Genomic DNA, 72089 nt, shown 5'->3' on the forward strand with positions numbered 1-72089 from the left:
GAATCCTATAAAAACCAATGAATTTTTGTAGCCAAGCCTCACTACAAGCCTGAGAAAGCCCTTCTGATTCTGTTTATACATTTATGACTTTATGGCATGAGATGAAATTCAAAGATTGGACCTCTTGCTAGTTGTCATTAATGAATAGCTTAAACACTTGTACTTGAGAGAAACAGTAGCCGTGAGACTGTGGTTTAAACTACTTTTCTTGATATCTGTCTTATGCCTAACTCCATTTAACTGTTCAGGTTACATTTTATTCTTCTCTTTGGATAACTGCATACTTTGTGAAAGACAAGTGATGAGAGCATTTTACTCCATTCTCTTATTATGCAATCAGTAACTTTTGTAGCATACACCTTTGTACATAGTCATTGCATGTCATTGTCACTTGAGGACAAGTGAGTTGTTCTCTTTTTGCTTGAGGACAAGCAAAACTGTAAATTTGGGGTAGTTGTTAGTTAGTGAAAACGACTAACTTTTGTGTATAAAACTTGTATACATTATATCAAACTCTCCCAATTTATGGTTATTTTGTAGTTTTATAAGTATTTTTTGTTAAGTATAGGTAATAAATACTTAGTATTTTCATTTTGTGTGTTTAATAATCATTTTCTCTCAATTTCAGGTTAATTAGGCAAGCTTTGGAAAATGCTATGTTTCACCTTCTCGCTAAGCCGGTTTGAGAGCTTGAGATGAGTTTGTGAGTGATTGTGAGATCCTAGAGTTGAAGGAGACATCCTCACCACTTGTATTTTTGCAATCTTTCATCTTGTTCTTCTCTTTGTTGTTAAGAAGGCTTCCTGGTATAGAAAGCTAAATCCTTTATTGGATCTTCCCTGTAGGTACCTGATGTAAATATATTTATATCTATTTAATGATGTTTTGTGTGTTCTCTATGCTATCTTTTTTTCATTCCAGTATGCCTTTACCTTGATCATGTAGATGCATGCTTTGTTAGGGTCATTCAACAGTGGAAACTGGTCTGACTCTAAAGTCCTTGCAGGGCTGAGTTGTCGTGCTTTCACGAGGAATCGGGGTGCAATAATTTAGTTGAGTATGTGTGTCTTAATGCGGTCCTGGTTGAGTTTAGTCTTACAAGAGGAATTTGCAGACGATGCTTGATCAGGATTAGGCTAAACTATCATGAGGAATCAGGGTTTAGTATCTCAGGAGACACCATAAGAACACATGAGCATTGTTAGATAAAGAATATCTCTACTTGTTTTTACACATCATTTCTCTAGCTGATTTTCTTTCTTTTTGCATAGATAGTTTATACACCTGTTCATATTCACACTTACCTTTACACACCAGACACCTATTTGCTGAAATAACTTACCAAATAACACAAGTTCCCCGAGTGTTCGATACTCGATTCTTACTGTTTTATACTACTTGTGTGATCCGGTACACTTGCCGAAACCAGCGAACACGTACGGATTGGCAATCCGTATGGCCCATACAGATTGTCATACGGATTGCTGATCCTTATGAACCATACGATTGACGTATGAGCATACGGATTGCCAATCTGTATGCACGTCAATTTTTTTCTTGCACTCCGACGATGGAAATCGACCAAAATTCATCGTATGCTACTCACAAAGGCATGTACACCACCGGAGACCAAATACGCTTTCAAACCGCTCTTAACGGAAGCAATTTACACTAAGTCACGGAAATTTTGTGAAAAAAAATGGCACTGCAGAAATGAAAAATTGGACCTGCTATTTACAACCGAAAATACCATAAGGGAATTTTTGGCATTTTTGGATATTGCTGGGTGCCCCAGCAAAAATGCTGGATGCCCTAAGCAAGTCCCTAAATCTGATTGAGCTTAATTTTTCCAAATAGTCTTATACGTTGACACGTGCTAAAAGTTGGCATTTGTCTTCCTTCCATTTGTATAATGTTATTGATTATTGATTTCTCTATTTTTCTTTTAAAAAATATCCAGACAAAACTATTGACAATTTAAATATATTAATTTGATTTGACAATTAAAATTTTAATTTTGTTATCAAAATTGTTTATAATTAATTATAGGTGTTCTAATTGGTGTACTTAGGATCAAAGTTATAAAACCCAGTCCAGTTAGTGACTCGGTTGAGAAAGTAGGTCATTGGTCCAACTGTGATCCAGTGATTGATCTGATTTGACCCAGTATATATTAAAATATTCAAAATTATATATGTATCTATTATATATAAGTTTGTAACTAACATTATTTGATTAAGAAAAGTTGATTCATACTCCAAAATCCAAAATAACAATTGAAATATTAAAATTGATGACACAAGTCCACATATAATAATTCAATAACACAATTACACAAGTCGCGGTTGTTTTTTTGGAGCGTTTTGAAGCATTTTTTGTTTATTTTTTTAAGCGAAGCAGATTTTAAAAACTGGTCTGGATCACTAGGTTTACCCCAAATTGGTCGGGTCTGGGCGAGTCATCTTGGGCCAGATGCATGGCTGGTCCAATAATCAAACCGACCCGGTTATGCCACCGAATCTCGGTTGGACTGGTCCGGGTCGGGTTGGGTTTTAAAACTATGCTTAGGGCATTAGTTAAAGAATTAAAAGAAAAAAATATTTATTGTGAAGATCATAGGACTTAAAATAAATCATGGACAACACAGTTTTGAACTTTCTAATAAAAAAAGTTATTTTAATTCTTTAACCAATGTTCTAAATATACTAATTAAAGATAAATAGTCAAATTTGTTCTAAAAAGTGAGACGTTGACAAATTGGTCCTTGGAAGATGAAAAATTCAAATTTAGTCCATGAATGTAAAATGTATGATAAATTAATCTTGCAAACAATTTAATGATAAGTTGGTTGTTAAATCTTGTAACTTAATATCAAATTGGTCATAAAAAATACAATTTATTGTCAAATTGATACTTGAATATTATATCTTAATGATAAAATGATCTCACAAATTTGACGAAGAACTAATTTGTTGTATTTTTTACATATTCAATAATTAAATTTATATTTTTCATCTGGATAATTTTTAGAGACAAATTTTGCTATTTATTTAAGATTTAATTAAATAACGTTATACAAAAAAATATACTAATAAACATGACTCTGACTACGCTTTAAATGTGGAGAACAACATTCGAGGGTCCTTCATTAAGTTTTGTACTTGTAGCGTTTCATACTTGATCATCTCAAGCAGCTAGCATTGTTTCTTAGTTGCAATTGTTGAGTTAGAAATATCCCATTTTGTTTTTGACCCTTAGATCTCATCTCAACATCCATTCCATAACATGACTTCCGCATGCAATAAGAATCCCAAGCCCATTGCGGTTCGTTTCTTTAAAAACATCTTCAGAGCAAGTCTTGCACATGGATTACTTGTAAGCATTACACTTCTTGTTTCAGAGAACTTGATCATGTTCTGTTGTTCATCTCTTTAGCAGCATCAAATGAGTCTACTTCACTATTTATAGCAGATTATTACTAATATTAATGTAGGATATTACATGTGTTTTTACTTCTGAGTCCTTTGAAGTTTGATGATTTTGTTTTTAGTTCTTAAAAAAAATTGTATCTTTTGGGTTCTATATTTATAGAAATGTATTATATGTGATATTGTTCTTCACAAAAACTTGTCTCTTCTTATCTCTGCATGCATGAACCTGGATATACACAATTTTTTTTTATCTGTTAAACACAATACCAGCGGTTTACATCACTCAGTTCAACCAATTGAGCTAAACCCCTGGTTGGAAATACACAACATTTTTGCACTTGTTTCACAAAATTTTATCAAAATACTTATTAAATATGTTTTTTCCTAATACTTATTAAAAATACTTCTCCATTTCATATGTTTGAATTGATAAGATAGCTACTTAGGGGTTTATGTTGCGCTGTTATGCTTGTGAATGCTAACAACAGTCTTTGCAGAAGCTCCCAACAATTTTCACTAAAAAATACGGAGATGGAATGTCAAACCCTGTGTCTCTAAAGTCCCCAGATAGTACTAGATGGAAAATATATTGGACCAAGCATGATGGTGAGATTTGGTTTCAAAAGGGTTGGAAGGAGTATGCCACATACTATGGTCTAGATCATGGTCACCTGCTGTTCTTTGAATATGAGGGAACTTCTCATTTTAATGTGCACATATTCGACACCAGTGCCGTTGAAATAGACTATCCTTCCAATGGTACTCATCATGGAAAGGACAGCAGCCATGTCGAGATTAGCGACGATCCTGTTGAAATTTTGGATGAGAAATTTTCATGCCAAAAGACTAGAGAGAAATCCACAGTGTCTTCTCCTCAACCTACCAAGAAAATGAAGGCTGGACTAACTACAAATGTTAAAAAAAGGCCCAATGTGGTGAACTTGCATCGGCATGTCCAAATTAGAAGCATTAAATCTCAAAAGGCAAAATTTGTCAAGCATGAATTAGATGGTATGTATATGTCATGATAAGATTATTCTGTGGATCCAATTAGCTTTCGGAGGCCAATTTTTTATAAATTAATCATGTCATGTTCAATTTTTCAGAAGATGAAAGTAGAGGCATTTTTCACACTGAACGGCCAAAAGGGGAGCAATTAACTTCTACAGCTTTAAACAGAGCCACAGCTTTCAGATCTGAAAATCCCTCTTTCAAGCTTGTCATGAATCCATCCTTTATTTATGGAGACTACCTGGTGAGCCTTTGATTAAATATATGCATTGTCGTGATTCATGAGTCAGCTACTCAGCTTCTTTTATAAGGAAGCTGCAGAAGAAATATAATTCTTTGTTCTTATATTTTTTTTTTATTGTGAAAAAATATTCCAGGAAATACCACCTGAATTTGCAGAAATATATTTGAAGAAGACACATGCAGTTGTCATCCTTGAGGTCTTGGAAGGGAGAACATGGCCTGTTATTTGTTCTGCTCCTACAATTACTGGGGGATGGCACAAATTTGCATCTGAAAATCATTTGAATGTGGGGGACGTTTGTGTTTTTGAACTGATCCAGAAGATCCAGGGCCTTGCCTTCAAGGTTTCCATCTTTCGAGGTGCAGAAGAACCAAGTTGCCCCATTTCACAAGGTATCTATTGTTCCATTTTTATCTACACAATGAGGATTTAGAATCAGTTCAAGGTGATGCAGTTAATTAGACCTAACTTTTCACGTGGGATTCCTTTTTGAGAATAAAGTGAAGAGTATAGCTGTTAATTGAAAAATCAAAACTTGAAATTTAAACAATTTCATAATATATTTTATATATGTATGCAGTTAATAACAATCTTAACCGATAATTTATCAATCATTGGCTATATATCTACACTTTAGATGACTCAAACTATGGTGTGCAAAATTACCTTGAGTCACGCACTGAGAGCGGGATTAGTCTTTGACCTAAGACAGAAAGTAACTTCTTGAGAAAGAAAATCCTTGATGTTGAATGCAAGTCTATTTCTAGATTAGTATCGGTAACAGGTACATGTTAGACCTCTATGTATTCAACAAGTGCAATTTGTAGCTTATTTTTTAGGTAGCTTTTATTACTCTATGAAAACAGAAATAACAACAAGATGAAATGTTTGATTTTGATCTTTCATGAACAAGTGTTATATTAATCTTTCGTTGATTGTTTGATTTTATTATGAAAGTGATGAACATATATACATATATGATACTTGATGCAGCAAGTGCCGATGGATTCTGTGAGGAAGTATTTTGTAAAGATGAACTGGAATGTGGTGATGTTACAGTTTAGAAAGAAATTGTGGCCTGTAAAGTTTCTATTATTTTAATACAATTCTCAAGGCACACTCTCTGCTGGCTGGCCATTATTTGCAAGAGAAAATAAACTGGAACCAGGAGATGTTTGTGTCTTTGAGCTTGTTAATAGAGAAGATGCAACACTTGAGGTTCATGTTTTCAGAGGTGATGGTAATACAATGCATTAGGGGCCGTTGGTTTCTAATTCTATTAAGTTTTTTTAATATAGTAGATCTACTTTCATTGGAATCATATTGATGTAGTTGATGCTTTAATATCTCAACCAAGATATGTATATCAAAGGATTTTTAGCTATATCAATTTATTTGCGCATACATATGGCATGCATATCTTTATACCTGTTCAAGTATTGTAATTTGAAGATATCAGAGACACCATTATTTATATCATTCTAGGAAGGAATTTAGTTCACTTGGTTGAATACATGAATGTTGTAACTTCAATATTTTTAATTTTTATGGATAAAAAGAAATATCATTTTAAGAAGAGATGAACCCACTTAATGTTATGTGGGGGCAATTGTTCACACTAAATTTATTTATTTTAATTATATATGTGTAGCAAAAAAATTGATCCCTGTAAAAAAATATAGGTATTGTTTTTATAAGATAATTTTTTAAAGAATATATAAAATTATAAGAAATAAAAAAGAAAATAAATTGATACTAATTTTATTATTTTATCCTTTTTAATCTTTAGATTTAATTGTCATTTTGGTCCTTTAATTTATTTTTTAGGTTTAATTTTTTCTCTTTAATTTTAAAAGGTTCAATTAGGTTTTTATTTTCAAAAAATAAGTTTAATTAGTTCTTTTTTCTATCATCAACGAATATTTTCAAAAATAAGACTAAAAAATAAAGACCTAATTAGAAAATTTAAAAATAAAGGGAAAAAAGTGAATCTTGTATATATAAATTAAAGAATTAAATTAAACCTAAAAAAAAATAAAGGATCAAAATGATAACTTGATTTTTAATGCTCAAACTTCTCTAATAAGCATTCAACATAACACACTAATTCATTTAATAACTTATACTACATATTTTTATTTAAAATTTCATCCTAATTTTTTAATAGAGTAAAAATGAATTAAGAGAGTTTTTCATTTAAGATGTTTTTTTTAATTAATTTTATGAAGAATAGAATACATCATCACAAAGAAGATAGATGGTTATACATATATAAATATTTTTTTTTATAATATTGACAATGAAATGATCACATAACATTTTTAAGGAAAATGCATAAAGGACTAGTTCAAGCATTTTAGATTATTCTTTTGTCATTATATTATATATTTTATAAAATCTTACGATATTTTTATTTTACAAAAATATTATAAATTATTTATTGTTTCCACTAAAAAAAAATTATGAATCGGTCAATGTGTGATTCTAAGTGCTGACATGAAAACAAAGTTTGGTGCATGCTTTGAAGAGAGTCGGGAAGGTGAAGGATGAGAGAAGAAGAATGGAGGTGGAGGAAAGTGCTTTTTTGCTAAAATTCATCAGCTGAGTTTTGTTAGTGATGCTACATGATCTCTCCTAATTGGGCGTTAACTTTTTTTGGTTTGCATCATTCTCTATATATGGCGGAGTTTTGGCCTTGATTTCTTTGTGGTGGTCGAAAACTTCTAATAAAGTTCAAACAAATTTCAAATGCAACAACGGAATTTTAAACTGCCAAGAAAATATATTCTAGACTGTTATAAATTGTTTGTCAATCTACTACTGTCATGTTAATATGGTCACTAACAGCTGTCAGAGTTAGTGAGAGATACTAAATTTAGATATTTCTAAAATTTGGAAGACTGAGATTTATTAATTTGAAAATACAAGGCTCAATACTAAGTTTAGCAAAACTATATTTTTCTCATTATTTTGTAACTACTTTATAAGATGTGTGATGCATGGCACATTTATTTTACTCATAAAAAAGGCATTTTTTATATAATTAAAAGACTTTTCTTAATTTTTCTTATTTTTGTAACTATTAGATAATTGATGTCTTTATCTTTTCGGTGCAACTTTGAGATATCCTTTCATGCTTTAATCCCTTATGCGGGTTATGTATTTTTTTTGTTATTTAATTCAAATAAAATGAATATATATTGAAATTAAATAATTAGTTTAATATATATTCACAAATATTTTTTCTAATATATTTTAAAGACAATTATTAGTACCACAATAAATTATGCCTGCATTTAAAATGTTGTATTCGTGTATTGTTTTATTTTTCTATAGATAAATAAGTCTAACATGATAATGTTAAAATACTTTGGTCATCGTACTGAAACTACAGTTAAATGTTTAAATATATTATAATTTTGGTTAAATTGGTTTTTTTCCTCTAATTATACATGTTTGATTTGGCCTTTTAATTTTTAGAATAGATTCTATTTAATCATTTTGTTTAAATTAAATTGTTAATATTAAAAAATATGTATTTTGTGATGGTTTAAAATTATTGATAATTTAAACTTATCATAAAATACGATTTCTTATTACCATCAAATTTAAATAATAAACTCATATTGAATAGTTTTTTAAACTTAGAGGATCAAGTTCAATTTAAAAAAAAACTAGAAGATCAAATTAAATCTAATAAATAAAGTAATGTGACAAAAAAGTTATTTAATCATAATTTTTTATTGGCAAGAATCAAACTCAACAACAACTAGAGAGTAAAATAATTCATATGGATTGTTTAATCAACTAAATTAAAATCATTTTCTGTTTAAATCTAATATGAATATACATCTTTCATTTTATTTATTTTTTAAATATTTTAGACTTCTATCCAATTTAATTATTATACTAAACTGTCCAAATTGAATATTTTTCATAAAAATAAAACAATTTTCACCAAAATGGAACTTGTGAAGAAGTTATCACAAAAAATATCACCATAAATACTATTTTTTGAATTATAAATATATATGATACTTTTTTATAATTTTATATTCATGAATAACCAAGCAAGAAGTGTTTTTCAAAATACAAATCTATCGTGTATTAAAAAGAATACAGACTTTGCAGACAAAAAAAAAATACAGACTATTAAAAACTAATTAATATGATTCATAGTGAAATAAGATGAAATAAAAAAGCATTAAAACAATATAAGATTATTTTTTGAATTGCAATATATAAAATTTAATTATCTCACAAATAAAATAATTAAATTACTCAATAAATTCCTAAACTATTTGTGAACTTTGAAATAGGTTCCCAGATTGTTTTTATTTTTAACTAGGTTCCCAAATTGTTTTTATTTTTAATTAGGTTCTGATTATATAATTTTTTTTTAAAATTAAGTCTCTAGGATTCTTAAAGCCTTCCCATATTATTATTTTGTGACCGTTCTATATACCGAATCCACTCCCAACCAAGTCCAACTTAAATTCCATACTTGAGGAAACCAGGCCAATTATAGAATAAATGAGACCCGGATTCATCCTCCTCACCACACCCAATACAGATGCGATATAGATGTTTACTTTTGCAGGTACCCAGCGATTAATTTATAATTATTATTCTAAATTATTTGTCAATTTTATTATATGGAAGTAATCTAAGGGTGTGTTTGGAATTACATAGAGAAATAATGTGAATTTTTGTGTTAATAAGAGTAAAATTGAAAAAAAAAAAGGCTTAAGTAATTTATAGGTGTTTGATATATATTTAATTTTTATTTTGAGTCTTTAGTAAAATATTTTTTATTTTGAATCCATGATATATTAAAAATTTTGTTCTAATTAATTAAATGATTATGTGACGACATCTTAATGATTCATATACATTGAAAGAATTATTGAAATAATGTCACGTCATCATTTAATTGACGATAAAATTTTAAAATAAATTTTTTATTATATCAAAAACTTAAAATAATAATTGTTTATGAAAGACTTAAAATAATTTCAATTATATATCAGACATCTCAAACATATTATGAATCGGTCAATGTGTGATTCTAAGTGCTGACATGAAAACAAAGTTTGGTGCATGCTTTGAAGAGAGTCGGGAAGGTGAAGGATGAGAGAAGAAGAATGGAGGTGGAGGAAAGTGCTTTTTTGCTAAAATTCATCAGCTGAGTTTTGTTAGTGATGCTACATGATCTCTCCTAATTGGGCGTTAACATTTTTTGGTTTGCATCATTCTCTATATATGATGGAGTTTTGGCCTTGATTTCTTTATGGTGGTCGAAAACTTCTAATAAAGTTCAAACAAATTTCAAATGCAACAACGGAATTTTAAACTGCCAAGAAAATATATCCTAGACTGTTATAAATTGTTTGTCAATCTACTACTGTCATGTTAATATGGTCACTAACAGCTGTCAGAGTTAGTGAGAGATACTAAATTTAGATATTTCTAAAATTTGGAAGACTGAGATTTATTAATTTGAAAATACAAGACTCAATACCAAGTTTAGTAAAACTATATTTTTCTCATTATTTTGTAACTACTTTATAAGATGTGTGTGTTCAGAATTTTCAATAAACCATATACAATACTAAATGAGTACCAAAACACATTACGTCAGATTATCAAGAGGTTTTAAGGAATACCTGGATCCATAGAGCTTGATTAACACGCAGCGAAATCTGGCAGTGGTCACGAACAATTGGTTTAATGACCTTCCTCAACCAAATCACCTTCTTCCTTATGGGACCTTCGTTTTCTCTTCAGATGGGGAGAGGAGAAACTGTTTTTTGATTTGTTATATTGGGGACCATAACCATGCCTTATGTTTTAAACCTATTAGGGTTCCCATTATCCCTTAATGGACCAAACTGGTTTCCGCTCATTAAGCCCATATCAATTATCTGTTGGTAGTCTAATGGGCTCACTTAAATAGATCACTTTATATTGAACCCATTTAAATGTAAATAACTAATATAAATGTTATAATATAATATGTAGCCCATATTAATTAATTAGAAATTATAAAATTCCTAACAATCTCCCACTTGGGCTTCATATTAACCTTAGACATTTATATCACAAAATTCTTTAGGCGCGCAACCGTACGTTATTTACTTTTAGACTCCTTTTATACAATCTGGTCCATCTCATATAGCAACAGGAAACCACGGCAGTTTTCATCATAATTTAGCTTGACTAAGCCACAATGATCATCACTGTTACTCATACTCGATGACATAGATCAAATATGGATAAGCGGCATGGAAATTACATACAATGTGATCTTAATTGATGGAAGCTTGCTTGTGGAGCTTCTATGGAGGCTGGATCTTTGAGCTTCAATGAGGTCCTTCAATGGTGATTTTTCACCATGGAGATGCAGCGGAAGGCAAAGGAGAAGAGGAGAAGGGAGGCGCCATCCACTAGGGAATAAGCCATGGAAGAAGGAGCTTCACCACCAAGATGAGCCTTGGATAAGAAGCTTGGAAGGATGCTTCAATGGAGGAAAAGAAAGAGGGAGAGAAAGAGAGAGGGGGGAGCACGAAATTGAAGGAATAAAAGAGGGGGAGAAGTAGAACTTTGAAGTGTGTCTCATAAGACTTTCATTCATCAAAGTTACAACAAGTATTACACATGCTTCTATTTATAGACTAGGTAGCTTCCTTGAGAAGCTTTCTTGAGAAAACTTCCTTGAGAAGCTTCTTTGAGAAAACTTCCTTGAGAAGCTAGAGCTTAGCTACACACACCCCTCTCATAACTAAGCTCACCTCCTTGAGAAGCTTCCTTAAGAAGATTCCTAAAGAAGTTAGAGCTTAGCTACACACACATCTCTAATAGCTAAGCTCACCTCCTTGAGATGAGAAGCTAGAGCTTAGCTACACACCCCCTATAATAGCTAAGCTCACCCCCATGACAAAAAAAGATGAAAATACAAAAAAAAAAAGTCCTTACTACAAAGACTACTCAAAATGCCCCAAAATACAAGGCTAAAACCCTATACTACTAGAATGGCCAAAATACAAGGCCCAAATGAAGGAAAAACCTATTCTAATATTTACAAAGATAAGCGGGCTCATACTTAGCCCATGGGCTCAAAATATACCCTAAGGCTTATGAGAACCCTAGGGCCTTCCCTTGGATCTCTAGCCCAATCTACTTGGAGTCTTCTACCCAATGCCCTTGCGGGATAGCATTGCATCATTCCCTCCACCTTGGAAAGGATTTGACCTCAAATCCCAAGGTTCTTCATACTCTGGGCTCCTTCCCTCAACACCTGTAAAAAGAAAAAAAACATATGTATTAGTGGTGTTTGGTATGTTGAAGTAAGGTAAGGTTTGAAAACCCATTTCCTGGGCATCTTCCCATGAAGGAACATGGTTTCTCACCAACTCAATGAGTGGTGCTACAAGTAAAGAAAAATATGGGACAAACCTTTTGTAAAAGTTTGTTAAGTCATGGAAGCCCCAAATTTTTCTTATACTTGGTGGAGTGGGCCACTCAGGAATGACCTTTATTCTCTTAGGGTTCATGGGAACCCCTTGATCACTATTTGAAAAATTAAGAAAAGTAAGGCAATAAAACATACCTTTTTCTGTATTTTCATATTGATTATTCCTACCAAAAAGTATGACAAACCTAAGGTGTCCCATATGAGTACCTAAGTTTGTATTGAAACTAAAAATAAGAATAAACCTACCTAATGGGTCCCTATGTACACACACCATGAAGATGTTAGGTGTACGAGTGATTTTACAAAAGAGGGTTGCACCACTCAAAACATTCATCATACCACCTATTTTAGGGACTTGGTGCCTAATAATACCTATTTTGGGCACCAACAAAGCACAAGGATTTAAGCTCTTGCGAACCAAACCCTCATCCAACAACTTCTTTACTTGAGGAATAAACTCAAGCCCAAGAGGTGTGGCAATGCTAGCAAGTGCCTTTTTACAAAAGAGAAAATGTGGAGGTTGTCTAAGAGGGAAAGTTTCTTTATTGTTTGTCTTTATTGTAAAATGAGTTTCCTTCTTAGCTAAACTCTTGGAGGAGACACTTACCTCCTTACACTTCTCTTTAATCACTAATGGTTGTCCTTCTTCTTGGGGGTAGATTTCTTCACTAGATTCTTCCCCTTTTGCTTTTTCACTTTCACTAGAGGAAGGTGAAGTAGTAGCCTCATCTTGGCTACTATAAATGTCTTGGCCCCTCATAATCATGGTTTTTGTGGTGGGGCATTGAGAAGTAATGTGTCCTCTTCCAAGACATTTAAAGCACTTTATAGAGCTAGTTTTCTCTTGCATACTAGCCTTAGGGACTTGCTTTTCTATTGTCTTTCCCTTATCATCTTTGGGCTTAGAAGGTGTCACCCCTAAGATGCCTTGACCTTGGTCTTTCTTTGGATAAGAGTGAGAGACATAAGATTTTGAAGTAGACATCTTTTTAAGTTGTTGCTCTACCCTTATTTCCCAATCTATGTTAGCCTCTACATTGTCCTTCCCATGGAAGTATGAGAGTTTAATGTTAGCCTCTTGAGGCTTTCTTTCCTTTTCTCTTCTATGGGAGTGAGGTCTAAGATGTGACCTATGCCTTCCTTCGTAATAGTCACGAAGTTCTTCACTTAGGCTTTTGCAAGAGTTATGACTTCTATAGGAGGCATGTTTTTCTCTTTTCATTTCTTTCATTATTTTTCTTCTTTCTTCCTCTCTTATTTTCTTTCTTTCATCTTGACTTATTTCTTCCACTCTTTTTTTTCCTTTTTCTTTTCTCTCTTGTTTTTCTTTCCATAACTTTAGGGAACTCAACTCATCTAAGATTCTAGATAAAGGGTCTGTATGACTAGTACCCTCGCCATTAACACTAGATGAATGATGACTCATGTTGGTTCCTAAGTTGCGGTTCTTTCTTGTTGGAGGTTTGAAAACAAAAGGTAAAAGAAATTATGGTTAAAACTATCCAAAATAAACACTAAAAGAGGTGTGAAAGATAAGGTAAAAAACTAATTGGTAAAAGGAAACCTATCTAGGCGGTTTGACAATGGAAGGTAAAGGAAATAAGCTATGAAAGTAAGCAAGAAATGTAAACTAGGCGAATCCTAAGAGTGTTTGGATGACCAAATTCAAGGTTCCCAACAAAACACTCACTATCCTAGGGAAAAAAATTGCCTAAAATTATTACACACAAATGGAAGTTTGGTAACCTATTGGAGGCTCCCAACACACTTCCAATGAAAGGCCTTTTTGTTACAAAACTTGAAAGCAATGAAGGTAAGTAAATTGCAAATTACAAAATTAAAAAACGGTCCTCAATTTTGGTGGTTGTTCTCTCTTTGGTGATTCACTCAATTTGGAGTGCTTCTTAGTCCAATAGCTCTTAAGGTGGTTGGCCCCTTGCTTCTTGACTCAGATTCTTCAAGGGATGACACCAATCCTCCTTTCCAATTCCCTCTATGGCAACTCACAAACAAGGAAACAAAGAGACAAGCAATAAACAAAGACCAAAAAAAATGAAATGAAAGATAAACCAATGGAGTTTTTAACAAGACAATTTTTCAAGGATTATTCAACAATTAAAGCAATGAAAAGGACATAGAAGCAAGCTAGGACTAAAAGAGAAACTTAGAATGGCTCTAGAGTAGAGTAAAAAAAAACTAAAAAAAAAAAGACTCAACAAACCTCTAGCTTTGGCACTTGTCTTCACACTAATTTTCAATTGAAATTTCCAATTATAGAATAAATTTTGAGCCAAAACAACAAGCACACTTCCCTTTCACCCTTTTTTTTTCTGGATACTGATTTTCCTGCCAACTTGTGTGATTTTTCGTATTTTTTCATTTTATCCAAATCACTTGTTTCTTTTTTTCTAACTTTTTTCCAGATGTCTAGAAAATTCAGTAAAAATTTCAGCTCAAAATTCGAAATAACCAATTCTCAGTAATTTTTACAAGTTTGTATGTCCAAGCTGCCAGCACCAGCGATTTTTTTTTTAAGCATGGTATATTGATTGCCTTGGGCTTACTTTCAACCTTCCTATGTATGTTGAACTCACTAGTATTGTTTACCACAGTTTTAGGAGTTCAATATTCACTTAGGATCAACATTTCAGCCAGCAATTCAATCACCAAAACTCAAATTCACAATAGACACAATCATAAAGAAACCTAAAAGTTCAAGAAAAGGTTCACAATCAAAGACTCTCTAAGAATTTTGCATGAACATGTTAAGGAATAATTAACATGAAAGATTTGACTCAAATCAAATAATAGGCTAAAATAATTTCATACACTCATGAACAAATGAGTTAGACAAAGAAACAAGAAAATAAAATTCAGCACAACATAAGAAATCTTATGTGACAAGTTTCATGACTAGACATGACTTCTATGACAAAACTACAACAGGTGAACAAGTCACTCTAGATTTTTGAGGTTTTCTTCTACTTTTATATTTTTTAAAGAATTTTATGATTTAGGTTTCAGCCACAAAAAATAACAAGACAAAACTCAAAGGAACCTAAACTCAACACAATTCATGGTTCAAGAACAAGAACAAGAAATTTGAACCATAGAAAATCAAATGTAGCTTCTATAGCAAGTTTAATCAATGGAAACTCTAAAGAATCAAGTTAACAACATTTAGCACAAGACATATGAGGAGATACATGGAGAAAAAATGAAGAAACAACAATGGAAGAGAAGGTAAAGCAAAAAAAATTAATGGAGATTTAAGGAGCACCTACTTGAAGCTCTTGTGCTCTGATTACCACTTGATGGAAGCTTGCTTGTGGAGCTTCTATGGAGGCTGGATCTTTGAGCTTCAATGAGGTCCTTCAATGGTGATTTTTCACCATGGAGATGCAGCGGAAGGCAAAGGAGAAGAGGAGAAGGGAGGCGCCATCCACTAGGGAATAAGCCATGGAAGAAGGAGCTTCACCACCAAGATGAGCCTTGGATAAGAAGCTTGGAAGGATGCTTCAATGGAGGAAAAGAAAGAGGGAGAGAAAGAGAGAGGGGGGAGCACGAAATTGAAGGAATAAAAGAGGGGGAGAAGTAGAACTTTGAAGTGTGTCTCATAAGACTTTCATTCATCAAAGTTACAACAAGTATTACACATGCTTCTATTTATAGACTAGGTAGCTTCCTTGAGAAGCTTTCTTGAGAAAACTTCCTTGAGAAGCTTCTTTGAGAAAACTTCCTTGAGAAGCTAGAGCTTAGCTACACACACCCCTCTCATAACTAAGCTCACCTCCTTGAGAAGCTTCCTTAAGAAGATTCCTAAAGAAGCTAGAGCTTAGCTACACACACATCTCTAATAGCTAAGCTCACCTCCTTGAGATGAGAAGCTAGAGCTTAGCTACACACCCCCTATAATAGCTAAGTTCACCCCCATGACAAAAAAAGATGAAAATACAAAAAAAAAGTCCTTACTACAAAGACTACTCAAAATGCCCCGAAATACAAGGCTAAAACCCTATACTACTAGAATGGCCAAAATACAAGGCCCAAATGAAGGAAAAACCTATTCTAATATTTACAAAGATAAGTGGGCTCATACTTAGCCCATGGGCTCAAAATATACCCTAAGGCTTATGAGAACCCTAGGGCCTTCCCTTGGATCTCTAGCCCAATCTACTTGGAGTCTTCTACCCAATGCCCTTGCGGGATAGGATTGCATCATTAATCATGTCTATTTCCAACTAGTCCAAACTTTATTCTTTATAGAGATCAATCCAAAATGCAAAACAAATATTGCACACAAACAAACATATAATAAAATGATAAACTTCAACTTTATTTCTGCAGAAAATCCAAATAACAAATATGTTTGTAAACCATAAGATATAGAACATAAGTAAGACTCCCACTAAACTAAGGTACTGTCAGGAATTATTCCCATATGAGCAGTGTGCTCGTGAAAAAAAAAACTTTAGTGTCATACCTTTAGTAAGTGGATCAGCTAGCATGGAATAAGTTCTCATATGTTCTATACAAATCTATATTTTCTGGCTTCTTTATTTAACAACCAAATACTTTATGTCAACAAACTTTTATTTGGTTGAATCCTTAATAAGACTGCTAAGATATTGTCTCAATAAACACCGGATGACTACTTAATGTTGGTGACAACAAGCAAGCCAGTTACAATAATTTAACAATCATAAATTCTAGTATAATGTCTCATAGCAAAATATTAGCTCCACCAACATGGTCAAATGGGAATCCTTATGTGAAGTGTTTGCTATTAAAACATTATGAAATTATCGAAGTCAGAATACCCAATGATCTCTAAACTTCTAGACTTTCGATATGAAAACAGGTAGTTTCTTGTTCTCTTCAATTAACGCATAATGCGTTTTACTACTTCTAGTGTTACATGCCAAGATTACTCATATATCACCTTAGGATTCCCACAAAATAATTTCAAACTCCAAATTTTACACATGCGGATTTGGGATTCACATAATATGAGTAATTTAAACTATAGTAGTAACAACAGCAATAACAATTAAAGAAGAGAACAACAAACATGCAATGCATAAATAATCTTTATGGTAAATTTCAAGACCCAAACAAGATACCTAGTGCATCATTACTCCTCAATCTTTGGATTGAAAAAGACTAACTGCAAGCGGTACTCTCAATGCATTGATCAAACATTAGTGATAAGTCTTGTCAAACAAAGGTTGTCTTTGGACACTCCATTGCTCACATGGAAAACTTATATGATGATTATTCCGGTCAAATAATGATTGTCTTTGAACATTTCATTATTCACATGGAAAATCACAATATTTTTAATCACCACATGTTTACCATTGCAAGCATGTAATTATTCTGTCAAATTGTGTCTTCTTTTGGGCCGAACACAATTCACATGAATAATTTCATGCAACATCCATGTAAATTCAATCAAATAAATTTACGCAACAGAGGTTACTTTGGCAACATGCTGTTTCAATCAATTTAACCAAAAATACAAGACAATTTAATACAATAAATGGGAGGTCTTAAAATTACACAAATTTTCTTAAAATTACACAATTTAACCAAAAGAATCCTTAAAAGATACTAGAGAAAAGGTTTCTTTATAGTCAATGCCTTCCTTCTGAGAAAAGCCTTTAGCAACTAGACGAGCCTTATATCTCTCGATATTACCCTTTGAATCCTTCTTGATTTTAAATATCCATTTACAACCAATAGGTTTCACACCTTCAGGCAATTCGATTAGATTCCAAAATCCATTGTCATTCATAGACTTCATCTCATCTTTCATGGCGTCAATCCATTTTTGAGAGTTAGAACTGCGCATAGCTTGACAAAAGTTGATTGGATCATCCTCTGTTAAACCAACACCATCCTCATGTTCTTGGAGAAATATAATATAATCATTTGAGATTGCACTTCTCCTCTCTCTAATGGATCTCCTTAATGGCACTTCTTGAGGTTGTTGAGGTTGCTCTAAAGGTATTTGAGGGAGAACCTCATTGTTGTCTTGTTCTGGAACAATGTCAACAGTTTGAACATTGTCTTCTATTGCTGGAGTTGTGTCTTGAATATCAATAGGTACGAGGACTTGATCACTGTAAATAACAGATTCTTCCTCAAAGACAACATTCCTTATGTTCTCTTCCTTCCCAAACTCAACTTCCTCAAGAAATCTCGCATTTCTCGTCTCGAAAAAGGATCTTAAGGTGAGATTGTAAAATTTATAGCCTCGAGAGCATTCAGCATAGCCAACAAAATAACAGCTAATTGTTCTTGAGTCCAGCTTTCTTTCATATGGCCTATAAGGCCATGCCTCAGCTAGACAACCCCAAATGTGCAAATGTTTAATGCTTGGCCTTTTACCAGTCCAAAGTTCATAAGGGGTTTTATTAACTGCTTTACTTGGCACCCTATTAAGGATGTAAACTGCGGTCTTTAAGGCTTCTCCCCAAAGTGACTCTGGCAAAGAGGAATGACAAATCATACTTCTCACCATATCCTTAAGAGTTCGGTTTCTTCGTTCTGCTACACCATTCATGCTGAGTTTGTCCGGCATAGTGTATTGCGGAACAATTCCACACTCTTTGAGGAACAGCGCAAAAGGTCCTGGACGTTGTTCTCCTGATCCATCATATCTGCCATAGTACTCACCACCACGGTCAGATTTGATAGCCTTAATTTTCTTTCCAAGTTGAAGTTCAACCTCAGCCTTGAAAGTTTTAAAAACGTCTAGGGATTGAGATTTCTCATGTAACAAATATAGGTAACCGTATCTAGAGTAGTCATCTATGAACGTAATGAAATATTGTCCATTCCAAGAAGTTGTAGGAAAAGGACCACAAATGTCTGTATGCACTAGTTCTAAGACGTCTTTAGCTCTTTCGGCACCTAATTTCCTTATGTTTGTTCGTTTTCCCTTTATGCATTCAATACAGACCTCAAAGTCTGATAAATCCAAAGGGTCAAGAATTTCATTCAACACAAGTCTTTGAATTCTTTGTTTAGAGATATGGCCCAAACACTTATGCCATAAGGTGGCTGAATTCTCATTCAATTTTCGTGTTGTACCATGTGAACTTATTTGCAGTATTTCATTATAGGAACTAACAACATCAAGCATGTGAAGATTATCAATTAAAGAACTAGAACCAATCATATTTGAATTTTGGTAGAGACTAACTTTATTATTTCCAAATGAACAAGAAAATCCAAATTTGTCCAAACTAGAAATAGAAATCAAATTTCGTCTAAAAGACGGTACAACAAAAGTCTCAAACAAATCCAAATAAAATCCAGTTTTTAACTGTAATCTAAAAGTTCCAATAGCTTCCACTGCAACCTTATTGTCATCACCCACAAAGATGAATCTTTCATCATCACTTGGTAGTCGGCTCCACAGGCAACTCTGCATAGTCATACTTATGTGAGTAGTAGCACCAGAATCTACCCACCAAGTATCTTTAGGTACAAAAGTCAAATTAACTTCTGAACAAACTAGAGTAAGAAATTTACCTTTCTTCACATGCCATGCGGCATACTTGGGACACTCTTTCTTCATGTGTCCCGACTTCTTGCAGAAGTAACAGGTAAATTTCTCATCCTTATTTTGCTTCTTTTGCTGAGAAGTCCCTTTCGCAGCACCCTTAGCCTTTTTCCTTTTCTTATTCTGAGAGGTCGAAGTCAAGTGAGCACTTTCAGTCCTATCTCTCTACAGCCTCTCCTCCTCTTGCACAGAGTGAGATATAAGCTCATTGAGGGACCATTTGTCCTTCTGAGTGTTATACCTCACTTTGAATTGCCCAAAGTGTGCAGGAAGTGAGATCAAAACCAAGTGCACGAGCAAGTCTTCACCAAGCTCTAACTTAAGTGACTTGATTTTTGATGCGAGATTGGACATCTCCATAATGTACTCCCTTATGTTTCCTTTGCCTTTATACTTCATGGAGATGAGTTTGGCCAAAAGATTACTCGTCTCCGCCTTTTCATTTTTGGCAAAGTATTACTCAATTTCCTCAAGGAATTTCTTTGCACTTTGACCCTAAAAAATAGAGCCCCGAAACGCCTCTGGAATAGAGCGCTTCATGATCATAAGGCATATTCGGTTGGACCGATCCCACTTCTCAATTTTTACCTCATTAGAGGTTTCCGGAGTGGAAATGGGTCGTTCCGTCCTCAATGCCAAGTCCAAATCCATACAGCCAAGAACAATTTCTACGGCTTCCTTCCAGACCTTAAAATTTTTCCCATTTAGCATTGGGATAGAATTCACTTGGGCAGTAACATTTGCAGTACTGGTAATATTAACTAAACAGAGAACACAAAAAAAAAATGTTCACAGATAATCAAGCAAGTCATATAAAATATATATAACAAGACATGCAAATATTTCCCATAACAGATCCATCACAAGATACCTAGCACAACATTAATTCTAGTCTTTGGACAGAGAAATTAATTTGTAATTGGTACTCTCAACGCAATGATCAGATATTGACAATTAGTTCTGACAAATAATAGCCTTTCTTTGGACCGACTTTTATTCTCATGAAAAAAAAACTTAATAATTGTCACATATTTATCATCGCAGGTATGTTATTATTTGGCCAAATTGCGTCTTCCTTTGGGCCGAACACAATTCGCATAAATAATTTCATACTAACATCCATGCAATTTAATTAAATCAATTTACACAATAGAGGTTACTTTGGCAACGTAATGGTTCAATCAATTTAATTAAAATTATTGGACATACAATCAAATGGAAAAGATCTGTAATGGTTAAATTTGCACCCAATTGTGATAGCAGTAAATGTTTGAAAAACTACATCATGGTAAACTAATTACGCACCCGAAACAAACATATCACGATACTATCACAAATTTATACCAACCACATGAATAACATAAATTATCAGCTGATCACCGTTTCATAAAAAAAATTGTTGGCCCCAAAATATATATATATATATTTATGAAATTGTGTCACGTACTAAATGCCAACACCAGATACGTAGAACCTTTATCCCAAATAGAATAATATGTCAGCAGATGCAACACAAAAAAATTGTACAACCCCGTAAATCAAATGCAAAGGCCTTTTATTAATTCTAAAGAGGAGAAAAACTTTATGGCCATAACACATGAATTTAGGGGTTTTACAATTTTATTGATCAAATAGTTTCTCCCCAAAATAAAATTAGGGTTCATATAACTAAAATGATCCAAATATAATACATATCAAATAGAGCTTTAAATCCCAATAATCTAACAGTAATGGTGGCTTTATACCACTTGTTGGGAATTTTCAATAAACCATATACAATACCAAATGAGCACCAAAACACATTACGCCAAACAGGAATACCTGGATCCATAGAGCTTGACTAACACGCAGCAGAATCTGGCAATGGTCACGAACAATTGGTTTAATGACCTTCCTCAACCAAATCACCTTCCTCCTTATGGGACCTTCGTTTTCTCTTCAGATGTGGAGAGGAGAAACTGTTTGTTGATTTGGTATATTGGGGACCATAACCATGCCTTATGTTTTAAACCTATTAGGGTTCCCATTATCCCCTAATGGGCCAAACTGGTTTCCGCTCATTAAGTCCATATCAATTATCTATTGGCAGTCTAATGGGCTCACTTAAATAGATCACTTTATATTGAACCCATTTAAATATAAATAACTAATATAAATGTTATAATATAATATGTAACCCATATTAATTAATTAGGAATTATAAAATTCCTAACAGTGTGATGCATGACACATTTATTTTACTCATAAAAAAGGCATTTTTATATAATTAAAAGACTTTTCTTAATTTTTCTTATTTTTGTAACTATTAGATAATTGATGTCTTTATCTTTTCGGTGCAACTTTGAGATATCCTTTCATGCTTTAATCCCTTATGCGGGTTATGAATTTTTTTGTTATTTAATTCAAATAAAATGAATATATATTGAAATTAAATAATTAGTTTAATATATATTCACAAATATTTTTTCTAATATATTTTAAAGACAATTATTAGTACCAAAATAAATTATGCCTGCATTTAAAATGTTGTATTCGTGTATTGTTTTATTTTTCTATACATAAAGAAGTCTAACATGATAATGTTAAAATACTTTGGTCATCGTACTGAAACTACAGTTAAATGTTTAAATATATTATAATTTTGGTTAAATTGGTTTTTTTCCTCTAATTATACATGTTTGATTTGGCCTTTTAATTTTTAGAATGGATTCTATTTAATCATTTTGTCTAAATTAAATTGGTAATATTAAAAAATATGTATTTTGTGATGGTTTAAAATTATTGATAATTTAAACTTATCATAAAGTACGATTTTTTATTACCATCAAATTTAAATACTAAACTCATATTGAATAGTTTTTAAAACTTAGAGGCTCAAGTTCAATTTAAAAAAAAAAACTAAAAGACCAAATTAAATCTAATAAATAAAGTAATGTAACAAAAAGGTTATTTAATCATAATTTTTTATTGGTAAGAATCAAACTCAACAACAACTGGAGAGTAAAATAATTCATATGGATTGTTTAATCAACTAAATTAAAATCATTTTGTGTTTAAATCTAATATGAATATACATCTTTCATTTTATTTTTTTTTAAATGTTTTAGACTTCTATCCAATTTAATTATTATACTAAACTGTCCAAATTGAATATTTTTCATAAAAATAAAACAATTTTCACCAAAATGGAACTTGTGAAGAAGTTATCACAAAAAATATCAACAGAAATACTATTTTTTGAATTATAAATATATATGATACTTTTTTATAATTTTATATTCATGAATAACCAAGCAAGAAGTGTTTTTCAAAAAGAATACAGACTTTGCAGACAAAAAAAAAATACAGACTATTAAAAACTAATTAATATGATTCATAGTGAAATAAGATGAAATAAAAAAGCACAACAATATAAGATTATTTTTTGAATTGCAATATATAAAATTTAATTATCTCACAAATAAAATAATTAAATTACTCAATAAATTCCTAAACTATTTGTGAACTTTGAAATAGGTTCCCAGATTGTTTTTATTTTTAACTAGGTTCCCAAATTGTTTTTATTTTTAATTAGGTTCTGATTATATAATTTTTTTTTAAATTAAGTCTCTAGGATTCTTAAAGCCTTCCTATATTATTATTTTGTGACCGTTCTATATACCGAATCCACTCCCAACCAAGTCCAACTTAAATTCCATACTTGAGGAAACCAGGCCAATTATAGAATAAATGAGACCCGGATTCATCCTCCTCACCACACCCAATACAGATGCGATACAAATGTTTACTTTTGCAGGTACCAAGTGATTAATTTATAATTATTATTCTAAATTATTTGTCAATTTTATTATATGGAAGTAATCTAAGGGTGTGTTTGGAATTACATAGAGAAATAATGTGAATTTTTGTGTTAATAAGAGTAAAATTGAAAAAAAAAGGCTTAAGTAATTTATAGGTGTTTGATATATATTTAATTTTTATTTTGAGTCTTTAGTAAAATATTTTTTATTTTGAATCCATGATATATTAAAAATTTTGTTCTAATTAATTAAATGATTATGTGACGACATCTTAATGATTCATATACATTGAAAGAATTATTGAAATAATGTCACGTCATCATTTAATTGACGATAAAATTTTAAAATAAATTTTTTATTATATCAAAAACTTCAAATAATAATTGTTTATGAAAGACTTAAAATAAATTCAATTATATACCAGACATCTCAAACATATTTGAACCTAAAAAATATTTGAATTTCTTCCCACCTAATATTGGTTTAATGTATAAAGATAGATGTGAAATAGTCACACTAAGATAATAAAACTAAATTACCCTAACAAATAGCTCATATACCACACTTTAGAATTAATTTTTTTAACCATGAAAATCAATTCTCAATGGTGAAAGATTGTTCTGTAAATTGAGAATAATAATTTTACCTGAACTACTTTTAATTTTGAAAATTGTTTTCCCACACATGATCAATTATCATGTGCATGCCAATCATTTGTATGGCTATAACAATCAATTAAGTAGAGACACATGGTTAATTTGGATATCTCTCCTCCCATAGCACAATTTCAATTTCATTTCCCACAATGTGGATTTTTTTATCGATCTGGGACCCACTGATTTTAAATTTTTTTCTAGTTAATGTTTTCTCTTTACAAGATAAGCTCAATTTCAGACTTCTCCTTTATTTTCTCTCAATTTCCTAGTTATTTTTATTGTGTCAAACAAAATCCTATATACTTCTATAAAACTGGAGTATGGTAAAATTATTGGTGTGCCCATGGATGGGAGATTGACATGTGGCAATTTTCTTGGCTTTTTGGTCATTTTATACCCCTCCAGCTTTGGGCTTGGTTTTCTGGCACGTGGATTGCTGCTTTATGTTGTGTTGGTTCTGATATTGCAGTTCCAATTTTCCCGGTTGCAATTTTTTTGACACGTCCATGGTATATTTCTTTGCTATTGCCACGTGCTCTGCTGATTTTGTTTTTGGTGTGAGGTTGTGCTTTTGGGTTGGTCATTCCGGGTTTTATTCGCTTGGCTGTTTTCTTCTTGTTTCGTTGCTTCTGCAGTTCAAGGTGGACTGTTGTGCATGTTTGTGTTTGGCGGGGCTGCTGCTGTTTTCCTGCCCTGTTTGTTATTGTATTGTTATGTTGTATGATTCTTTTATAAATTTGTCCTTCTTGTTCTGTTTTCCTGCATTTTTTTAGCTGTTTGGTGGCTTTCCTCCTTTATTTTTTGCTTAACCAATAATCTTGGAGCATTGTTGTGGTTAAAGTGACCAACTTGAAGTCTGGAAGAGGCAGCATAGTACTCTTTTTGTTGCTATCTTAATACAGGAATGAAATGGTGTTGCATGTGTAGTTAAGCTTCATATTTCTGTTTTTGTTTTTGTTGTCTTTGTGGCACTATGTTAATATGTAAATTAAATGGTGTTGCATGTGTAGTTAAGCTTGATGTTCCTATTTTTCTTTTTTCGTTCATTTTCTTGCTTTGCTTTTCGTTGGGTTATAGATACTCATCTTGGTTTTGCGGGGAATTAAATGATGTTGCATGTGTAGTTAAGGTTGATCTTCCGGTTTTCAATTTATTTTGTTGATTTTCTTGCTCTGGTTTTCACTGTGTTCTAGATACTCATCTTGGTTTTCTTGCATGTGGCTTGTTGTTTTTTGTTGCCTTGGTTCTGCCATTTCACTTGCAATCTTGGTGTCACACAGTGGTAACATTTCAGTTGCAATTTTGTTGCCATGTACATGTGTAATTAAGGTTGATGTTCTTGTTTTGATTTTTTGCCCGTTGATTTGCTTCCTTTGCTTTTGGCTAGATTCTAGATTGTCAGCTTGACTTTGTGGGAACTTAAATGTTGTTGCATTTGTAGTTAAGGTTGATGTTCCTGTTTTTATTTTTATTTTTTGTTGATTTGCTTGCTCTGCTTATCGTTGCGTTCTAGATACTTAGCTTCATTTTTCAGTTGCAATTTTTTGGTCCCGCGGTGGTAATGTTTAAGCTCTAATTTTGTTGACATGTAGATCCTACATTCCTTTGCTTCTCCCACGTGTTTTGTTGATTATCATCTTGGTCTAGAGTTGTGGTTTTGGGTTAGTGGTTTCCGGTTTTATTCCCTTCCCATTTTCTTCCTTTTTTGTTGGTTCTACAGTTCAAGGTGCGAGCTTTTTACGCCTGTTGTGGATGTCTGTGTTGATTCGTTTCTCGGTTTGGTTGCGAGGAGTAGAGGTAATACTTTTGCGCTGATATTAGTGCATATGTAGTTCTTGGTGTGGTCTTTGTTGTTACCTTTTGGGTGTCATCCGTGGTTGGATGTGTAGTTAGGCTTTATGTTGTTGTTTCTATCTTCTCGGGCTTATTTGGTGTGGTCTTTGTTGTTACCTTTTGGGCCCCTTTTGGGTGTCATCCGTGGTTGCATGTGTAGTTAGGCTTTATGTTGTTGTTTCTATCTTCTGCGGTTTATTTTCTTGCTTTGCTTTTTGGTGGGTATCCTTTGTTTACTATACTATGTTTCTGATGTTGTTGTGTTTGAATTGCGCGTGTGAAGGTGTGACTTTAGCGTTCTGTTCATTCCCATTGTTGCCATTTGTATCTGCATGTTTAGTCCGTAATTGGTTCTGTGCCCTTTTGGCTATTTTTTTTCATACTTTTGGATTTATTACACCATGCGTTTAGGGGTATCAACTCTATGTAGGATTATGGCTCATGCTCCTGACAAGATTAAGTGTATTGACGGGTCAAGAGAGATCCTTAAACTTAGTGTAAGGATCACAGATCTTTGGTTTGTTGGGATTCCCAACAAGTCTGAGCAAGCTGAAATGGTTATTGTTGATTCGAATGTATGCTTCTTTTCGTTTATTTGGTTACAAGGAGATCAATTCCAAGCTGTTTGTAAGCAGATCAGCTAAAGTCTTGGAAGGCTGATTTGAAGGAAAATTCAACTTATGTCATGCATAATTTTAAAGTGATTAAGAATGATGGTCAATTCAGAGTCTGCCAGCATCAATATAAATTAGTTTTTGCTGGAGTTATTGTTACTAGGCAATCCAATTTAGATGACCTGCCTTTTAAGGAATTTAGATTTGTTGAATTTTCCAATATCCTTACTGGCGGTTTCGAGGCTGGCCTGTTGGTTGGTAAGCTCAATCACAATTTGTCACTCATTTTGGTCGCCACGTTTATGTTTTTTTAAATGACCTATCATTGTTTCCTGCTTCTTTAAGACATCATTGGCGTCATTGATGAGGTGCTCTTCTGCCATGTCTCATCCAAAAATACAAAGGTTGTTTTTAAAATCAAGGATTTGAGGTTATGTTGTGCAGCAATCTTTTTCCCGCACTCTATATTTGCTCATTGTCCATTGATTGTTACTGTTTTTGCCTGTGTTCCTCGGTGATTCTTATCTGTATTCACCAGTCATTAACTGATACATTTATTGTTGTTTCTTTGCTATAGTGGCTAAGAGTTATCTTGCACTCTTTGGGAAAATTACTATTTGTAGTTCTTAGCGTACTTGAATGGACCTGGAAATGATGGCCCCATGGTTATCATTTTGATGCATGCGAGGATCAAAGAAGGCCAGGGTAAGTCTGATGTCATATTCTCGAGTTCTGGTCCTCATTAGATAACATCTTCTGTTTTTTTTTTTGCCGCACCTTCAGGATCCTATCTAGCTTCAATGAGTAATTCGTTCAAGGCCTCAAAGTTACTGATCAATGAACCTGTATTGGAAATGCAAGATTTCAGAGAGAGGTATTTTCCTCATGCTGTTTGCTCTGTATCTGTAGAATTCCTGCATCAGCTATGTTGACTTTTTTTTTAATTGTTGGCAATTTATTCCATTCCCATAGACTTTCAGATTTAGGACTTGATGTCAGGCCAACTTTGACGCCTCGTGGTCAAGGAAGTTCTCAACTTTCAGCGTCGAGCCAACTATCATCATAGGATGCATTTCTTGCAAAGGCTAAGGCAAAAACAGTTTCTGAGCTCGACGCCATTTCTGAGGTGGCCCTGTTATTTATGTTTCCTGTTTATTCATTGCAACAAAAAAAAACCTGATTGGTCTAGATTTGTTAGGATCAGCAGGTTAAGGCTGGCGCCTGTTATTTATTCGATTTTGTTGTTTGTTGGTTGGGGATTTTATGGCTATGCTTTTCCTGCAGGATGTTGTTTGTGTTATGATGGGCACAATTACCAGAATAGTCATGGATGCTCATTCATGGTCAATCAGCGGATCAAGTGAGCAAGGTCAAAATAGAAGTATGTTAATGTATTACCATACAATGCTTCTTATTTTATGTGCAATATTTGGTTTCTTTGGTATGCAACCTCAAACTAGCTTCTGAGTCATGGCTTTGTCTCCTTTCACAAGGAGGGCGATGTTGACCTAAATGCTTCTCCTCAAGCACTTGATAAGCTATTGGGTAATTTCCTTGCTTTTAGGATCAGGGTTCAACCAAACTTCAAGAAATCAGTTGTTCTTAGATACTCAAATGACTTAGATTTGATCGATGTTGTCTTGGACATGTTGCCTGATACTGAGGTCCTATTTTCTAATGTACATTGTTATTGTTTTTCACATAGTGATATAATGTATGCGTTTGGCTATTCTAAACTTATATATATCATGCAGGCATGTTCCAAGGTAGATACCCCAAACTTTGACTGCAATGATACTCCCCAAGCTGAATCTGTAAGCTAGGATTGTTGTTATGTCTGTTGCTGCTACATTTTTAAATGAAGCAACACAAATAATACACTGTTGCAAACTTTGCATCCATTTTATTTATCAGTTTTTGTTTTATGCAGCAATATGTATCTGTGATAGCGGACCATGATCCAGTTGCTGGATTGCCATTCACGCCCAAGAAACGTCTATCATCCAATGAAATTGATGATGAACCAGGAGGCTCACAGATTTCACCAGCTTAGCTTTTGTCCAACAAATTAGCAAGGCGTTCTGACATTAAATGAATTTAGCTAATTGACCGGCCTGGTGCCAAGTTGTACAGTTACCCAAACAATTATGTGATTTTGCTTATGTGTGCCTATGAGATTTTTTGCGCAACGTTGTCATGTGTTATGCATTCCTCAGGTGGAATGGGAAACTCCATTTCTTTGGATTCATGTTATTTTGTTTGTTGCCCTGTTTTTAGTGGATTGAAATTTATCCAATTATTAGTGAATTGCTGAAGTAGATGCCAAATTAAAGCAAATAAATTAACTGAGATTCCATTTTCCTTTTTGCAAAAGGTTGGGCTTTTGCCTGGTGCGATGGCTTTTGCTAAACCTCCTGTAGCTATTAACTTAACGATTGCATGTCTAATATGTCTCTGGCATATAATGACGAGTTTGATTTACAAGCAAAGCTTATTTTGCACGGCCATATTCTGCAATGATAACTATATTCGATACCAACCGTTTAACTAAACACAACTCATTTATACCAAATTGATTATTTGCGGGCCATGGCGAATTTTTACCAATGTCCAAACCATGAAATCGGCCAAATAAATCCCATTATTGTAGATTTTGAATAAATAAATTATAGAATCAGTATGTCAATACACGTGCGCTCCCAATAAATCTAGTTCTCTATGTTGACACTGTATTCTTGCATGCGCAACGTGTTTCACTTTAACTTTTTCATGGATGTCACCAACAAATCTCTCTAGATCCAACTGCAATCATTCCCACATACCCCCTTTTTGAAAACCATCTAGTCCTCCATTTCAATTACCATTTCTTAATTAATACATAAGTCACACACGTGGATCAATACGCATTTTAACTACAGGAAATGAGCGCTATATAAACAAGTCTAATTGATGGACAAAATAAATATAGAAAACAATTTAGAGAAAGGAAAACCAACAATATATAAACAAGCAATGACCCATTTCTGATACAAGGTTCTATTAGGTTGTTTGTTCTATCTTTTCTTCAACATTGTCCAAATAAAAAATACAACATATCAAGTTGAATTGCCAATGTTTGAGGTTTAAATGTACAAAAAAAAAATAGTGTTGCTAGATTGACAGTTGAGTCCTATATACAGAATATCTTTCAATGCAAGCTTGGCACCAGTCCCAGAACCCGATGCTTGTGCAACCAAGTGTCATGATTCCTATATTACCCATTTTGCTAGCTTTTAATATTGAATTATAGTCTTGGTCCCTCATCTATCATTTCTTTCATCTTCTAAATGAATTGCATGTGCTGGACATTCAAAAAAACTCATCTCTTACTTGATTTCAAAGTAGATCTTCAATTTAACTTATAACTCACTCAACTCTATCATTACCCATTTTCAACATGCAGAACTACCAACATGCAAAGAGATCTAATTCCGCAAAGGCCAGGACCAACATGAAACATATCATGTAGCAGAAGCACCATCCTCAGACTCAGTCACCTTCACAGCCAACTATCCACCGCACTTCATAATATATAGAATATGATGGTAAGATATCTAATACAACACATTTCACAACAAATGAATTTAATTACATTACTTAATCCCATTTTGTTTTTTTTTTTCGCTCTATTTTTAAGTGATTGCGTCTCATTCACCAGACAGTGTCAATTCTGAATCCACAGAAGGTGCTACTAAAAAAATCCTTTCATGCGTTTTTTTTTGCTATGGCCAAAATATTTCCATTATCTCTAATTCCAATTTTTACAGATTCTGATTCTAATTTTTTTACTGAGCATGAGCATTGCGAATTGCCACCTAATCAGCCTCCAATCCATTCTGAAGGTGATAATTACAATTCTGATTTATAGTTAAACATATCAGTTTACATCGTCTTAAATTAATGTTGACAATTGTTACTATAATGTTTTGCTATCCTATTAAAAAATTCTAGGATATTCTGAACTTGGTGACCAACTCATGCAATGTAGATATTGCAATGCAAAAATGTGGTATAATGAAAGAATATCAAAAGATAAAACTTGTGCAACTCCAAGGTTTAGCTTATGCTATGGAGATGACAAAATTGAACTTCCATTATTACAAAATTCACCCAAAGATCTCTAACGACTTCTATTTGGTGATAATACGATTGATAGTAAAAATTATCAACATAACATACAAGCATATAACATGATGTTTGCCTTTACTTCTACTGGTATTAAACTAGACAAATCAATTAATGATTCCAGAGGACCTCCTACAATTAGGATACATGGTCAACCATGCCACAGGATAGGCAACCTATTACCAATGCCTGGAAAACAACCTAAATTTGCACAACTATATATCTTTGACACAGAAAATGAAGTTTAAAATAGAATTAATGTCATGAGGTAGTAATCCTTTATTTGAATTCCCCAAAAAAGTAATCATTGACGCATAATACTTTGTTACAGTTATGAATGTATTTTAATATTCATTTTTGTAGTCAACATTCTGGAATTCAGCCCGACATTGTTTCAAGATTAAGTCACATGCTGGATGAACACAATGCCCATGCTAAAAGCTTTAGAATGGCCAGGGATAGATTGACAGATGGTCAAGTCAACAATATCAAATTGAAATTGATAGCTGATCGTGAAAAAGATGGTTGTGTATACAATATCCCAAATGTTCCTGAAGTTGTTGCACTTATTGTTGGTGATTTTGACCCAAGCTCAAAAAGAGATATTATTGTTGAAACTCAAAATGGACAACTACAAAGAATCCATGAATTACACTCTAGCTATCTGGCTCTATAGTACCCTCTACTCTTTCCTTATGGTAAAGATGGATATAGAACTAACATACTTCACCACTCTAAATCATCAGGCAAAAAAAGGAAGAGAAATCGTCTGACAACGAGACAGTGGTTCGCTTATAGGCTTCAGTCCAGGCCAAATGAAGCACAAACTTTATTGCATTCTAGGAAACTATTTCAACAACTCATTGTTGAAGCTTATACCATGGTTGAATAAGAGCGGCTCAGCTACATCAAAAACAACCAAAAGAAACTTAGAGTTGACAAGTATTGCAGCTTACAAAGTTCATTGGATACTGGAACAAACAAAGGCTCGACTAAAGGAAAAAGAGTCATTTTACCTTCAACCTTTGTTGGGAGCCCATGTTACATGGATCAACTTTATTTTGATGGTATGGCAATATGTGGTCATGTTGGTTTCCTAAATCTTTTTATAACTCTAACATGTTATCCAAATTGTCCTAAAATTCGTAGATTACTTTCACCTTTGAATCTTAAACCAACAGACAGGCCAGACATTGTCTCATGAATTTTCAGATTGAAATATGAACAAATGCTTTCTGACTTACCAAAGCATCAGCTGCTCAGAAAAGTTGTTGTTGCGCGTAAGTTTAGAATGATCTTTGTTGTTGAAGTTAGAAATCAATTGATCATTTCCAGACTTTTGCTTATGCTATAATACAAATACTAAATTCTTATATGTCATTGTTTGTGTAACTTTGCTATTTTTCCCATTTCTTAACTCACACAACAGTTGACTGTTTTAAATTTTTGTTTATCATGCAATGCAAAACTCAAATATTTATATCTTATACTTTGGCTATTAATCCTATCATTTACCGATCGCAGATATGCATACAATAGAATTTCAAAAAGTGAGGACTTTCTCACGTCCATTTATTGTTATTTTTACACCCAGACAATAAATTCCCATATTCAGATGAGATTGACCAGATAATATCGACAGAAATACCTTCCCAAGAAGATGACCTAGAACTGTACACATTGGTGCAAAATCATATGATACATGGTCCATGTGGAATCCTACAACCTCAGTCTCCGTGTATGAAAGAAGGCAAGTGCGGTTGTTATTAACCTAAAGTATTTCAGCCTCAGACTCTTTTGGATTCAAATGGTTTTCCACTCTATCGTAGAAGAAATAATGGTCGTACAATTTCAAAAAATGGTGTTATCTTTGATAATAGATACATTGTACCTTACAATGCAAAAATAGTGAAAAAATATCAAGCGCACGTAAACATTGAATGGTGTAATCAAAGTACTTCAATCAAATATTTATTTAAATACATAAACAAAAGATATGACAGAGTGACTGCTGTTATGGTTCATGATGGGAATGATCTAGTTCAGAATGCTAGCATTCAAAATGACCACAGCTTAAAGAATATGTAGACCACAGGTAATATTATCTTAAGATGATTAATTCATTTATTGATTGTTACTTTCATTAATCAATCTTTATTATGCTAGATACATTTCTCCCTATGAAGCGCTTGGAGAATCTTTGCTTTTTCCAATCCATGGGAGAAAGCCCGCGGTTGAGAGATTGCATTTCCATCTTCTAGGCCAACACCGTCCTTTACGAAGATTATGATGATATAGATGATGTCCTATCGAAACCAACCATTTTCGATTTAAAATTTCTAGCTTGGATGGACACCAATAAATGTACTCCTGAAGGCAGAACTCTTACCTATTCACAATTTGTTTCAAAGTTTGTATATAATAATAAAAAAAAACAGATCGTGGCAGCTTAGAAAAAAAGGCTATACCATTGGAAGACTAATATGAGTCCCACCAACCACAAAAGAATTGTTTTATTTAAGAATGATGCTTGGTACATGCAAAGGGCCTACATCATTTGAGGATATTAGAAATGTTGCTAATATTCCATATCCTACCTATAGAGAAGCATGTTTTGCCATGGACTTTCTACAAGATGACAAAGAATATATTGAAGCAATTAAAGAGGCTAAGGATTGGGACACGATTAATTATTTAAGGAAATTATTTGTGTTAATGCTATTAACAGGTGCCATCAGTAAACCTGAAGAAGTTTGGAATCAATGTTGGCATTGGCTAGCTGACGACATTGAATATCGATATAGAAAATCCACAGTTAACACGGGTTAGTTTTAACTCTTTTTTATTTCAAATACCATTAATCATGATCTTTGTTTAACAACTTGCTTTTTATTTCTTAGAATTACACATCGATGATCATACTCTTAGAAATTTGACATTGATGGAAATTGAAGAACTATTGCACACAAACCAAAGATCACTCAAAGACTATCCTCCAATGTCATATCTTGAGAATACTAACTTGACATCCTGTCTAGACAACAACTTGATATTATCAGAGTTGGATTATAACAATGATGAAACCATATCATAATTTGAGCATCTTTTTGCCTCCGTGACAAGCAATCTACCTATTCATATATCTTCACTAAAATAGACAAAATATAATCATCGTCTGCTTCTTTTAATAGACAATTAAAATATTCTTGATTTGTATATAACCTGAATTTATTCAAAATTGTAGATGAACAAGCATCAATTTACAACTGAATTATTCAAGTTTTCAACAACAATAGAGGTGGCATGTTTTTTGTAGTTATTATGGCTTGCCTCTAGCGGCATAACTTCTCTATTATTGCCAGGAGGCAGGACTGCACATTCCAAATTTAAGATTCTGATACCAATTTTTGAAGACTCAACATGCAACATACATCAAGGCAGTCAATTAGCACAATTGCTAAATGAGACAAGTCTAATTATTTGGGATGAAGCGCCAATGGCTCACAAATTTTGCTTTGAAGCACTTGATCAAAGCTTAAGAGACATTGTTAGAAAAAAACCAAACTCCCATCAAATTTTTGGAGGTAAAGTTATCGTATTTGGTGGAGATTTTTGCCAAATACTGCCAGTCATTCCAAGAGGGAACTGCTCAGACATTATAAATGCAACAATCAATTCATCGTATCTATGGCATTCATGTGAAATATTAACCTTAACAAAAAACATGCATTTACAAAGCAATGTAGAATCAATTGATCAACAAGAAACTGCCGCATTTGCTAAATGGATTCTAGACATTGGAGATGGAATTATTGGTGATCAAAATGATGGTTGTGCTAAAGTTCAAATCCCTTCCCAGCTGCTCATAACTGAATACGATGATCCAATCAATGCTATAGTCAAATCAACATTCTCAGACTTATACCAGCACCACAATAATCCTGAATTCTTCAAATCCAGGGCAATATTAGCTCCAACCAATGAAATAGTGTAACAAGTCAATGATTATATACTATCATTGATTTCAGGTAATCATGGCATCACTTATATAATTCAAATAACTTAAGTTTAGAGTATGACTGCTAAAATTGGTATTTTGCAAATCATAGGTGAGCACATTGAATAACTAAGCTCTAATTCTGTTGACAAATCAGAAACCATCGAAGATTCCTATTTCCAATCAATTACTACTGAATTCCTTAACTCATTGACCACATTTGGTTTGCCAAATCATTCTATAAAGCTTAAAATTGGAAGTCCTATAATGCTGTTAAGAAACCTAGACCAAAATCAAGGGCTCTGCAGTGGTACTAGATTGGTAGTAACAAGACTGGCAAACACATGTTATTACAGCTGAAATTATTTCCGGAAAGAATCTTGGCGACATTGTTTATATCCCCAGAATGTCAATGTCTCCTTCACAATCACCATGGCCATTTAAACTTTTGAGGAGACAATTTCCAATTATGCTCTCTTATGCAATGACAATTAACAAGTCATAGGGACAATCACTGTCTATGGTTGGACTTTATTTGCCAAAACCTATTTTTAGCCATGGTCAATTATATGTTGCATTATCAAGAGTCAACTCAACAAAAGGATTAAAAATCCTCATTCATGATAAAGACCAGAAATACATGACTTCTACTATCAATGTAGTTTACAAAGAGGTCTTTAGAAATGCCACAAGGTAAATTTGATCTCTACAAGACACCAATTCTTATCCTTTATTTTACATTTTACTAAACCGATAACTTACTCATATGCATCTTAATATGCAGCTAAATACAAGATCATGCGAGCGACAATTAAACTTTCTATTATGAGGCACATCATGTCAGTTCCTATATCAGAATCTTCCAACATAAATTGATAATACTATGTTGCTGCTACAAATAAATATCATAAACCATAACATCAGTCACTCTATCATGCACTTTGTTTATGTATTTAAATAAATACTTGATTAAAGTACTTCAATTACACCATTCGATATTTACATGCACTTGATATTTTCCCAGTAATTTCAGATTGTAAGATCCAATGTATCTATTATCAATGATAACACCATTTTTACAAATTGAGCAATGGTATTCTGATAATCACTGTGTCAGTTATTACATGCTGAAGTCCAATCATCCAAACCCCCAGAAACCACTTGCAAAAACAATAACTTCCTCCCGCACCTATTCACCTTCACAACTCCTCATATACCCACTAATTTTGGCTTTCCAAAGACACCAATTCACATTGCACATTTCCCAAAAAACTATCTACTGTCACTTACAACATTGAGAACATGCATTAATCAATTATTTGCATCCTACTGCTAACATATACTCGAGCACACTATAGCCTACCTTCCTCTGTAAATTTTATCTAACCATTTTTGCCCCATACCTTTTTCTCCAGAGCAGCAGCAAAATGAGTATCGCATCCTCCATTGCGTCAACCATAGTAAGTGCCCTCTCTATACAAATTACTTTCTTGCTATCAATCTTTTTTCCTATTACCTTCAACCATAACATTTGATCTGCTAATTTTTCAATGCCTGGCTTAATGCAAATGCCATGCCAAACTTGGATGCCATCGTTGATCATACAATTTATGGCAGTCTTCCACAACGATCAAGTTACCTTTTACTATACCTCCATTTACATTTTCTTCCTCTCACTATTATCATACACTTTTCCCATTTTTCCTTCCCGGTCTAATATCTCCTCTCTCAATATTTTCTTGCAAGATTTTATACAAATACCATCATTCTATCATCAACAATGGGCGCCAAATTACCCACAGTTTGTTCAGTTCATATACAACTAAATAGTCTACCAAATACAAGTCTAACAGCACTGAGGCAAATATTTTTTTGCCGATGGACTCAAACACTTCAGAACAAAAGTTACAAATCTACGAGTCCACCCTAATCTACTTCTTTGCCTGCGATCATAACTGCATCTTTGATCTACACTTCATTCCTCCCCTACACCAACAGACATGTGACAAACCACGACTTTCATCCTGAAAACACATCTGGACTGTTGAAATAACTCAGTGCATCCTCGGTACCCCTCGACCTTTGGTAAGTTACCATTGCATCAATTTAGATTCTTACCACAATTTTAATTCCACGATTGATTTATTTTTTTAAATATGCAGGAAATTTCGTCCTCTGCAATGACATATCTCAATGCATGTGATAATCACATGACAATTTTAAGAAGACATAAGCCTCCTTTACAATGGAAAGTCGTCACCCTGGACGCTGGAATTGGTGATAGAAGTTTGGTCCAACCATGGTATGACTTTCTCAACGAGAGTGACTTCGATCATGGAGACAAAGTCTCATTCTACTATCGACGCCATGAAATTTTTTTGGAAATGGCCATTAGGAGACAAAAGGACTGGGAGGATAGCAACACAGATTAAAGGCCATTTTGTAGTTTTTGTTTGATATTTTGCCAACTTTTGTCCAAATAGTTTGTTACCTGAACAATTGCTTTGTTATTATTATTATCCATCTATATATTTAATCCTGAATCTTTGTGTTAAATTTGCATGAACACCAACCTTTGAAGTTTGCATGATCAAGTGACCCGTACGCATGCACGGATTACTGACTAGTATTACTATAAAATAGAAATCAAGTTTGATTTAAGATAATAATAAAAAAATTTAAAAATAATATTTTTTTCTCATCATGATATTAGTGTGAAATATGCATCAACTTTACTGATGATTAATCTTCATTGAAAAACATGAATGACCATTTTTTAGTGAAATTTCTTTTCCTAATCATATTTTTTTCCACCTAAAAAACTTAAATATGAGATCTTACTTATTTACCAGAACTTTCAAGTTTAGATCAATTCTTAAAATTAAATTTAAAATTTAATTCAATCTATTTTTTTTATTTAATTAAATTTTATATATTAATTTACATCATTTTCTTGGTAGGAGTTTTATCAATCCTGGTAGGATACTCAACAATCACAATGATGACTTTAATTAATGAGTTTAATTTTTGTGGAAGATTAATGACTTAATGTAAAGATGTTTTTTTTTTCTTCATCTATCAATAACTAACGAAGAGCGTAGTAATTAACACGCTCTTTTAACATTTTTTCCCGATATGTATTCTCTTATTTGTGGATTTTTTTTTTCGAATACATATTTGTTAAATTCATGTAAATGTGACCTACCTAAGGAGAAATAGTAGCCATATGAGTTTCACACAATAAGAAAAAATATATCAAAAATAGAGTGTTAATATGTGTTTGGGTGAATTTTAAAAAAAATTGATTGTAAATAAAATTGGTTTTCAAAAAATATTAACAGAAATACTATTTTTTGAATAATTTTGTACTCTAAAAATAAGCTACTAGTAAAACTGAATATAAAATTTGTATCTATCATAAAAATTGTTTAAAATTATTTTAACTCAAAATCAATATTTAAATACTTACTATTTTTTTACATATCTAAATATTTACTTAAAATCATATTAATTTATATTTAAATTTAATTTTAAAGATTTTAAAAAAAATCGATTCTATTGATCTCTCATTTATAAAAATAGGAATTGCACATAACATATTACATAAATCAGAATTTTTTTAAAGAATTGTTTCTATTGAATAAGGTGTGTGAGTTATCATAAATAATTTTTTTTAGTATTTATTTTTAATTTCTACAAGAAAATTAAAAGAAAGTTTCTTTAAAGAGTTAAAATCAAACATTGTTGTATTTACAAGAATATTTTTTTTAATCCAATAAAAAAATATAAGAAAACATATTTGTAAAAAGCTAAAAGCTAAATATAAATACTGAATAAACATTAATAATAATTATTTATATAATATATAATGGTGACTAAGAATGAATATTAGTGATAATAATTTGTTTTTCTTAACAATGTAGTTTAGGGTTTGAATCTTGATTTATTTTGACTATAAAATAAATTGTGCTGGGAGTCTGGGAGAGAAATTATTCATCTTATTTGCGTTTATGATCTTGGATAAAGATTAATCATGACTTATGACACAAATTATTTTACACCAATATCTTGATAAAAAAATAAATTGTATAATATTGATTTTTTCTTTAAAAAAATGGCAACGATCTTTAATATTAAATTCTCTTTCCTTTTCTCCCACACAGAGTTGTTTGTTGATTTATTCTTTTTGTCGAGTGAGACCAACCACTCATCGTATGGAGTTGAAAATTTGAGAAGAAGAATTCAGTGGACCCATGATTCCATGAATCACGAGAAATGCATCTGGGTTTTGCTTTGCTTAACGAAAGGTGAGAATATTATGAGCAGCATCTGTGGCATGCCAAGCACGACTTGTCACGTGCCACTTAGTGTTTGACCCTTGCCTTCCAACTTTGTGTTTATGGGTGACACACTTGGATTTCTGAATCAGATTATGGATGGAATAAATTAGAAAGTTGGAAACTGAAACAAATTTATCAAGCCTAGTGCGATTGTGCGAAGCGCATCATTATTAATATTACTATTATTTTAAACAAACAGAAAAAGTAGATTAGGAAAAGCTTCACCTTCTTACAAATTAAGTTAGGTTTGGAGAGATCATTAATTTTAGTGAAGATTTATAATGGGATTTCACGTCACGAGCTAGGATTGCCCTAGATTTTGCTAAGTGAAATATGCCAATATTCTTGAATTTGTAATTGTTTTTTTTTTTATATATTAGTACTAATCACTTTAATTATAATATTATCATAACAATGCTTAATTAAGAATGAATTGATAAAGAAACATTAACTAATTTATTAATGTAAAATTCAAGTAGAATTGTTTAATAGATAAAATTATAATATTCAACAGTATTTTGTGGGTTTCTCTAACTTATTTTAATTAATCAGTAAAAAATAACTTCTACTAATTAAAAATAAGATTAACTATTTCATCATAAATGATTGACATACATCTTTAAGATAATTAATGGTAAGTAATTACGCCAACATCTATAATTAAATTGTTTACTCCATTTTCACTTAGCATACCACCTTTATATTACATATACAATTTTAATTATTGTTATAATATACGTTTAGGTTATGGACCAGTTACGAGAGACCCAAAGAGCAACTTTACAGTAAAAATATGCATATTATGTTCATAATATTAAATTTTCACATATTTTTTAATATTGTATTAATTATATTGAATATTTAAATGAATTATGATATAAAATAATAATTATAAAAAAAATCAACTTTAAATGAGTATTTCATTCCTCCGAATTGAATTAAACTCTTTATAAATAAATTGAATTGAGTTATGTTTAATTTTTTTAAAACTAAATCAAAATAAATCAATCAAATTAATTACATCTTAAAATTTGATCAAAATCAACTTTAAATTCACGTGCAAACACCCTATTATTTAGTGCAAGATTTGATTTGAATTTGATTGCAAAATACCTACGTTTTGGCACGCGAAGAATGACATGTTGGAAGCCACGTGTGGTGTGGCAGCAATAAATAATGTCCCCTTCTCCTTTGCTCTATCTTCTTCAACAGTGCATGCCACGCATCAGAATTTCAGAGCCTCTCTCTCATACTTTTCTTCTTTCCGCAACACAAACACAAACGCTCCTCAGTTCCACGCTTTCTCACTTCGCTTGAATCTTCGTTTGTTTGCAAACAACACATTTTTTCACTCTTGAATATGGCGACGGCTGGTGGTGGCGGTGGTGGTGGCTGCGTGGCCGTAATGGCAGGCAGTTGTACTGTCTCCACTCCGTCGTCGAGTTACGGAGGCGGCGCGTGTTCTTCCAATTCCAAAGACACTCTCATCGAATCGCCGATTTTGATATTCTGTTTATTCCACAAAGCTATTAGCTCGGAGCTCCAGTCCCTCCACGCAACCGCCTTCGATTTCGTTTCCAACCGCCGCCATTCACAACCACACTCTCCCCTCAAAATCATGTCCTTCTCCCATCGCTGCCACTTCCTTCGCACTCTCTACAAGCACCACTGCAATGCTGAGGACCAGGTACACTCTTCTCTTCGTCAATGGAAGATGTTAGAGTTAATTTTAATTTTATATAGGCATATCTGATTTCAAGCATATGAAATGGTAAATAGTGTATTATTCACCGTCTATTTAAAGGATTCTTTTTTTACCCCCAATTATTTAATTATTGAGGAATTTTACTTTCAACTTTTTAATTTCACACATTTTATCTCGACTCTTAAAAACTTATGAATTTTACCTCAAATCATTTTTTCATTAATAAACACAGAAATTAGGGGTAAAATTTGATAAAAAAATAAAAAAAAAAGTTGAGGTTAAAATTTGACAAAAAATAAAAAGTTGATGTAAAATTTGTAAAAAAACAAAAAATTGTGAATAAAAAGTGTAATTATGTTAGGAGTAAAATGAAAGAGGATAAAATTTATAAGTTACTTAAAAGTTAGAGGTAAAATGCACAAATTAATTTGTTGGTCACTAAAAATTAAAAACTTGGGATAAAAGGAGCAATTAAGTATGTAATCTAATAATGACTTTCTCAATGATTAGATTAAAACTCATACAAATGATATCTAATTGACTGTACGTTGTGACACTCACGGTAAGAGAAATTAAACTAAAGTTTTTAAAAAAGTTTATTACATTTATTTGCATTTTCAATGAAATAAAATGTTTTTTAATTGTATTTTTATTGTAATAACTAATAAACGTTTTTGAAATAAAACTTTAATTGTTTGTGCGCTTAAAATCAACACTAAGTTGTAATTTCTAGTTTTTCAAATTCATGATTTTGGTTTCTTACTTTTTAATTGTAACATTTGGTCTCCTTAGTTTTATAAATAGGTGATTTTGGTTCCTTGATAAATTATTAACTATTAACTGTGATTAATAGAGATATTAAAGTAATTATAAATTAAATAAAAACTATTAATCATTAAAAAAATTTAATAAAAAATTATTAACCCTATCGTGGCTTGCTTCTGGTGGAATCATGTGTGGTGATGAATGTGCAAGGTGTTTGTAGAGAGAAGAGGAAGAACATAATGTTGTGAAGGATTAGAGTTAATATTATTTTATTAAAGTTTTTAATAATTAATGATTTTTAATTAATTTATAATTAACTTAATAATTCTATTAATCAGAATTATTTGTTAATAATCTATCAGGGAGACACCAAAATCACTAATTTATAAAACTAGGAGATCAAATATTATATAATTAAAAATCAGAGATCCAAAATCATGATTTTTAAAACTAGGAGGAACAAAATTACAATTTAACCAAAAATCAATTATTATAAAACTTGAGAGATATTTGTATTACACTCTTAACACTCTTTCTGAAATACTGTAGCCCTCACTAAACTGAAATACTGTGGCCATCGATAAATATGTGGGTTTAATCTCTAGATTAGAAGGACTATTTTATCCCATAGGAAATAATGGAAAATTTTATCCTAAGGCTTTGGATCCTTTCATGTTATTTAGCAACATGATATGGCTTCTATTTAGATAAATTTTTCATAAGTACTCATAGAAGAAAAGAAAAAGGTAAAATGATTTAGCTTTTCATAAGTTAAAATTAACTTATGCAGCTTAGATTTTAGAAAAGTTAAATTGATTTTAGTTTATACAAGAAATTCAATTTACTTTACCTTCTTATTTTTTTCTCCTACAAGTAATTATAGAAAAGTTTATCCAAACAGTATTATGATGATCATTTTATAGATGATATTGTTAGAGGTGATTATGTTTGATAAAAAAATGATGATAATTTTTTTATCAATAAGTGCTGTTGCCTACCATGATTGGTTGAAAAACACACCAGAGCAACTTTAGTACAAGCTGCATAAAAATAATGGATGCGCTTATGTTTCAGTGATAAAGTTAAAACTGGAAGAGAGATAGGGTTGCATACATGAGAGAAAGTTGTGTGTGCAAGCAATAGTTACTTATTGAAGAGGGGACCACACTTTTCACATGTAAATGTCGATCGAGTGTATCCAACTCTTTTGGTTTCAAATGTCGAGTGTGCAAGCAATTATATATATTTAACAAATTTCTCTTTCTCTTCAACATTGACATATGATATTACTCAATAACACGAGAGAAACTAAATCTAAGCCGACATTAACAAAATTTTTTTGGCCCTAATTCTCTTCAATATTGACATATGATATTACTCAATAACATGACAGGAACTGAATCTAAGCTGATATTAACAAAACTTTTTTGGCCCTAATTTTACAGTTTGTGTACTGATCATGGTTACTACCAAGTTGGCTTAACATACCGTCAGGACTTTTATTTCTGGAATTCACAAATAATATAAAAATTCCATTTTATTTTATTTTTTGGTTTTAAAAATTTATATAAAAAATGATGAAAAATATTTTTTTTAATTATTTTCTCTGTTTTCTTTCTAAAATTTGAGGTGTTCTTCACCTTGATAATTGTATAAACCATGATGGTAAAGTTGTAAACTGTTGACTGAATTTATAGCACAGAAGATGCAACGCAAGACACTTGTCCTTGCTAAGTAGTTGGGTTTGCTTGTGATAAACTTTAGAAATGTTTAATTTCGTTGATGCATTTTTAAAACAGATTCATGTATGAGGGGAAAATAATATAAGAAACAACAGAGAATGATTGGATAAAATTGTTGGAAAGGATCTCTGTTCTGTATAGAAAGATTCACCAAGTTTTGAAATAAAAAAAAAAAAAGAAAAAGCAGTCACTGGTTCTAATCGGTGTCCTGGATTCTGTGCATTTACTTACTATTAAGTTGTTTTACTTTGTCATTCATAGATTGTGTGGTTTTTTATAACCTGTCAAGCTTGTTACAATGTCTAACTGGGGTTTACAGGTCATATTTCCTGCCTTAGATAAACGAGTGAAGAATGTTGCACACACCTATTTTTTGGAACATGAGGGAGAGGGTCTTCTTTTTGATCAATTGTTTAAGTTGCCAAATTCCAATTTGCTAAATGAAGAGAGCTATGGAAGAGAATTAGCTTCTTGCATTGGAGCCCTTCGAACATCAATTTGCCAGCATATGTTTAAGGAAAAGGAACAGGTATAATTTTATCATTTTCCTGATTAATTTGTATCATCTTTCCCATGCTTAGACGTGCCAGACTTTTAGGTTTAGTGAGTTAGTGAGTTAGTTTAATTTAGGTTCAGTATTAAAGAACAATGCTTGTTGTACCATTTATTTTATTATTTATTTTCTTTCTCCATGTCTTCACTTAGATTGTTCCATTTTCCCAATAAATAAACAAATGAAAATATCTCAATGATTTATTGTGGGAAAAATAATTAAATGAGTCATACATGGACATAAAGGAAAATCAAGACATTGTTCCAAGTGATGTCTCTACCTGTTACTTTCTTGTATCGTGTATTTGCTCTAACAAATGGCTAATTTTATTTTCTTTGGGTTGGAATGAGTAATTTTTATTCACTTTGTAATCACCGATCAATTGAAGAAACTTTGATATAAAAATTCTTAAATCCAAAAGAAAAGAAAGAACTTTAATAGATACAGTAATTTCCTATTTTGTGTCAAAGGATCTTTTCTTCCAAATGAATGTACATATGTAAGCTATAAACAAACAATTCCTTATGATGTCATTTATATGCTGAAATTTGAATCTAATGGTGTTATGAAGAGGATATATTAATATCCATAATCAATGTGGTATATTAGGCGGCAAATTTTGTTTATAGTCAAATAATCACCAATTGCAAATCAGAGTTCATGATACATGATACTAAGTTCTACAAAATCCAATGTTCAGTCATTTCATTTGACAGGTCTTCCCTTTGGTTATTGAGAAATTTTCATCTGAAGAGCAGGGGTCATTGGTATGGCAATTTCTTTGTAGCATACCGGTCAAAATGATGGCAGAATTTCTTCCCTGGCTTGCTTCATATATATCATCTGATGAGTATCAAGGTCTGCTTAGTTGCTTGTGCACAATAATTCCCAAAGAGAAGCTTCTTCATCAGGTAAGTGTTCTTTATATTGCATGATGTAACAGGATGCTTTAATCAGAATGAAGTTTTCAACTTCAATTTGCTTGATGTCAAGGTCATCTTTGGATGGATGGAAGGACTAAAGATAAAACATAGAAAGTGCACGCATGATACCAAGGTTCAATGGAAGGATGTTGGTATGAGCAACTTACTCAGTCATAATGAAAAGGTGTATTCTATTTGTGGATCTTCCAAAACTGTCAAAAGGAAAAGGGTGGGGCTAAATGAAGATCCTACTAATTCAAATATATCATGCCCTTTAGATGAATTGTTACTTTGGCACAAGGCTATAAAGCAAGAATTGAGTGATTTAGCTGAGACAGCTAGAAAGATACAGCTATCTGAAGAATTTTCTAATTTGTCATCATTTAGTGGGAGGCTGCAATTTATAACTGAAGTCTGCATCTCCCATAGGTGTATATATTTACCCTGTATATCCCCGCCTTTACCTTTTCATGAGAAAGTGTGATGTGACTACATTTTGCATATTAATGGTCTTTGGACCACATAAAAGGAGAATCTGTTACCAGAAATGATTTGAGTGTGTGTGCATATGTTGCAAAGAGAGAGTTGTATATATGTATGTGTAAGCCACAGTTCAAGTTTATGAATCAGGACAGTGCAGATTTGTGAAATATTATTTACTATGTCTAAGATTTTTTACTATTAATACTGGGCCTGAAAAGGCTCCAAGAATTAGCATGTATACAGCAATATAGGAGAAAAGTTAGTTAGAGGAGAAAGAAAACTGGTCTTAGCTTATAACTTGGGTCCTAAGGAACTTCCCTTACATGGGAGCAATTTATCTTTTGTTTTCTGTCATAATACTAGTTTCGTGTCTTAATTTAACCTCTCTTTCTGCCTACATGCTAAATGAGCTTTTCGGTTTTTTGACTGAAGCATTGCTGAGGACAGAGTAATATTCCCTGCTATAAAAGCAGAGCTGCATTTTCTCCAAGACCACACAGATGAAGAACTCCAATTTGACAAGCTTAGGTGTCTGATAGATAGTATCCAAAGTGCTGGAGCTGACTCATCATCTGCTGAATTTTATTTTAAGTTGAGCTCCCATACCGAACAAATCACAGATACTATATTGAAGCACTTTGAAGACGAGGAAGCTCAGGTGAGAATATGTTTATTTAAAAAGTGACAAAGTGCTAGACCTACTTGGAGAGTGGTGATATATAATTGGCTAAGCTTTATTTATGCTTGTTCCGTGTTTGCCTAAATCTCAGGATTCATCTACTCTTTTCTAGAATGTCATATATCACTTCACCATATCATTTGGACATTTACATTAGTGCTTAAGCATCTCTTTCCTTGTGAGACATCTAACAAGAACACTGTGCTGGTAGGTTCTTCCACTGGCACGAAAATTATTTAGTCCCCAAAGGCAACGAGAATTACTTTATGAAAGCTTGTGCTCAATGCCCTTGAAATTGATTGAGTGCGTGTTACCATGGCTGGTTGGATCACTTAATCAAACTGAAGTTAGATCATTTCTTCAGAATATGTATATGGCAGGTGCAGTACTGATTCTTCACATAAACGTGTACTTCTCATTATCTGTTTACTAATGGATGGGGTTTTTCATTTTTTTATTCTGCTGCTGACATAGAGTTATGTGATGCAGCCCCAGCTACGGATCATGCATTGGTTACCCTTTTCTCTGGTTGGGCATGCAATGGATATTCTAGGAACAGTTGCTTCTATTCAAGCACAACAGGTTTATGTCCTGATAGGAGATTGATGGAAATACCATTTTGCATGTGTGAACCTTCATTCGGTCTCAATGAAAAATCTTCAGCCATTCAACAAGAAGATGAAAATGGCTGTATTGGACCAGTCAAGCATGGAAAGCCTGAATCAAAGCAAGACAATGATGTTGCTAACCTGATGGTAACTGGAAAAACCCTCAGCTCATCTCTTAATCAGTCTTGCTGTGTCCCTGAATTAAGGGTGAATGCAAGTAATCTAGGGCTTGGTTCTTTGGCCTTAACAAAGTCTCTGCGAGAACTATCTGATTACCCATCTGCACCTTCCCTCAATTCCAGTCTTTTTATGTGGGAAACCAATTTAGTCTCGGCTGACAATCAATGCATTGCACGGCCTATTGATAACATATTTAAATTTCACAAAGCCATACGGAAAGACTTGGAGTATTTAGATGTTGAATCTGTAAAACTCAATGATTGTGATGAAATTTTCATTCAGCAATTCACTGGTAGATTTTGCTTGTTGTGGGGTTTGTATAGAGCTCATAGTAACGCTGAGGATGATATAGTATTTCCAGCATTAGAATCAAAAGATAATCTTCACAATGTGAGCCATTCTTACACTTTGGATCACCAGCAGGAAGAGAAGTTGTTTTTAGATATCTCTTCTGGACTCACTCAGCTTACTCAATTACATGAATTGCTATATAAAAAGAATTGGTCTGATCATATAACTAATTGTTTCTCTAATTATGCTGGTTGCTATGATATTGATACTGTACAAAATTACAACGAGCTCTCTACAAAGATTCAGGGCATGTGCAAATCTATCAGAGTGACACTAGATCAACATATTCTCAGGGAGGAACTTGAGTTATGGCCATTGTTTGATAGACACTTTTCTCTGGAAGAACAGGATAAAATTGTTGGTCATATAATTGGTACTACAGGGGCAGAGGTTCTCCAGTCAATGCTGCCATGGGTAACTTCTGCTCTCGCACAAGACGAGCAAAACAAAATGATAGATACATTGAAACAGGCTACCAAAAACACTATGTTCTGTGAGTGGCTTAATGAATGGTGGAAAGGACCTGCTTCATCTTTAAATATCACTACACCAGGAGATTACTCACTAGGTTTGATGCTTTCTTCAAAATACTGTTTCTAAATTCTCAAACTAATTCACTCTGAAGCTGGAAAATATGCAGTGAAGTTAGAACTTAAACTTTACAACTCCAATATTTGAATGCTACAATATGGGATGTGTCTCATGTACTCATAAATATTTAGGTACTGATGCATATGAAGATTCAGAGCATAGCTTTCTTGCATTCCGACCTGGATGGAAAGATATATTCAGGATGAACCAGAATGAACTTGAATCAGAAATAAGAAAAGTTTCTCAAGATTCAACTCTTGATCCAAGAAGAAAAGCATATCTTATTCAAAATCTAATGACCAGGTCTGTTTCTTCTCTAACATTTTACAAACATTATGCAAAGTGACACTGATATGCTTTTCTTCTGTTTTGTTCAATGTTTGGTCATTTTAGTCGCTGGATAGCTTCTCAGCAGAAGTCGTCTCAATCATTGGGAGTTGAATCTTCAAAAGGAGATATATTGGAAACTTCACTTTCGTTTCATGATCCAGAGAAAAAAATATTTGGATGTGAGCATTACAAAAGAAATTGTAAACTCCGTGCTGCTTGCTGTGGAAAACTATTCACGTGTCAGTTCTGTCACGACAAAGTTAGTGACCATTTGATGGATAGGTAATTTTTTCGGAATGTGTTATTGACCTGTGTTGGTGTTCATAAAATTTATCAGTAATGTGTTTGCAGGAAGGCTACAACTGAGATGATGTGCATGCAGTGCCAGAAAATACAGCCTGCTGGACCAGTTTGTGCAACACCTTCCTGTGGCAGTCTCTTGATGGCAAAGTACTACTGTAGTATTTGCAAACTTTTTGATGATGAAAGGTATATGATATCATCAAAATCTGTCACTCTTTTATAATTATTTAGTCTATATAGCTTGGTAAAAGAGAGCCGATGAAATCATGAAACCTTTAGGCTAATGTTGTAAGAACAACTTTATCCTTAATTTTCCTTATGTGTGCATATTGTTACATGCTAGACTTATTAGTTATTACAAATCAAAATGATGGATTAAGCTAGGTGTTCTAAGTATCCTAAAATGAAAAGTCGAAATGAAGTTTGTTAGGACCCACCCCTTTTCATAATGGGTTGGGTCTCTAATCTAATCAAGCAAAAACGTAGAGTGACAGAGAGAGAGAAAAGAAAAGGGAAAGAATGAATCTTGCATTATCAATTAAGGGAAGAAGAAACCAAGTACCCGCAGGTACCCAAAAGAAGCAATTCTCCTTTTACACTGGAACTCCAGTCAACAAATACAAAATCATGCTCTCTATTCCTACCTCAAGGGCTTATTTATATGCTTCTCTTAATTACTTTCCTAAACAACTATTTGTTTCCCCTTTTGCCCTTCATCCTATAATAAACCTGAAGGGTCTGTTTGGGAAACTCAGACACTGGTCTAACAAAGTTCATAGAATCCAAGTTTATGCTTCAAGAAATTGTATAAATGGTTTCTTTTTGTACTTAATTCACCAATCATTTTGGTATACAGGTTTGGTTCCTTATTGATGGTCTTGCTTTGTTTATTTTTAATGACACTGGTGAACTACTTTAATTCTTATCATGTTATATCCACTTCAATTTTACAGGACTGTTTATCATTGCCCTTTCTGCAATCTATGCCGTCTGGGAAAGGGACTTGGTGTTGACTTCTTTCACTGCATGCAGTGTAATTGTTGCATGTCAAAGAAATTGGTTGATCACATATGCCGGGAAAAGGGTTTAGAAACAAACTGCCCCATCTGCTGTGATTTTTTGTTCACATCCAGTGAATCTGTCAGAGCTCTCCCTTGTGGACATTTCATGCATTCTGCTTGTTTTCAGGTCATTGTCATGCTTTTATTCTTTCCTGTCAAATTGTTGAATGTAATTATCATAAAACTTTAAGTTATGCATTCTTCCCTGTTTCAGGCATACACATGTAGCCACTACATCTGTCCAATTTGTAGCAAATCTATGGGAGATATGTCGGTATGAGATTCACTTACAAAACTCCACAATGCTTATTCCATCTAACTTTAAATTATATCCCTGAGAATTCAATACTGTTTTTATTTGCATTGAGAATTCAATACTGCTCGCATGATAGGAGTGTGGAGATAATATTCACTTTACATTCTAAAAGCCCAAAGGGAAACAAGCTCAACACTCATTTGCACATGGACCATTGAATTAACAAAAATCGTTGAATAAAATTATGATGGTACTTGGTAGAATATTTTTGTAAAAGAAACGTTTTCAATTAAGACAATTATCTGGTATCATTTTGATTGCCTCTTGTTTGGGAAATTTAATTTCTTGGACATGAACCCGACAACAGGATATTATTGTCAACATCACCAGACAAGGGAAAGTTTCCTAACCAAATTAACCCAACCAACCCGAATCAAGCAGAAGAGAAAATTCCAGGTTGATTCGGATCATTGGTTTAGTTTGGATTTTAAAATAACAAACCCAAAGTCGGTTCAGGGCTTTAGGTATTGGATTTGAACATGAAGAACCTGAACCAACCCCAATCTGTACTATTTTACAAAATTTTGAATTTTTATATTGTTTAATTTTAATTCTATAGTTTTATGTTGTGTAATTCTATAATTCCTACTCTTGATATTATTCATTAGTTTTCTTTCATTTTATTATGATTTCCTATATTTTCTATATTTTTCTTTGTTATTATTATTATTTTATTAGGTGATCTGATGACCCAATCTGAACGTGATCAGGATGGTACAGTTTGGGTCGCCAATTTTTTGTGAAGAATCTAATCGAACCCAAACTGATTAACATTGATCATTAAGGTTGGTTCGGATACAGTTGCCATCAAGCTTTGAATAATCCAATACAACCCAAACCAATTAACATTGATCTGTTTGGAACTGAATATCCTCTAAACCCGAACCAATCCGACTCATGACCACGCCTAAAATAAATAGTTGTAGCTGGTGAGAACACTTTTATTTAAGTTACTATATTTTTTTTATCATAATAGACATACTTTTAAAGTACTAAATACTATAAGCCCAATGAAATCAAGAAAAATCTATTACAAATTTGTTGTTATTTAAATTTATTTTGAAATATATATGATATTTAGGCATTTCCACACAACTGTCTCCTGTCTCCAAAAATTCTAGTTTAAGATGCTGCTAGCGTATTACAGAAGCTGCTATAATTTTTAAATTTTTTTATGTTGCTTCTATAATCATTTATAGGTTTACTTTGGCATGCTTGATGCTCTACTGGCTTCTGAGGAACTCCCAGAAGAATATCGGAATCAATGTCAGGTGAAAAATATTTACAGTAGTACTACTAGTACAGCTCTTGAAGCTGAAAGTAAATTACTCAAACCTTTTTAAAAGTTTCACTCAGTTAATCTTGTTATTTTGATAAGCACGTTAAGAAATTAGTCAAGAAATTAATAAATAGGTTTTTTTATTTATAAAAATTACTGTGGGAGTACATTGGAAATTACAGTTAGGGTGCATTGATAGCACTTTCATAAAAAATTTCTTTTAATTTCTTAACCAATAATATCCTAAAGGTATCTGTTAGAATTTTTTTAATTATTACATTTGCTCTTTTTATAATCACTTTTGTCTTCTTAAATGTTTTGTTTGAAAGTAAGCTGTTTCACAAAAAAATCTGCAACTTATGGTATTTGGAGCCAAAGATATATAAAACCCATTTATCAGTTTTAAAACTACAAACCCAAAGTTTGTTCAGAAAAACACTTTTGGCTTAAATTTGACTGTCAAAACTGATAAATGGGTGGTTATAAAACCGGTCTGTTGCTGGATATATCATTTTAAAAAAAAAAAAGATCTTAGTGCATTTTCATTTCAGAAATGTTGGATTAATCAATTCAGAAAGATGAAGAGAAACAAATGAAAAGAATCAATTTCTTGGTACAATTTGAAGATCTAAACTTAATTGTGATACCTGATTTTTTATATCACAGGATATACTTTGCAATGACTGCCATGAGAAGGGTACTGCACCATTTCATTGGCTATACCACAAGTGTGGGTTTTGCGGATCTTACAACACAAGGGTAATTTGAATTGAACTCGAGTTTCGATTGCTCTAATATCAAACTTGTGATGACTCTATCTCAAGTGCATTTTGTGTAAACAAAATATGTGCATGACTCTCTTGATCAGAACGAAAACAATTAACCAACTGATGAGTAACAACAAAGAGCTACAAGCAGCAAAGCCCAATGTGAGTAACAGCAAGGAGTTGCAAACAGCAAGGCCCAAGAGGCAAAGCCACACTCCTAGTCATTTGAAGGATTACGTATTAGTTGCATAATCATTCACGTGCGCATGCAAGTTAGTAGGAGCTGCACTTGTATCTTCTAGAAGCTTAGGGAATAAGGAATATTATTGTTGAATCTGTTAGCTTTCTGTTAGGTCGTTAGTATCCTGTGGCTCACATGTAGTAACAGTAATCTCTATAAATGTAAGGGAAGCGCTTGTGAAGGATATTAAGAAAAGCATTATCACAACTCTCTCTCTCTCTCTCTTTTCTATCTTCACGTCACAAGGTGGTTACTTGGTCTTGTAGCCAAGTACCTAACATTGGTGCTTTCATTCTCTTCCGCCAATGCCGACGCTACGCAATCTAAAACCAATGTCGATCGTTGGGAGGATGCCTTCGTGTAGCTTTCCTCGTCCATGTGATATGAACCTTCATTGCACAAAGGCTGACTTAGGATCGTCTAGGATTAAACCTTGATAGAAAATGCGGAAATTGATTAAGGAAAGGATGGAAAATAAGGTGGTTAATTTCGTGGGTCTTAATAAGGTGGTTCTTGACATAAAATGGAATAATGAGATGAGAAAACGTAGGTTAAGTGGTGGCTGGACAGAAATATAGAAATGACAATAACTCAAGCTAAAGGGCTCAAAATGAGATGATTCCAAAACAAGGTGAAAGGTCTTGTTTTGAAATTCAATTTAGGCTCAAGAATCACTTAATTTGAGTGCGTAAAACGAGAGTTATGGCCACGAGATAATTCTGGGTAGAAGTGAATTTTCTGGAATTGTGGTTTGAAAGAACAAGGTTAAAGATGAAAGGAAGGAAAAAATCACTCTTTCCGGCGAGGGCAACACACAAAGGTTGTGAAAGTCCTTTGATACAGGCAGGGTGTTCTTGAATCACTCAAGAACTTGGGAGAATCACTCTCACTAAGATAAAAGAGATAAACTCTAATTTTTTGAATAAAACTCAACTTGTGTTTATTGATAAAATGGTTCAGCTTATATAGAAGCTTTACAACAGATTTTAGTAATGACCCACTAACCTAGAATTAAAATAACTTAATGCCATTAACCTAGGGAATTAAAAGAACTTAATGGCTGAGTGTAACTGAAATTGTGGCAACCAAAAGTCACCCCCAACAGCCAACAAGTCAGCCACCATTTGGTCTCCCAAAAGGCTGATGTCTAGGTTGCCAATTGGGCCCTTATTGCAACTTGAACTAACCTAACTAAAACCCTTTTAGTTGATTAACCCAAAACATATTTTTGGTCAGCCAACTTTAGAAGGATTGGGACATTATTTAGACAAACTAAACACTCTAAAATTGAGACAAAGTGGTGCCATTTAGTCCTCCTCCATTTGGGCCATGATACAACTCACAACCTTGGACTTTTCTCCTTGAAACTTGGGCTTGTATTCAAATAGTATGGACAACACTTGTTGAAGAGCTTCCTTGGCTTTCCTTGCTCTAGCCCTTGTCATAGGTCCTCCAAGTCCTTCAAGTGGATCCTTGCCCTTGCTCTTGGTCATGTCCTCATCATTCTCTCCCGCTTAAGAAGGATTTGTCCTCAAATCGGATTCTCCATCTGCATCAAAAAGAGATAAGTCAGAGACATTGAAGGTGGAACTAACATTGTACTCACCGGGCAGCTCAACTTTGTAAGCATTGTCATTGATTCTTTCAAGCACTTGAAATGGTCCATCTCCCCTTGGTTGAAGCTTTGATTTCCTTTGTTCCGGAAACCTTTCTTTTCTCATGTGCACCCAAACCCAATCTCCGGGTTCGAAGACAACCTTCTTTCTCCCTTTGTTGGCTTGTTTAGCATAGCTTTTATTTTTCCTCTCAATTTGATCTTTGACTCTCTCATGAAGCTTCTTCACATAGTCCGCCTTTGCTTGACCTTCTTTATGCTTAAAAACAGAAACATTAGGCATAGGCAAAAGATCAAGAGGAGTTAGTGGGTTAAAACCATAAACAACTTCAAAAGGAGAACAATTAGTGGTGCTATGAACAACTCTATTGTAAGCAAATTCAACAAGGGGTAAACAAGCTTCCCAAGTTTTTAAGTTCTTCCTCAAAACTGTCCTAAGCAAAGTTCTCAAAGTCCTATTAACAACTTCCATTTGCCCATCGGTTTGTGGGTGACAAGTGGTTGAAAATAACAATTTAGTGCCCAACTTGATCCACAAAGTCCTCCAAAAATGGCTTAGGAACTTAGAGTCCCTATCACTAACAATGCTCCTTGGCAAACCATGGAGTCTCACAATCTCCTTGAAAAACAAATCAGCCACATGGGAAGCATCATCAACTTTTTTACATGGAATAAAATGAGCCATTTTAGAAAACCTATCAACAACCACAAAAATGGAATCTCTACCATTGCTTGTTATTGGCAGCCCCAAAACAAAATCCATGGATAAATCAATCCAAGGATACTCCGGAATTGGCAATGGAGTATACAATCCATGAGGCTTTACCTTAGACTTTGCCTTTTTACATACAATGCAATGTTCACAAAATTTCTGCACATCCTTTTTCATATGAGGCCAATAAAAATGTTCTTGGAATGTTTCTAAAGTCTTTTGGACCCCAAAATGCCCCATTAAACCTCCTTCATGTGCTTCACAAACAAGAAAATTTCTAGTAGAACATTTAGGCACACACAATTTTTTTTCTTTGAAAAGAAAGCCTTCATGTCTAAAGAAACCATTTTCTGAAATTTTTTCACAATTTTTAAAAATTTCTCCAAAAGTTTCATCATTTTAATACATGCTTTTCAAACATTCAAGACCAATCAATTTTGTTTCAAGCATAGAAAGTAATGCATGAGGCCGAGAAAGAGCATCGGCTACAATATTACCTTTTCCCTTTTTATGTTTGATAACATAAGGGAATTGCTCTAGGAATTCCACCCACTTCGCATGCCTTTTGTTAAGCTTGCCTTGCCCCTTGATATATTTGAGGGACTCATGGTCACTATGAATGACAAATTCCTTGGGATAAAGGTAGTGTTGCCATGTTTTCAAAGCCCGTACTAAGGCATACAACTCCTTATCATAAGTTGAATAGTTAAGGGTAGGACCACTTAACTTTTCACTAAAATAAGCAATTGGATGGCCTTCTTGCATCAACACAGCCCCAATCCCAACATTTGAAGCATCACACTTAATTTCAAAAGATTTTTGAAAGTTTGGCAACGAAAGTATGGGGGCATTAGTTAGCTTTTGCTTAAGAACATTGAAAGCTTCTTCTTGTTTCTCTCCCCATTTGAAACCAACATTTTTCTTGAGCACTTCATTGAGAGGTGCTGCCAATGTGCTAAAATCCTTCACAAATCGTCTATAAAAACTTGCTAAGCCATGAAAACTCCTCACCTCAGTCACAGACTTAGGTGTAGGCCATTCTTGAATAGCCCTAACCTTATCCTCATCAACTTGCACTCCTTTTGAACTCACAACAAAACCAAGAAACACAACATGGTTAGTACAAAAGATGCATTTTTCAAGATTGGCATACAATTGTTCTTCTCTAAGCACAATCAAGACAGATTTTAAATGATCAATATGCAAATCAAGTGAAGTGCTATAGATAAGAATATCATCAAAGTACACCACAACGAACTTTCCTATGAACTCTCTCAAGATATGGTTCATTAATCTCATGAAAGTGCTAGGAGGGTTAGTTAGGCCAAAAGGCATAACCAACCATTCATACAAACCATATTTTGTTTTAAAAGCAGTTTTCCATTCATCCCCTTCTCTAATCCTAATTTGATTGTATCCACTTTTTAAATCGATTTTAGAGAAGTAACATGCACCATGCAATTCATCAAGCAAATCATCAAGCCTAGGTATAGGATGCCTATATTTAATGGTGATGTTATTAAGGGCTCTACAATCGGAACACATGCGCCATGTCCCATCCTTTTTAGGGACCAAAATCACTGGGACAACACAAGGACTCATACTATCTCTTACCCAACCTTTGCTAATGAGTTCATCCACTTGTCTTTGAATCTCTTTGGTTTCTTGTGGATTACTTCTATAGGCTGGCCTATTGGGCTAAGAAGCTCCCGGAATGAGATCAATTTGATGCTCAATTCCCCTCAAAGGTGGTAGTCCACTTGGCACATTTGGTGGAAACATGTCTTGAAAATCCTGCAAAAGAGTTTTAACACTAGAAGGCACTTCAAAATCATCAAAAGTGTTAGTGGTCAGAATCTGATTTTTGCAAAACAAGATATATAGTGACTGTTTAGCACGAAACAACCTCTTGACCTCACTTTTTGTGGCTAAATAGCTCTCCCTCACTTCAAGTGTTTCACTCTTCTTTTGTTCACTCTTTTTCCTCTCAAGTGTTTCCCTCTTTTTCTCACTCTCAAGTGTTTTGCTCACTTTTTCTTTTTCTCTTTTCTCTTGAAGAAGTTTTTTTCTCATTTTCTTTTGATCCTCACACACTTCTTGTGGACTCAATGGCTTGAGCACAATCTTTTTGTCTTGGTGCATGAAAGAGATCTTGTTGGTGTAACCGTCATGATTGACTCTTTTATCAAATTGCCATGGTCTCCCAAGTAAGTGACTGGCCTCCATAGGAACAGCATCACAAAGCACCTTATCATTGTATTTCCCAATGGAAACGTCCACTTCAACTTGCTGCCTCACTTGCACCTCCCCACCCTTACTAAGCCATTGAAGTTTGTATGGCCTAGGATGTGGTTTAGTAGCTAAATTTAGCTTTGACACTAATCTAGCACTAGCCACATTGGTGCAACTACCTCCATCAATGATCACCATGCACACCTTGCCATTGATTAAACATCTAGTGTGAAAGATGTTTTCTCTTTGGCTCTTCTCCTCATGCTTCAATTGACTACCAAGTAACCGCCTAATCATGAACAAATCTCCCTCCGGAGTCTCCTCTTCCTCTACGTACTCACTCTCCTCTTCCTCTTCAACATCAGATTCACTTATATATTCTCCATCTCTAAGAACCATGGACCTTTTGTTAGGGCACTCATAAGCATAGTGTCCTAGGCCTTGGCACTTGAAACACTTCACATCTCTACTCCTTTTAGAGGGTTCCTCTTGGGACTTTGAGCAAATTTTTGATGGGATAGGTGTGGAACTACTAGAAGTAGTAGCCCCATCTTTCTTACCTTTGTCTTTCCAACTAGAAGAACCAAAGTTGGTAAAACTCCTCTTAGCCACTCCTTTCCTTTTTAATTGTTGCTCTATACTTGGTTTGCTTTGTTGAGCAAATAATCCATTTCAACAAACTCCTGCAGCTCAACAATATCACAGATATCATTAGTCAAACCATTAAGAAATCGAGCCATAGTTACCTTCTCATCTTCTTCAATCTTTGCTTGAATCATGAGCACATCAATTTCCTTGAAATACTCCTCAACCCCCTTGTTGCCTTGGGTTAGTTTTTGGAGCTTGAATTTCAAGTCCCTTGAGTAACTAGCAGGCAAATACCGCTTCCTCATTATCTTTTTCATCTTCGTCCATGTATCAACCATTGGCTCTTCATTTCTTGCTCTCTCCTTTTGTAGATTGTTCCACCACACAAGAGCATAGTCGGAAAACTTCGTGGCGGCAAGCTTCACCTTTTGGTCCTCCTCATAGTTGTTGCATGAGAAAACATGCTCTATTTTCATCTCCCACTCCAAGTAGGCCTCCGGATCATTCTTTCCCTTAAAGGGAGGAATGTTGGGCCATTATTTAGACAAACTAAACACTTTAAAATTGAGACAAAGTGGAAGTCCTCCTCCATTTGGGACATGATACAACTCACAACCTTGAACTTTTCTCCTTGAAACTTGGGCTTGTATTCAAATAGTATGGACAACATTTGTTGAAGAGCTTGCTTGGCTTTCCTTGCTCTAGCCCTTGTCATATGTCCTCCAAGTCCTTCAAGTGGATCCTTGCCCTTGCTCTTGGTCATGTCCTCATCACCATGACTTCGAAGTTCGACGAGCTTCTCCATCGTATGAATCAATTGGAGACCTCACATACCAATCCTCACGTTCCATCAGCATTTGTTGGCCCTTCCTTCGCCGCAACTACAAACTCTGCCTATCGGTTGAAACTGGAGGTTCCTCGCTTCGATGGATCCGATCTAGAGGGATGGATATTCAAGATCACACAATTCTTTGAATATCACGTAACACCAAACCATGATCGTCTCACAATCGCTTCGTTCTACATGAAAGGTCCTACATTAGAATGGTTTCAATGGATGTAACGCAATGGCTAATTGTCATCTTGGTCAGCTTTTCTACATGTGATCCACGCGCGGTTTTCATCTTCAGCTTATGAGGATCCTACTGGTGTATTGTGTAAATTGACGCAGCGGTCAACTATTTCTGCTTACCTTTCGGAGTTTGAAGCTCGTGCTCACCGAATCATCGGCCTTCCAGCGTCGTTTGTGCTCAGTTGTTTTGTATCGGGATTGAGCCCTGCTATTCGACGGGAAGTGCAAGTCATGTAGCCTCACTCTTTGGCTCAAGCTGTTTCGTTCGCAAGACTCCATGAGGAGAAGTTGTTAGATAGTCGCCGATCGGCAGTTCGAACCCTTACGACTACTACCAATATCTCCCTTCCTTCACGACCTTTGCCCTTTCCAACCATTAATTCTCCTGAATCACCTCTACTTCCTTTCGTGACCAAACCTCACTCCTCCACCATTCCTTTCAAACGGTTGACTCCGACTGAATTAGCTCTTCGTCGAGAACAAGGCCTATGCTTTAACTATGACGAGAAATACTCTCGAGGTCATAAATGTGCTTCCTCTTTGTTCTTGTTTGTGACCGAGGAGGATGAGTGTCCCTAGGAACTCGATCCCGGACCCTTGTCGCCAATTCCTCTTTGTTCCTCTCAAGACACGTCACCAGCGTAGATCAGTCCGCATGTGCTCTCAGGCTAAGGAACTCCGGAAAGCTTACGCGTCACAGGCTTAATCGAGAATCACCGCGTCTAGATTCTCATTGATGGCGGGAGTACGCGTAATTTCCTACAACAGGAGTTGGTCTCCTCCCTGAATTCACTCCCTCAAAATACTTCGACGTTGCGAGTAATGGTGGGCAATGGGGAGGAACTGCAGTGCAACCAGGTGTGTATGGACGTCTCAGTATACATTCAGAAGCATAATTTCATGGTGGATTTTCATGTGCTGCCAATTCGAGGTGCCGACGTAGTATTAGGAGTGCAGTGGCTCAAATCACTGGGGCCTGTCCTAACGGACTATACATCTCTTACTATGAAATTCATTTATGGTGGCAAGTTGATCGAGCTTACAGGGGATCGTGATATGACTATTGATCAAATATCGCCATCACAGTTGCGTCATCTCATGGATACAAGTAATACTAGCATTTATTTTCACATTCAAATGGAGCCCCACACCACTACATCGTTGCCTTTGGCTCATCCTATACCAACATTTCAGAATCTCCTCGCCAAATACTCCTCCCTATTCCAACCATTGATGACCTTACCTCCATCTTGACCCACAGACCACACCATCAACCTTGTCCTTAACTCAGCCCCTGTTAAAGTTAGACCCTACCACTATCTTTACTATCAAAAGCAAGAGATTGAGAACCAAGTTGCATCTATGCTTTGACAAGGTCATATACAACATAGTTCGAGCCCTTTCTCTTCTCCTGTTTTGTTAGTGAAGAAACACGATGAAATGTGGCATTTTTGTGTTGATTATAGGGCACTCAATGCTATTACGGTACACGATCGTTTCCCTATACCTACTGTGGACGAGCTATTGGATGAACTTGGAGGCGCAGTCTGGTTTTGCTCTATCTGATGAAAGAGTCCGATACGAGCAAAACCGCCTTCCGCACTCACCATGGTCACTATGAGTTTTGTGTGATGCCTTTTGGACTTTGTAATGCGCCTTCATCCTTTCAGGCAATGATGAATCACTTGTTTCAGTCGTATCTGCGAAAATATATCATCGTCTTCTTCGATGATATATTGATATACAGTCGAAACTTCGAGGAACACTTGAATCATTTGGAGACCGCATTTCAGGTCGTAATGGACGACAAATTCACTCTTAAGATAGCTAAATGCTCCTTCGCACAGAAGCATATAGAATACTTGGGGCACATTGTTGCCGGCGATGGCGTACAACCCATACCGGACAAGGTTCAAGCCATTCAACGGTGGCCGCAATCACGCACTGCCCGAGCCCTGCGTGGGTTCCTTGGCCTTGTGGGATTTTATCGCAGGTTCATAAGGGGTTACGCTACTATGGCCGCACCCCTTTCAAAATTATTGACCAAGGCAGAATTCGTGTGGTCACCAGAAGCTGGGGATGCCTTTCAAACTCTTAAGGATGCAATTACTAAGTCCCCAGTGCTAGCACTTCCCAATTTCAATAAACCCTTTATGGTAGAAATCGATGCTTCGAGCTCAAGTATGGGGGCGGTACTCTCTCAAGAAGGACACCCAATTGCCTTCTTTAGTAAACAATTTTGCCCCAAGTTGCTCCGATCTTCCACCTATGTCCGTGAGCTCGCCGTCATCACTACCGCCATTAAGAAATGGCGGCAGTACCTATTAGGTCATCACTTTGTCATCTTAACTGACCACTGGAGCTTGAAGGAACTTATGAGTCAGGTGGTTCAAACACCTGAACAACACATGTACTTAGCACACTTACTAGGGTTTGATTATGTTATTCAGTATAGGGCGGGCAAAACCAATGTGGTTGCAGACGTGTTGTCACGCTCATCGAGGTCAGCTAATGCCTCATTCTTCATTCTTTCGATGCCACATTTTGTCTTCCTTGAAGACTTATGTAAGGAGCTGCAGTCACATGATGAATTTGTGTCTTTGAGGGAAAAGATCCGCACCCATCCTGCAGCATATCCTCATCATTCGTTGACTTCCCATTTCATTTTACATCAGGGTCACATTTGGCTGCACTCCGATTGCTCTTTCATCAAGATCTTGCTCACTGAATTTGATCAATCACCAATTGGGGGTCACATGGGCCTTCAGAAGACCTTGAATCGTGTCGTTAAAAACTTCACTTGGAACACCATGAAGGTTGACACTTAAAAATTTGTTGCAAGTTGTTTGGATTGTCAACTCGTGAAATATGAACCTGCAAAACCTAGAGGCTTATTGTGTCCATTACCTGTTCCATCACTGCCGTGGGAAGACCTTTCAATGGACTTCATAGTTGGGTTACCGACATACCGCGACAACACCTGCATTCTCATGGTTGTAGACCGCTTTTCCAAGGGCGTTCATCTCGGCACGCTTCCTTTCCATCACACATCACAAAGTGTGGCCCAACTATTCATGGAATTAGTGGGCAAACTTCACGGCATGCCCAAAAGCATCACTTCCGATCGAGACCCGCTTTTCATGAGTAAATTCTGGCAGGCACTATTCTCCCTAAGTGGCACTAAACTCAGGATGAGTTCTACTTATCATCCTCAAACAGATGGACAGACCGAAGTAGCAAATAGAGTCATTGAACAATATTTGCGTGCATTCGTTCACCGGCGGCCAATGCGTGGGGGCGTTTCCTATTATGGGCTGAGTGGTCATACAATACATTCATTCACTCGACCACTGGGTTAACATCGCTCCAAGTGACCTTTGGCCGCAAACCACCGAGCTTTCTGCAGTACCTGACGGGTACCTCAAAGATTGAGGCAGTAGACGAATTGCTTAGTCAACGGGAATTCATATTTGCCTTACTCCGTCAGAAATTACAGAAAGCCCAGGCTCGCATGAAAGCTATCACCGACGAACACCGCCATGATCATGAGTTCCAGGTGGGAGAACGGGTCCTGGTCAAACTCTGCCCATATTGCCAGACCACAGCCTCAAGTACAAGCTAGTCCAAACTTTCAAAGCGTTTTTATGGCCCATTTCAAATCCTTGCAAGGATAGGGCCAGTTGCTTATAAGCTTGCGTTATCAGAGGACTCTCGCATTCATTCGGTGTTTCACTGCTCTATTCTAAAGCCCTTCATTGGACCTCTGCATGCAGCGCTGATCGAGGCCGTACTCGAATCAAATAAACATAAAAAATGTAGTATCTAGGAAGTGATCCTAGGTCGTCTCCCAACCAGCAATGGTCAACCAAATGTTCATAACAGATAGTAAGAAAACAGTAACGAATTGGGGGGGTTGTTTGCTTTTGTAAATTAAACAACAAACAAATTTGAATTAGAAAATAACAGAATTAAAACATGTTTCCCCTTGATTCACAAGAAAGTCTCTTATCCTAGGTTACGAGAATTTATCCTTAATTAGTTCAACCACTTAATCCAACCCTAAATTAAATTACTAAGCAAAAATTAATATAAGTCTGTCATTATGTGATTAAGCAACACATACACCAATTAATCATGAACGAAACTGATCATTAAACATGAACGTAAATTAAGCGCAGAGACAATTAATCAAGCACTAAGCATGCATGGATTAATAGCAACAAACACAGAGTAATTGGTGAAGAGGAAAAACTGACCAGAATTCAATAGTAATAACAAAACCTCAGAGAGCTGTGCTTGATCCTCAAGAGAAAACAACGCTCGAGACGTAGCCTTCCATTAATCAGTAGAAAACGAAATTGTAGATTGAAGCAGAAACGAAATTGCAGAAAACAAATTTTATTCTACGTGAACAGTGTGCATAAACAGTAAAAACTGGAATTCTAAAATCCTAGAATTATTCTCCTCTTCCTCAAACTCTCTAAACTAAAACCTTGGTGCTGTTATATAGGTCTTCAGCCCCAAAGCTTACAAATCTATCTTAAGTCCAAGCCCATAAATGAAATAAAATAAAATTTGGACAAGATAAGATAAGATTGGATGAAATAAAATCTAGATAAAATAAAATCTAGATGAAATAAAATCTGGATAAGATAAGATTTGATAAAATAAAATTGTCTGTTCTCTTTAAGTCCAAACCCAATTTTGGATTCAAGCCCAATTGCTTATAATTCTCCTGAAATTAAATTAAAAACACAAAATTAGTTAAGTAGACCCAAATGATAAAACTGCACAATTAATTTGACAATTAAGGCTAATAAGTAATTAAAATGGTGACAAAAAGGGTTAAGAAATAGGAGAAAATAATGACACATCATATCCCCCCACACTTAGCCTTTTGCACTCCTGGGCAAAATTAAAAAAAAAACAAAGTAAGGAACAAATCCAGAGACATTAAAGAGAAACAAACAAACACCAAAAACAATTACATATTTCTTAATGAATCTCAAGGAATGAAAGGAATGAGCAACATCCAACACATAGAGAGTTAAAGAATCAAGACAATCATGAAATGTTAGACAAATGGCCTCAGTTATCTTAAGAAGGGGGGGTTGAATTAAGATACAAAGATTATTTCCTAATTAAACATTCACTCTCTCTTTTTGGATTAACAATGCACCCTTAAAATGAATTACTCAAAAGACAATTCAAAATAAACTTCTTTAAAGCAAAAGATAAATAGCAATAAATAAAAGAAGTTTAAGGAAAGAGAGAAATGCAAACTTGATTTATACTGGTTCGGCCACTTCCCGTGCCTACGTCCAGTCCTCAAGCAACCCACTTGAGATTTTTCACTCTCTTTGTAAAACTCTTTTTACAAAGTCTGAACCACACAGGGACAACTCTTCCCTTGTGTTCAGGAATCCTTTACAACAAGAGACCCTCGGTCTCTTAATCCCTTTTCAGAAGTAAGAAGAAGAGAAGAAGAAATCTCTCTTGAAATAGATAGATTGTACAATGAAGATCAATCAAAATTGCTTATTGAATATGCATGCGTTTGACCAAGGAATCTTTTTGAGAGGATAAGACATTTCAGTTCAGAAAAACTCTCTTAATCTTTTAAGAGGATAAAACTTTTTGGGCAATGAAAACTCTCTCCAAATTCGTGTTTCCAAGTCACATATAAATAGACCTTTGATGGCCATTCATAAACCATTTGAACAGATGTGACTCTTAGAAATTATTTTCTGAAAATCTCCTCTGGTAATCGATTACAAGACTTGTGTAATCGATTACAGGCTTTAAAATTTGAATCAAAACGTTCAATAACTGCTGGTAATTGATTACCATTCATGTGTAATCGATTACACAGTGTAAAATTTAAATTCAAATTTGTAATGGCTGTTATAAATCATTTTGGCCACTGGTAATCGATTACATCCTCTGGTAATCGATTACCAGAGAGTAAATCTCTTGAAAAAGACATTTTAGCTTAAATTTCTTGGCCAAACCTTTTGCTATTTCAATTTGGAATTCCCTTCCTAAATCACTAGAGATCTTCTTGATGTTGTATCTTGTATTCTTGGATTTTTGTCTTGAATTAAATTCGAGAAGCACATTTTCATAAGGTATCAAAACATCATGGTCATATGGCTTCATCAAAACATCAAAGTCAAAGTCTTTGCTTCTACATGAAAATCATCCAAGCATCTCAAACATGGCAAGATAGTCAATCAGCTCAAGAATAAAAAGTGATAAAGCCTCATAAGATATGCACTCCATCTCTCAAGTGTCTAGGCTACTGTTTACTCTCAGTGCACCCATGAAAACAAACACCACATAGACTTGACAAGACTCTAAAATTGACAACCACATCACAAACCCATGCATATGAGGATCAAAAGGTCTTTTAAGGTTGTAATGGGGCCAAGGATAAGGTAGAGGAAAGTATGGGATAAGTATCTAAAACCCAAAGGAATAGAGGAGCAATGGGGAATAAGTGGGAAGTAAGAAAAAATAGTAAACCCCAAATCCAAAATTAAAAATTAAGCATAAAAAGTAAACCCAAAACAAAATCAACCAAGTCCTCAAACCAATCCAAGTCTTCAAACCAAGACCTCATTTATTCAACTTCATTCCTTTTCCTTTTTTTCTGTTGTTTTTTTTTCATTTTTTTAACGTGAACAGTAGCAAGTGAAAGCAATTGAAAAATAAAGCAACAATTAGGCAATATATGTATATACAACAAGTATGGCCAAAATACATCATCAAGCATGCCCAACAAAAACATATCATCCAATGAAACATACCCCCCACACTTATTCCCAAAACAATTCCAAATCTCCAAAATTCCTTTAAGGGTAGGGTGAGATGATCGTTTTTCACTTAAGGCTTGTAATGAGCTTCAAAACAAAGAAAGGGGAACATAGGCTCAAAGGGGCTATCAAAGGAATTAATTCAAGGTAGGCTCATTTGGCTAGAGTCTTATAAGAACAAAATGCCTAAATCGTCTCCCAACATGCATGTGAAGCAAGAAGTATCAACAATAGTCAAGCCAAGGCTATTGTGCAAGCAATCAATGGGGCAAAACACACCGAATAAAATAGATGATGATGACTCAAATTCTCACAAGGGTAAATCTATCACTTCCAATTCGAACGTTCAAAACTAACTTGACATGTAGAGAAATACAAGGATTTCAATTCACAAAATGCCAAGAAACTCCTATTTAAAAAATAATTACCCATTACCTGTACATAACCTATAATTCAAAGAGAAACATGCAATGTTGTACATAAAACATAAAACCAAAATAACAAAATTAACCTAGAAAACCTAAAAAAAAATAAACTAGAAAACCCAACAAAATTAATCTAGAATACCCTACAAAATTAAAGAACAATCTCCCTCCCCCCCCATACTTAAACAACACATTGTCCTCAATGTAGCACAATCACAAGATCAAGAGCAATCAAAACAATCAATAAATTTGGACAAGTGCAATAAAAGTAAAGAAGAAGATAAAAAAAGAAAAATCCCGAAGTCATGACGGAAGAGAAGTAGGATGAAGTAAGGAGGTCTCCTCCACCACTACATCCACTAAGGAGAGATTTGTGAGGAATGGTTTCAGCCGGTGTCCATTGACCTTGAAGCTCTAATCTATGGATTCACTTTTGATCTCAACTGTACCATAAGGAAAAACATTAGTCACCACAAAAGGACCAATCCACTTTGACGTCATAGGACTGCATCATTTCCTCCCCCTTGAAAAGGATTTGACCTCAAATCCTGAGGTTCTTGAAACTCTGGGCTTTTTTCCTTAACACCTGTAAAAAGAATAAAAGCATATATATTAGTGGTGTTTGGTATATTGAAGTAAGATACGGTCTGAAAACCCATTTTCTAGGCATCTTCCCATGAAGGAACATGGTTCCTCACCAACTCAATGAGTGGTGCTACAAGTACAGAAAAATTTGGGACAAACCTTTTGTAAAAGTTTGTTAAGTTATGGAAGTCCCAAATTTTTCTTATACTTGGTGGAGTGGGCCTAATGGAAGCTTGCTTGTGGGGCTTCTATGGAGGCTGGATCTTTGAGCTTCAATGAGGTCCTTTAATGGTGATTTTCCACCATGGAGATCCAGCGGAAGACAAAGGAGAAGAGGTGAGAGGAGGCACCATCCACTAGGGAATAAGCCATGGAAGAAGGAGCTTCACCACCAAGATGAGCCTTGGATAAGAAGCTTGGAAGGATGCTTCAATGGAGGAAAAGAAAGAGGGAGAGAAAGAGAGATGGGGGAGCACGAAATTGAAGGAATAAAAGAGGGAGAGAAGTGGAACTTTGAAGTATGTCTCACAAGACTCTCATTCATCAAAGTTACAACAAGTGTTACACATGCTTCTATTTATAGACTAGGTAGCTTCCTTGAGAAGCTTTCTTAAGAAAGCTTTCTTGAGAAGCTTCTTTGAGAAAACTTCCTTGAGAAGCTAGAGTTTAGCTACACACACCCATCTAAAAACTAAGCTCACCTCCTTGAGAAGCTTCCTTGAGAAGCTAGAGCTTAGCTACACACCCCTATCATAGCTAAGCTCACCCCCATGACAAAAAAACATGAAAATACAAAAAAATCCTACTACAAAGACTACTCAAAATGCCCTGAAATACAAGGCTAAAACCCTATACTACTAGAATGGCCAAAATACAAGGCCCAAAAGAAGAAAACAACCTATTCTACTATTTACAAAGAAGAGTGGACCCAACCTTGGCCCATGGGCTCAAAAATCTACCCTAAGGTTCATGAGAACCCTAAGGCCTTCTTTATAAACTCTAGCCCAATCCTCTTGGAGTCTCTTGCTCATGGCTCTGGTAACTGGTCCTTTCCTAGGGAGAATTGCATCAGGGCCACTCAGGAATGACCTTTATTCTCTTAGGGTTCATGGGAACCCCTTGATCACTATTTAAAAAATTAAGAAAAGTAATACAATAAAACATACCTTTTTTTGTATTTTCATGTTGATTATTCATACCAAAAAGTATGACAAACCTAAGGTGTCCCATTTGAGTACCTAAGTTTGTATTGAAACTAAAAATAAGAACAAACCTACCTAATGGGTCCTTATGTACACACACCATGAAGATGTTAGGTGCACGAGTGATTTTACAAAAGAGTGTTGCACCACTCAAAACATTCATCATACCACCTATTTTATGGACTTGGTGCCTAATAATACCTATTTTGAGCACCAACAAAACACAAGGATTTAAGCTCTTGCGAACCAAACCCTCATCCAACAACTTCTTTACTTGAGGAATAAACTCAAGCCCAAGAGGTGTGGCAATGCTAGCAAGTGTCTTTTTACAAAAGAGAAAATGTGGAGGTTGTCTAAGAGGGAAAGTTTCTTTAATGTTTGTCTTTATTGTAAAATGAGTTTCCTTCTTAGCTAACCTCTTGGAGGAGACACTTACCTCCTTACACTTCTCTTTAACCACTAATGGTTGTCCTTCTTCTTGGGGGTAGATTTCTTCACTAGATTCTTCCCCTTTCGCTTTTTCACTTTCACTAGAGGAAGGTGAAGTAGTAGCCTTATCTTGGCTACTATAAATTTCTTGGCCCCTCATAATCATGGTTTTTGTGGTGGGGCATTGAGAAGTAATGTGTCCTCTTCTAAGACATTTAAAGCACTTTATAGAGCTAGTTTTCTCTTGCATACTAGCCTTAGGGGGTTGTTTTTCTATTGTCTTTCCCTTATCATCTTTGGGCTTAGAAGGTGTTGCCCCTAAGATGCCTAGACCTTGGTCTTTCTTTGGATAAGAATGAGATCCATAAGATTTTAAAGTAGACTTTCTTTTAAGTTTTTGCTCTATCCTTATTTCCCAATCTAAGTAAGCCTCTACATTGTCCTTCCCATGGAAGTATGGGAGGTTAATGTTAGCCTCTTGAAGCTTTCTTTCATTTTCTCTCATATGGGAGTGAGGTCTAAGATGTGACCTATGCCTTCCTTCGTAATAGTCACGAAGTTCTTCACTTAGGCTCTTGCAAGAGTTATGACTACTATAGGAGGCATGTTTTTCTTTTCTTAACTCTTTTAGTATTTTCCTTCTTTCTTCTTCCCTTATTATCTTTTTTTCATCTTGACTTATTTCTTTCGCTCTTTTTTTCCTTTTTCTTTTCTCTCTTGTTTTTCTTTCCACAACTTAAGGGATCTCAACTCATCTAATATGTTATACAAGGGGTCCTTAGGAGTAGAACCCTCACCATTAACACTAGATGATGAATGAAGACTCATGTTGGTTCCTAAGTTATGGTTCTTTCTTGTTGGGGGTTTGAAAAAAAGGTAAAAGAAACTATGGTTGAAACTAGCCAAAATAAACACTAAAAGAGGTGTGAAAGATAAGGTAAAAACTAATTGGTAAAAGGCAAGCTATCTAGGCGGTTTGACAATGGAGGGTAAAGGAAATAAGCTATGAAAGTAAGCAAGAAATTAAAGTGCAAGAAATGCAAACTAGGCGGATCCTAAGAGTGTTTGGATGACCTCATTTAAGGTTCCCAACAAAACATTCACTATCCTAAGGGAAAATTGCCTAAAATTATTACACACAAATGGAAGTAGGGTGACCTATTGGAGGCTCCCAACTTACTTCCAATGAAAGGCCTTTTTGTTACAAAATTTGAAAGCAAAACAAATTGCCAATTACAAAATCACAACAAAAAAGTCCTCAATTGTGGTGGCTATTATCTCTTTAGTGTTTCACTCAATTTGGAGTGCTTCTTAGTCCAATAGCTCTTAAGGTGGTTGGCCCTTTGCTTCTTTATTCAAATTCTTCAAGATATGGCACCAATACTCCTTTCCAATTTCCTATATGGCAACTCACAAGCAAGGAAACAACGAGACAAGCAATAACCAAAGACAAAAAAAATGAAATGAAAGCTAAACCAATAGAGTTTTAACAAGACAAATTTCCAAGGATTATTCAACAATTAAAGCAATGAAAAGGAAAAAAAAAAGCAAGCTAGGACTCAAAGAGAAACCTAGAATGGCTCTAGAGTTGAGTAGAAAAACTAAAAAAAAAGACTCAAGAAACCTCTAGTTTTGGCACTTGTTTTCACAATAATTTTCAATTGAAATTTCAGAAATAGGATTGGTATAAAATAGGCACCAATTATAGAGCAAATTTTGAGCCAAAACAACAAGCACACTTTCCTTTCACTTTTTTTTTCCTGGACACTGATTTTTCTGCCAACTTGTGCGATTTTTCTTATTTTTTCCTTTAATCCAAATCACTTGGTTCTTTTTTTATAATTTTTGTCCAGATGTCTAGAAAATTCAGTAAAACTTTCAGCTCAAAAAACGTAGTGACCAATTCCCAGTAATTTATACAAGTTCGTATGTTCAAGCTGCCAGCACCAGCGATTTCAACCTAGAAATCAAGAGTAGTGTTTATGTTGCTTAAGGCTTGGATAGTTACAATTTGTGTTTGCTGATGCTCAATTATCTTGAATAACACAATTCAAGAGAGCTTAAGACTTATTTTGATTCACAAATCCAGCCACAACTCAGCACCACAACTCAACTTCATCATAGACATCATGTAGGAAACTTAGAAAACAAAAAAAAGTTCAAGAACAAGACTACTTCTAGGAATTGATTTAGAACATGTTATGAACTAAATAACATGCATGAATTAGACTCAAAATTTAAAAGATAGGCTAAGAATGACAAGAATACATGAACAAATGCATCTATAATTCAATCAACAAAATAAAATTCAACAGAAACTTAGAACATAATGTGACAATTACTATGACTAAACATGACTCTAAGACAACATGGATTAAGTGATTTACACTTAGATTTTTGTGTTTTTTTTAATCAATATTTTGGAAGAACATTTAGATCTAAGGTTCAGCACAAGAATATTATGAATGAAAAATGATAGAACCTAAAATCAACACAAAAACAAGATTCAAGAGTAGATCTACAAAATTTGAACCATAGAAATGCATGAACAAGTGTAGATCTTAAGATTTAATAGGTTTATTTTTTTTAATCTACTCTAAACAGCACCAAACCACAAGACAATGGAGGATATACATGGAGAATAAGATGAAGAACAAGGAATTAAAGAGAATTCACCGAACAAAAAGATAGAGGAAGCAAAAGAACATCACCTAGATGAAGATGCTCTGATACCACATGATGTAAGCTCCATTGGAGCTTGTAGGCCTAGGATCTTCTTCATTAATGGATTCCTTTGCTTCTTGGAAGATGAATGACAAGGGAATGAAGAAAGGAAGGGAGAGATGAGATTCCACTTCAAGGAGAAGATGACTCTAGAAGAAGCTCACCACCATAGGAGGCCATGGATAAGAGCTTGGAGGAAGAAGGAGATGAATGAAGGGAGAGGAAGAGAAGAGCACGAAATTTTGTGCTCTAAATGAGTTTTGAAATCTGAAGTTTAATATTCAAATGATCAAAGTTCAAAAAAATGCACACACAAGGCCTCTATTTATAGCCTAAGTGTCACACAAAATTGGAGGGAAATTTGAATTTCTATTCAAATTTCACTTGAATTTGAAATTGAATTTGTGGAGCCAAACTTTGGAGCCAAAATTTTACTAATTATGATTAGTGAATTTTAGCTATGGTTCAGCCCACTAAATTCAAGATCAAGTCCAAGATTCTCCACTAAGTGTGCTTAGGTGGCATGAGGCATGTAAAGCATGAAGCACATGCACAAAGTGTGACTATATGATGTGGCAATGAGGTGTAGCAAGCAAATGCTCACCTCCCCCTCTAAAATTTAATTGGATTGGGCTTCTCCCAATTCAATTAAATTTATTTTCCAACACACACATCAAATATTCACTTAATGCGTGTGAAATTACAAAACTACCCCTAATACAAAAACTAGTCTAGATGTCCTAAAATACAAGGGCTGAAAAATCCTACATTTCTAGCGTACCTTACCTACATTATGGAGCCCTAAATACAAGGCCCAAAAATAATGAAACCTTAATCTAATATGTACTAAGATAAGTGGGCTCATAAGAATCCTAGGGCCTTCTCTTGCATCTCTGGCTCAATCTTCTTGAAGTCTTCTATCCAATGCCCTTGCAGGGTAGGATTGCATCATTACCTCTCATGAGTCTGAGCCTAGAGTTATACAATAAAACTTTCTGTCCAACCACAAAGTCCTTCTTAGCTATCAAACTATCATGGAACTTCTTGGTCTTCTCCTTGTAGAATTTGGAATTCTCATAGGCTCCTAAACGGATCTCATCCAGATCACTTACTTGCAACTTCCTTTCCTCTCCAGCCTGATCAATAGAGAAGTTGTAGGTCTTTACAGCCTAGTAGGCTCTGTGCTCTATCTCTATAGGAAGATGACATGCCTTGCCAAAGACAACCCGATAAGGAGACATTCCTATGGGTGCTTTGTAGGCAGTCCTATGCGCCCAAAGAGCATCATCCAGCCTGGTGCTCCAATCCTTTCTGTTTGGCTGCACAATCTTCTCCAAGATCCTTTTTATCTCCCTGTTTGAAATCTCAGCATGCCCATTAGTTTGGGGGTGGTAAGTGTAGAAGCAATGTTTTCCAAGGTTTTTTCGATGATGCCAAAGAATCAAGAGTCAAGCAAATTCCAAAGATTCAAGAATGAAGTGTTCAAGAATCAAGTTTCAAGAATCAAGATTCAAGAATAATCAAGATCAAGATTCTAGACTTAAGATTCAAGAATCAAGAGAAGAATCAATCAAGATAAGTATTAAAAAAATTTTCAAAACATTGAGTAGCACATGAAGTTTTCACAAAATCTTTTACCAAAGAGTTTTACTCTCTGGTAATCGATTATCAGAAGG

General features: G+C 34.4%; 2 protein-coding genes across 6 annotated transcripts; both read left to right on the top strand.

Moving 5' to 3' along the window:
• Nucleotides 1-3208: 3208 nt before the first annotated feature.
• On the top strand, nucleotides 3209-6074 carry LOC100815331 (B3 domain-containing transcription factor VRN1). The gene is made up of 5 exons (XM_003535089.4): nucleotides 3209-3375; nucleotides 3929-4442; nucleotides 4538-4686; nucleotides 4820-5078; nucleotides 5680-6074. The coding sequence occupies exons 1-5, from the start codon at nucleotides 3286-3288 to the stop codon at nucleotides 5748-5750; spliced, it is 1083 nt and encodes a 360-aa protein (XP_003535137.1). The 5' UTR covers nucleotides 3209-3285; the 3' UTR covers nucleotides 5751-6074.
• A 34253-nt stretch (nucleotides 6075-40327) lies between these two features.
• Nucleotides 40328-52198, top strand: LOC100783072 (zinc finger protein BRUTUS). 5 transcript variants are annotated; one of them, XM_006587162.4, is made up of 15 exons: nucleotides 40330-40824; nucleotides 43669-43878; nucleotides 44619-44813; nucleotides 44896-45254; nucleotides 45741-45966; nucleotides 46199-46367; nucleotides 46477-47694; nucleotides 47849-48020; nucleotides 48111-48329; nucleotides 48399-48536; nucleotides 49304-49538; nucleotides 49626-49685; nucleotides 50927-50998; nucleotides 51673-51765; nucleotides 51875-52198. In XM_006587162.4, the coding sequence occupies exons 1-15, from the start codon at nucleotides 40498-40500 to the stop codon at nucleotides 51887-51889; spliced, it is 3708 nt and encodes a 1235-aa protein (XP_006587225.1). In that variant the 5' UTR covers nucleotides 40330-40497; the 3' UTR covers nucleotides 51890-52198. The 5 variants fall into 5 exon arrangements, 3 of the variants coding, with proteins under 3 accessions (XP_006587225.1, XP_003533925.1, XP_025979527.1); XM_026123742.2 differs by having other exon boundaries at nucleotides 40686-40824; nucleotides 43688-43878; XR_001382677.3 differs by lacking the exons at nucleotides 51673-51765; nucleotides 51875-52198 and adding an exon at nucleotides 50438-50656 and having other exon boundaries at nucleotides 40329-40824; nucleotides 50927-50997.
• The last annotated feature ends 19891 nt before the right edge of the window (nucleotides 52199-72089 follow it).

Source organism: Glycine max, chromosome 9, assembly GCF_000004515.6.
Source record: "Glycine max cultivar Williams 82 chromosome 9, Glycine_max_v4.0, whole genome shotgun sequence".
Classification (NCBI taxonomy): Eukaryota; Viridiplantae; Streptophyta; class Magnoliopsida; order Fabales; family Fabaceae; genus Glycine; species Glycine max.

Excerpts from the sequence above, each read along its gene's own strand:
- LOC100815331 (XM_003535089.4), top strand. The coding sequence starts at position 3,286 with ATGACTTCCGCATGCAATAAGAATCCCAAGCCCATTGCGGTTCGTTTC. Across the intron at positions 3,376-3,928 it reads GTCTTGCACATGGATTACTT|AAGCTCCCAACAATTTTCAC; the intron begins GTAAGCATTACA and ends CAGTCTTTGCAG. Across the intron at positions 5,079-5,679 it reads AAGTTGCCCCATTTCACAAG|CAAGTGCCGATGGATTCTGT; the intron begins GTATCTATTGTT and ends TACTTGATGCAG.
- LOC100783072 (XM_006587162.4), top strand. The coding sequence starts at position 40,498 with ATGGCGACGGCTGGTGGTGGCGGTGGTGGTGGCTGCGTGGCCGTAATG. Across the intron at positions 45,255-45,740 it reads GAAGTCTGCATCTCCCATAG|CATTGCTGAGGACAGAGTAA; the intron begins GTGTATATATTT and ends TTTTGACTGAAG. Across the intron at positions 48,537-49,303 it reads AAACTTTTTGATGATGAAAG|GACTGTTTATCATTGCCCTT; the intron begins GTATATGATATC and ends TCAATTTTACAG.